Source organism: Mauremys mutica, chromosome 10, assembly GCF_020497125.1.
Source record: "Mauremys mutica isolate MM-2020 ecotype Southern chromosome 10, ASM2049712v1, whole genome shotgun sequence".
NCBI lineage: Eukaryota > Metazoa > Chordata > Testudines > Geoemydidae > Mauremys > Mauremys mutica.
In genome coordinates this window covers 78,507,567-78,579,655 of record NC_059081.1, presented here as the reverse complement: position 1 = coordinate 78,579,655, position 72,089 = coordinate 78,507,567, and the positions used below count along the sequence as shown (strand labels likewise).

Sequence of the window (72,089 nt, the reverse complement as noted above, 5' to 3'; positions counted from 1 at the left end):
GGTATTCAGCACAATGCGGGATGGGATCCAAGGATCTGAAGAATCTGCTCCACAGAATTTCACTTTATACAGAGTCAAGATCTTATCCAGCATCCTGAATAGGAGCAGCTGGCTGGCCTATTCCTCCCAGGAGAAATTAACCAAGAGTAAAAGAAGATCGTGTTGCAGTTAAGGAGTTCCCATACAAGTCAATAATCTTGTTGGTTAAGTGTCTACACCCACTGCGGGCATGGGAGACTAGCATGAGAATAAGGCAAAGTATATGCTAAAGGAATCAAAAGGGACATTTCATTCAACTCTTGGAGGGTTTTAGCAAGAGTCAGGAGGCGAAACTGAGCTCAGTCTGGTCTCTTTGTTCTGTAGGAGCCGACTCCTGTGCTAAAGGTCTGAGCCAAAGCTCATTCATACCAATGGAAAGACTTCCACTGACTTCAGTGGGCTGCGGCTCTAGCCCTTACTAATTTCTCACTGTTCCACGCAAAAGTTTTTTAACTATACCCAGATTCAAAGAATGAAGGAGACAGTGAAGGGAAACTCACCCTCACAGGAAGAGGACAGAGGGAGGAGAACAGATAACTTGAGGGAGTGTCTGTGCTCCTTCCCCATGACCTTCTGGTGCATCCCCAGCTCCAAACATCACCAATATGACTGGTCAAAAGTTTTCCACTGAAACTTGATTTTGATGGAAAACCGGATTGCCAACTAAATGAATGTTGCAGAAAGTGTCTGCTTTCCTTGAAAAAAATTCATTTTTTTGTCCAAAAAAAACCAAACCCCTAAGAACTTTTTCAATTTTTCGATGAAAAGTCAAAATTTTCCACCAAGTGTCAATGAAAATAAACTGCTTTTGCTTTCACCTACATTTCCAACTAACTCTGCTCACAACAGCATCATGGAAGTAGTGCTGCTTTTCCAGCTTTGGGCCTTTTACGGACCCATTTTAAACAAGGAGATTCACACCTAAGCTCCTCTAAGGAGCACCGTCCGCTGTCACAGGAGCAGATCATCACCAGTGCATTATTGGGATTTCCTTACTTTTTTTTTCAATTACATTTTAAAAAATTAAATTAAAAAAAGACAAAACAGAAAATGTTGACTAAAAAAATTCCAATGGAAAGTTCTTTTTGACCCTGCTCCACCCCCTATCCGTATCAACAAAGGAGAGGAAATGCGGGGTTGTGACTTGCTCGCGGTCAAGGTAAGGCAGGACTAGAACCAAGCACTCCTGCCATGTACTCATGTGCTCAGCAATTCCTTATTGTAACTGAGGCCAGCGGATGTGTCGGTTGTTATTCTTCTCTCACCAGAAGCGTGGGACCTTCAGAGACCTTGCACGTTTTTCTATTTGTGGATGAAGTCTGATGCTCAACAATGACTTATTTAATACTATAAGTGGGATCTGGGGTATTCCAGCGGGAAGCACATTATTGCAAACAAACTAATAAAAGATATTGTACACAGGGGCTTGGAAAGCTTGTGCACAGATATACAGAGGACAGCTCAGTCAGCCCTAAGGGGGAAAAATGAACTGTACCTAAGGGAAATCATTTTAATTGTATTAACAAATAATAAAACTCTGTATTGGCTTCCTGCGTGTTTGTTTACCTATGTTTACCATTATAAAAGTTCAGCGAGGTTATCACCTCTTCAAGTTGCATCAGCCACTTGCTGTTCTAAATATGAAGGGCTTGATTCTGCATTGCCCTGCCCTCTCTGCAATCACTGACAGCTGTGCACAGTGGACGTAAGACTCTGCCACTCTAATATTGATAGAGGTTTGCATCTATTTTCCAGTGGTGAAATTGAGCACACAAAGTGCAGGGCAACGGAGAACCAGGCCGTCTGTTGTTTTAACCCTGGTCTAAGAGTTGGGGATTCCAAAGGGATATAGCAATTTCATGGTTTTGAAATCCTGCTTCTCAGTGGAAAATTGACCCAGAGCCAGCTGCTGTAAGGTGTTTCCTCAGGAACTTTGAATCCTTCCTCTTTGGCGGAGTCAATATTTCACTGAAGGGCAGTGTCAGGAGTCTACCCTCACTTGAAACTGGGCGGTTTCAAAGTGAGGACCCGCATGTCTTCCCCCCACCCCAAAATCCTAGGGTAGGTCTCCCCTTCGGCTGCCACCACCCGGTCAATTCCGTGGGCCGGGACACCCCTGTTTCCCCCCTTGGGAACACAGATCAATTCACAGAGGAGGAACCTCCCCCCTCCTCCCTCTCTCCAGCCTGCTCTGGAGACAGAGGTGCCTGGATTCAAACGCCTTGAATCTCTACACACAGGGAAGCAGCCCACTTCCCCCTCCCCTTCCCCTGAATTTCCCCAAGGGAAGGAATTAACCAAGTCCAAAGAAAAGAAAAGAATTTATTAAAGAATAAAAAGAAAAATACAGAATCTCTATGAGCCCAAGCTGGACACTCATAGGGTATAACCTTATCAATCTCTGGAGAGAATCCCCTCTCCCCCTTTTCTCAGTAAAAGCAATATCAGCAAACAGGAATAAAGCATTTCCTTTAGCAAACACACAATTGCCAATATAGAAATCAAATCATAAGACTAATTCGCCTTTCTAATTAATACTCACTATTAATTAGTAGAAACTACTCCAGGAGAATTTGGAGACATGACTGTCCTCTGTTAGATCCAAAAACAGTTCTCACACAGACAAAGGCTTCCCTCCACAGAGATTTGAAATTATCTCATCTCTGATTGGTCCTCTGGTCAGGTGGTCACCAGGTACTACATGTTAACCCTTTACAGGTAAAACAGACTTTAACCCTTAACTATCTGTTTATGACACGCCCCCCAAATCGCCAACAGTGGGAACTACTGGTGGTGATTTCCTCCTAGAACTGTAAAATAAACAGATAAACAAAACACATGCACTATTACATATACTACTAAGTATGTAAACACAAGATATTTGACACTGAAGAACACTTTGTATGCATTTGAGCGGACATACTTGGCATCGTCCTTGCCCATCCCCTCCCAGTGGAAGGAATGTTTTTAACCTGTTTTTGCTTTGTTGACCCCAGAATGCCCCCTGGGATGTTAGGGCCCAAGCTTAAGAGCTTGTCCCAGTACTTAGTTGGAACTACCAACTGTCTTTGAGGATGCTGGCCTTCCTGGTGTCCACCAGAAAGAATGTCCTTATATAAAAGTCCTTGTTTTACAACAAACTGGAATTGGGTAGAAGAGCTGAGAGGCAGTGGGTTGCTTCGTGCCGCCGCCCAAAGCTTTCTTAAGGCTGTAATTGGCTTCCTGCTCAGTCTGGAACTGTTCCCTTGAGGCGGGAGACACCAGTTCCTCTGGGAGTGATGTAGGTGATGAGGTTGTTTCCATTGACTGTGGACCGCTCTCCGCTGGTGCACAAGGTGATATTTCAGGCTCTGGCTGAGCCTCTTGGGTAGAGTTGTCTGGTGCTTCTGCCAGTTTAGGCCCGTTGGCGCCCCCTGGAGGTGGAGTTGCAAGCGCTGGCGTCAGTGCTGGCGCTGGTTCTGCCGCTGGTTGCTTTTCCAGTTCCGGTCCTGGGACTGGATGTACTATGGCTGCTGTAGTTGTTGGCATGGGATCCGGTTCCACCACCTCTGTCTGGGTCTCTGGTAACACAGACAGCGTCCTGGTGGATGGCTCAGGAACAGGGTTGGGAGTGCCTGCTTGTTTGGCCTGGCCGCGGGTGACCACTCCCCCCCTCTTGGCCAGCTGCACATGGTTGGCCAAGTCTTCCCCCAGTAGCATGGGGATGGAATAATTGTTATAGACAGCAAAAGTCCACTTTTCTGACCAGTCCTTGTACTGGTCTTCAGGGATGCTGTACCCATGCCAGGTCCTTTTAACCTTTTTGAAGAAGGCCTTAGTGTCCTCACCTGCCATGTAGGTGGGAAATTTCTTGGGATGGGGAACAGTGCCTTCTGGTGCTGGCCACACCCCTCTGCAGTCAGTGAATTTTATGTGTGGCTTGCTGGTGTTGCTTTTTGGTGCTGGCCACACCCCTCTGCAGTAAGTGAACTGGTTTCTCCAATGCCTAACCCTTTCTATTCCCGAGAGACTGAATAGAAAAGAAACAAAACCTTTTTATTTGCAAATGTGTAGTTGCTGTTTGCTGATATACTGAGAAGACCCAAAAAAACCTCGTTTGTCCTGTTTCTAGCAACTTGCTAAGTACCTCACGTGGGGGTCCTTTCTAACAAGCCTCCTAGAAAAACTTGCACCTCTTTCCTAGCTGTTTTTAAGCAGACAGAAAGAAAAAAAAGGAGAAAAAAGAAAAGAAGAAGGAAAAAAATCCTTTTCTAACACAGCCTGTTAGAAACCGTATGCCTCAGCTAAACCCAGCTGAAAATCTGTTTCCAAAAAAACAATCTTTCTAATAAGCCCAGCTAACCGGCTGGTGCTACTTAGTACCTGCAGAAAAGTGTAGTAAATCCTCTCAGAGATTTGTATTCCCTGGCTTCAGAGGATTTTAAAAGACACAGGAAAAAAAATCTGGCTGGAGGGTTTCTGTCTCCCCCCCCAAACCTGTTTTCCCTGTTGGATGGGAATGTACTTTGTCGAGCACTTCCCCCCACCTTAGGAATCCTGAGTGATACCTGATATCACAAAGGAAGGACACACCTCTAGGGAAGAGTTTTTCCTCAGCATAGCCAGCAGAGAAAAAAACTCCTCCTTTTCCTGAAAACTGCTTGAAACTTGCCTTTTCCTCAAGCTGCCTGTCCAAGCAACAAGAACGAAAATATGCTTCCAACAAAGCCTGCTGGAAAATTAAATTGCCTCCAGCCAACCTGGCTGAAACTGTAAACTGCCTCTGCTCTGAGTTGCTGTACCCAGCAGCCCAGCTGAAAGGCTGCTGCTAACAATACCCCTGAGAAAAATCTGGTCTATTCCTGAGGGATTTGTGTTCTCCTGTCTTCTGATCCTTTCAAAAGACACAGGGAGAAAAAAAAAACCTGGCTGGAGGGTTTCTGTCTCCCCCCCCAAACCTGTTTTTCCTGTTGGATGGGAATGTACTTTGGCGAGCACTTCCCCCCACCTCAGGAATCCTGAGTGGTACCTCGTATCACAATGGACGCAAGTACTGTAACAGAAAGCCCTGCAAAAAACTGAAAATACTTGTAACCCTGAAACTGCCTCAGAGTGCCTCTGGTAGAAAAGCCTTGCCTCTCTCTCTGGGTCCGAAACACCACTGCCACCATGTCAGGAGTCTACCCTCACTTGAAACTGGGCGGTTTCAAAGTGAGGACCCGCATGTCTTCCCCCCACCCCAAAATCCTAGGGTAGGTCTCCCCTTCGGCTGCCACCACCCGGTCAATTCCGTGGGCCGGGACACCCCTGTTTCCCCCCTTGGGAACACAGATCAATTCACAGAGGAGGAACCTCCCCCCTCCTCCCTCTCTCCAGCCTGCTCTGGAGACAGAGGTGCCTGGATTCAAACGCCTTGAATCTCTACACACAGGGAAGCAGCCCACTTCCCCCTCCCCTTCCCCTGAATTTCCCCAAGGGAAGGAATTAACCAAGTCCAAAGAAAAGAAAAGAATTTATTAAAGAATAAAAAGAAAAATACAGAATCTCTATGAGCCCAAGCTGGACACTCATAGGGTATAACCTTATCAATCTCTGGAGAGAATCCCCTCTCCCCCTTTTCTCAGTAAAAGCAATATCAGCAAACAGGAATAAAGCATTTCCTTTAGCAAACACACAATTGCCAATATAGAAATCAAATCATAAGACTAATTCGCCTTTCTAATTAATACTCACTATTAATTAGTAGAAACTACTCCAGGAGAATTTGGAGACATGACTGTCCTCTGTTAGATCCAAAAACAGTTCTCACACAGACAAAGGCTTCCCTCCACAGAGATTTGAAATTATCTCATCTCTGATTGGTCCTCTGGTCAGGTGGTCACCAGGTACTACATGTTAACCCTTTACAGGTAAAACAGACTTTAACCCTTAACTATCTGTTTATGACAGGCAGCCTATAGAGTCCTGGTTGCCAGGGTCATGTCCTGATTATGATGGGAAAGGTGAGCATGGGACATCTTTATATCCTAACACAGGAAGTGATCAAGAGATAGGAGGTGAAGGCTGAACAGTTATAACAGGGACCGTTACTAGAATACTACGAGCTGTGCCTGACTTCTCTCTGGAATATTTATTCCACGTGATGTGCTTGGCTAAGGCCTGGTCTACACTAGGAGTTTATGTCGAAATTAGCAGCGTTAATTCGACTTAACTGTGCACCCATCCACACCAGGAAGCTAATTAGTTTGACCTAGAGGGCTCTTTAGTTCGAATTCTGTACTCCTCCCCGACGAGGGGAGTAGCGCTAAATTTGACATGGCTATGTCGCATTAGGCTATGTGTGGACGGAAATCGACCTTAGTAGCTCTGGGAGCTATCCCACAGTGCACCACTCTGTTGACGCTCTGGACAGCAGTCCGAGCTTGGATATTCTGACCAGCCACACAGGAAAAGCCCCGGGAAAATTTGAATTCCTTTTCTTGTCTGGCCAGTTTGAATCTCATTTCCTGTTTGGACATTGGGGCGAGCTCAGCAGCACCAGCAATGATGCAGAGCTCTCCAGCAGAGGAGTCCATGCAATCTCAGAATAGAAAGAGGGCCCCAGCATGGACTGACCGGGAAGTCTTGGATCTGATCGCTGTGTGGGGCGATGAGTCTGTGCTTTCGGAGCTGCGCTCCAAAAAACGGAATGTAAAGACCTACGATAAGGTCTCCAAAGCCATGAGAGACAGAGGATACAGCTGGGATACAACGCAGTGCCACGTGAAAATCAAGGACCTGAGACAAGGCTACCAAAAAATCAAAGCGGCAAACGGACGCTCTGGAGCCCAGCCCCAGACATGCCGCTTCTACGAGGCACTGCATGTCATTCTTGGTGGGTCTGCCACCACTGCCCCACCAGTGTCCGTGGACTCCGACGATGGAATAGTGTCGACGGACAGTTCCTCGGCGATGTTCACGGACGGGGAAGATGAGGAAGGAGATGAGGAGGAGGAGGCAGTCGACAGCGCTTACAACGCTGGTTTCCCCGACAGCCAGGATCTCTTCATCACCCTCACGGAGATCCCCTACCAACCCTCCCCAGCAGTTACCCCGGACCCTGAATCAGGGGAAGGATCAGTCGGTAAGTGCTTTAAACATGTAAACTTTTATTATTAATGTAACAGGAATCTGAACTATGTGAAAAGGAGGTCTATATATATGGGGATAGAACAGAAATCCTCCTGGGAGATCTCCACGAAGCTCTCCTGGAGGTAATCGAAAAGCCGCCGCATGAGGTTCCTGGGGAGAGCTGCTTTATTGGGTGCTCTGTGGTAGCACACTTTTCCGCGCCAGGCTTTCATGAGGTATTCTGGGAGCATTGCCTCCACGAGCATGGCAGCATAGGCCCCTGGTTTGTGCTGGCTTTCACGCAGCATGCGCTCTCTATCTCCTTCAGTGACCCTCCTCAGGGTGATCTCGCTCGGCGACTCCTGCATCTAATTAGGGGAATTAGTGTAATGTTAGGCCTGGTCCAAAGTATTTTTAAAAAATCTCCAGACAGACACCATAGCAGAGACTCAGCGCACTGCTGCGTGACAAGCGTAACGGAAAGCCAAGGAATCAAATGGACGCTCATGGAGGGAGGGAGGGGGGACTGAGGACGCAAGCTATCCCACAGTTCCTGCAGTCTCCGAAAAGCATTTGCATTCTTGGCTGAGCTCCCAATGCCTGTAGGGTCAAACACATTGTCCGCGGTGGTTCAGGGCATAGCTCGTCAATGTACCCCCACCCCCAGAAGAAAAAGGGAAAAAATAGTCTCTTGACTCTTTTAAATGTCACCCTATGTGTACTGAATGCTGCTGGTAGACGCGATGCTGCAGCATTGTACTGTAACATCCTCGCCCCCCCCTCCTTGGTGGCTCATGGTGCAATGTGGCTGATATCTGTCGTCATCATCAGCCTTGTGGCAGATGGTGTAGTGCAATATGACTGCTATCCGTCCTCGTCATCAGCCCATGAGTGCTCCTGACTGGCCTCCCGGTCATTCCCAGTAGACGGTACAGAACGGCTGGTAACCATCTTCATCATAGCAACAGGGGGCTGAGCTCCATCAGCCCCCGCCCTTCATGTGTAAAGAAAAGATTCTGTACTGCCTGGACTATCATAGCAGCAGGATGCTGGGCTCCTCTCCCCCACACTGCTTAATGTCCTGTCTGGACTATCATAGCAGCTGGAGGCTGCCTTCCCCTCATTTCATTTCACTAACAAGTCACTGTTTCTTATTCCTGCATTCTTTATTTCTTCAGCACACAAATGGGGGGACAATGCTATGGTAGCCCAGGAAGGCTGGGGGAGGAGGGAAGCAACAGGTGGGGTTGTTGCAGGAGCACCCCCTGTGAATGGCATGCAGCTCATTATTCCTGCAGGATCTGACACGGAGCGGCTGTGCTTTCTGGTTCTCTGATACACTGGATCTCTAGTACACTTGCCCCATATTCTAGGCAGGACTGATTCTATTTTTAGATACCATAAAGGAGGGATTGACTCGGGGAGTCATTCCCATTTTTGTCTTTTGCGCCCCTGGCTGATCTCAGGCAGGGGCAGCTATGACAGCAGCAGAAGGTATAGTGCAATAGGACTGGTAACCGTCATTGACAATTTACAATGGCATGGTAGATGGTACAGAACAGCTGCTAACCATCTCTGCTGTCATGCAAAAGCAAATGAATGCTGCTGTGTAGCGCTGCTGAATCGCCTCTGTCCGCGGTATCTAGTACACATACGGTGACAGTGACAAAAGGCAAAACAGGGTCCATGGTTGCCACGCTATGGCGTCTGCCAGGGCAATCCAGGGAAAAAGGGCACAACATGATTGTCTGCCGTTGCTTTCCCGGAGGAAGGAATGACTGACGACATTTACCAAGAACCACCCGCGACAATGATTTTTGCCCCATCAGGCACTGGGATCTGAAACCAGAATTCCAAGGGGCAGGGGAGACTGCGAGGGGGTGGAACAGGGGCAGAGTTTGTGCTTTCCGGATTGCCTGCAGCAGGAGTGCGCATGAGATAGGTGCTGTGCATGGTCTTGTTCACAGAGACAGACTAGACTGTGTTCATTGTTCGCAAAAATGTATCTTTGCAAGGAATTCACTCCCTTTTTCCCATCACACAGCTGCGACTGTCTCCAGACCTGCCCCAGCATCCCCCTCACAGAGGCTGGCAAAGATTAGGCGGCGAAAGAAAAAGACACGGGACGAGATGTTCGCGGAACTTATGGGCTGCTACTGAGACGAGGCGGCCCAGCAGAGCCAGTGGAGGGAGACCCTCTCTCTGTACCAGTGCTCACACAGCAAACAGGAGGAGAGGTGGCGTGAGGAAGACAAGCAGGTGACTCAAACACTGCTTGGACTAATGAGGGAGCAAACGGACACACTCCGGCGCCTTGTGGATGTTCTGCAGGACCGCAGGCAGGAGGACAGAGCCCCCCTGCAGTTTATCTGCAACCGCCCTCCCCCGCCACAAAGTCCTATACCCCCCTCACCCAAAATAACCAGAAGGAGGGGCGCCAGGGGCCGTGAAAACTGTCACTGCACCCCAGCAGAGTGCTCAAGTACCCAAAAGCTCCCATTCCCTAAATTCTGAGAAGTCCTTCCCTTCCTGACTCACCCAAGCCCCAATCCCAGTTTCATCCCCTAACTGTCTAGTTGATTATTAAAAATACTTTTCTGTTAATTACTGTTTCCGTCATGTTTTTGTACAGAAGACTGTGTTTGAAGGGGGGAGGAAGGGGGTTGGTAATTGCATAGGACAGTCACCTTCACCAGGGTACAGACACAGGGGCAGGATCAGCAGCAGGTCACACACACAGTGCAGTCAGTAGGCACCCTGGTCGGTCTGGGAGGTGGTTTCCATGTTCTGTGTGGGTGGGGGGTACGTGACTTTGTAGCGGGGGAGGGCGGTTACAGATCTTATGCAGCGGTCCTTGTCCTGGACCACAGAGCCACGCAGCAGGGGAATCTGTAACCGTCCCCCCCGCCACAAGGTCACATAGCCCCCGCACACAGAGTCCCAAAAAGGAGGGATGGCAGGCTCCGTTGAAACAACCAGTCCGGCACTGCGGACCGCTCTAGGAGCAGGAGCCTGTCATTCCTCGAGTTTAGAAGCGGTCTTTACATCACCACACACCCTACCCAGCACAGTCTGCGTCCCAGTTTCAACCCTTTAACGCAAAGTCATTAATAAAGAAACCTTTGTTAAGTAACAATGGAACATGTATTTTATTTTTACACGTGTGTTGGAAGGGGGGAAACGGGGTGAACGGGGTATGTAACTGCAGAGGATAATGAACAGTAACTGGGTAAAGAAACAGGGGCAGGTTCAGCTTCTCTGTAAAGAAACTGAATAGTCATAGGTCACGCTGCTCGCTGAGGAACCTAGCTTTCAAAGCCTCCCAGATGCACAGCGCTTCCCGCTGGGCTCTTCTAATCACAAGGGTGTCTGGCTGAGCGTAATCAGCAGCCAGGCGATTTGCCTCAACCTCCCATCCCGCCATAAAGGTCTCCCCCTTGCTCTCACAGAGATTGTGGAGCACACAGCAAGCTGAAATAACAATGGGGATATTGGTTTCGCTGAGATCCGAGCGAGTCAGTAAGCTCCTCCATCTCCCCTTGAGACGTCCGAAAGCACACTCCACCACCATTCTGCACTTGCTCAGCCGGTAGTTGAAGAGTTCCTTGTCACTGTCCAGGGCGCCTGTATAGGGCTTCATGAGGCAGGGCATTAGCGGGTAGGCTGGGTCCCCGAGGATCACTGTAGGCATCTGCACATCCCCAACAGTTATTTTGTGGTCCGGGAAGAAACTACCTTCCTGCAGGCGTCTAAACAGACCAGAGTTCCTAAAAACACGCGCGTCATGAACCTTGCCTGGCCACCCGACGTTGATGTTGGTAAAGCGTCCCCTATGGTCCACCAGTGCTTGCAGTACCATTGAAAAGTAGCCCTTTCTGTTAATATACTGGCTGGCCTGGTGGGCCGGTCCCAGGATAGGGATGTGAGTCCCATCTATAGCCCCACCGCAGTTTGGGAATCCCATCGTGGCGAAGCCAGCTATGACGACCTGGACGTTTCCCAGGGTCACTACCTTTGAGAGCAGTAGCTCAATGATTGCGTGGGCTACTTGCATCACAGCAACCCCCATGGTAGATTTGCCCACGCCAAAGTGGTTCGCTACTGACCGGTAGCTGTCTGGCGTTGCAAGTTTCCAGAGGGCTATGGCCACTCGCTTCTGCACAGTCAGGGCTGCTCGCATCCGGGTGTCCTTGCGCTTCAGGGCAGGGGACAGCAAGTCACACAGTTCAAGGAAAGTGCCCTTACGCATGCGAAAGTTTCGCAGCCACTGTGATTCATCCCAGACCTGCAGCACTATGCGGTCCCACCAGTCCGTGCTTGTTTCCCGGGCCCAGAATCGCCATTCCACAGCATGAACATGACCCATTGCCACCATGATCTCCACGGCGCGGGATCCCGTGCTTTGTGAGAGGTCTGTGCCACTCTCACACTTCATGTCCTCACCGCGCTGCCGGAGCCTCCTCACCCAATTTCTCAGCAGCTGACTGTGGAAGAGGTTAGACGACAAGGTGCGAGGAGTTGACAACGGCCATAAGTGCAGCCATGATCGCAGCGGGCTCCATGCTCGCAGTGCTGTGGCGTCCACGCTGTCACTGACCAGAAAAGTGCACAAACAGATTTCCCGCCGGTGCTTTCAGGGAGGGAGGGCGGGAGTGACGGTTGAATGATGACAGTTACCCAATACCACCCTCGACACATTTTTTCCCCCAGCAGGCATTGGGGGCTCTACCCAGAATTCCAATGGGCAGCGGGGACTGCGGGAACTGCGGGATAGCTGCCCATAGTGCACCACTTCCAATGTCGACGCTTGCCCCGTTAGTGTGGACTCACAAAGTCGAATTAGTGTCCTTAGTGTGGATACACAAATTCAACTTTGTAAGGTCGATTCCACAAATTCGAGTTAAGTTGAATCGAACTACTCTTGTAGTGTAGACATACCTTAAGTTAAATTTCTTTCCCCGAGTTTCTCTTGTCTTATTCCATCTCACTTCCTTTTCAGACCCACCTTATTCTAGTACCTGTGGAAACTATGAAGCAACAGACCAGAAGTTATTTTTTTTTAAAACTGTACTTCCTTTCACTCTACCGAGTCCCATGGAAATTAGGGACTGAAAGGACCTGTTTGGTTATTTTTCCATGCCCTGACTAAAGCAAGATTTCCCCCTACAATGTAATCTCAAGAGCTTTGGCTGTTTCAGTTTTATGTGCCCCCAGTACACTGCTGTTCCAGACCAGCAGTTTCAGTTTTATGGAACCAGATCATCAAGAGTGAAAAGCGACGCTGTTCACATGGCGTTATAGAAGCAACTTTTGAGACACATGTTCCTTCTGGACCTAATCGGAAATCTGGCTTCAGAAATGATTTTGGACTATCACACCTTTAGTTAGCAGGGAGCAGCAGGGTCACAAACAGAGCTCTCTGTGTTCTACATGGAGCTATGCCTAGCCGTCTATCTGAGTACACAGGTCCCCTTGAACCAGAGCATCACAAAGGGGCCACAATGGGGCTGCAAACGTGTGAGTAAAAAGCCCAGGACTCTCATATAGGGCTAAATTCTGCTTTCATTTACACTGGTGTAAATCCAGAGTAACATCATTGACCTTGCATGGCAGGAGTTGCCCATAAATATCCATAAAACCACAACCTTGTCCTCCTCAATCCCTTTTAAGACTCAGATCTGATAGAACACTTGACAATGGTGACGCAATTGGCGTGCTGAGGCTATTGCTTGTTACACCAAACAATTATTCCCCTGTTACCCAGCCCTCCTCCCCTCCTGCTCTTTGTTCTCTCTACCTGTTCTTCCTCCTCATAGGCTAAGGCCTGGTCTACACTAGGGGGGGTGTCAATGTAAGATACGGAACTTCAGCTACGGGAATACCGTAGCTGAAGTCGACGTATCTTATTTTGACTTACCTCCCGTCCTCATGGCGCGGGATCGATGGCTGCGGCTCCCCCATCGACTCTGCTACTGCCGCTCACCCTGGTGGAGTTCTGGAGTTGATGGGGAGCGCGTTCGGGGATCGATTTATTGCTTCTAGATGAGACGTGATATATCGATCCCCAATAAATCGATTGCTACCCACCAATCCGGCGGGTAGTCTGAACGTACTCTAAGACTGTAAGCTGCTTGGGACAAAGACTGTACAGCGCCTGGCAAAATGGGGCTCTGATCCCTGTATTGCTACTACAGAACAAATGAACGGTAATAATAATGGACTAACTGTATTTACGCTGGTGTAGCTGGGTCCCCTCTCTCAGTGGAAGCAAAGGCATCTTTGATCGGCCATATACCCTGTGTCGGGGCCAGTGCAAATGGGTCCAACTCTTCCCACTACAAAGCCAAATTATCAGGTGATACATAAACAAACAAACCATTATTAGCCGTGGAATAAAAGCGACTAGACCAATGCAGAGCTCGCAATGGTTCCCTAGCACTACCAGCATGCATTAGTAAGCAAAGCCCCACAATCCCGAGGAAGCAGCTCTTAGGGAAGGTTGCATGGTGACCATGCTAAGCATTTTGGCATGGTCCCTGTCCCTGAGGCTCAGAGCAGAGCTGGCTGCAGTGGGAGAGGAGGGATGTAATGCAGAGATGGTGACTTCAAAGCCCACTAAGAACATTGGTCACAATTCTAACTGGGATCTGTGGATGTCCATAGACACATGCCTCAAGCAGAAGAGCTTTACAGGGGAAAACTGCAAGGCTTCCTTGATACAAGCCTAGAAATATCATGGGAATAATTCCTTTGGTGTTTCCACTGCTAGTTAAATGCCAGGAAGTGCAAAGGGGTGTCAATATTTTAATGTTAGTTGAACATTTGAGCCTTCAGCTAGGTCCTGGTTTAATTTAGTTCAAGTTCTAGATGGAGACTCAGGTTCACTTTAGATCTGGGTTGGTTCAGTAATCCCCTACATGTGATTAACCGATGAGGACGTAAGCTGTTTTAGGCAGGCAATATCTTAGCGTTATATGTGCATGCAGCAGCTAACCTAGTGGGGCTCTGATCCCTGACTGGGGCCTGTAGGCAATACAAATAATTATAAATAAGTAACTATGGAGGAACTTCGGTGGCTGGTCGCCAGTCACATGAGCAGATCTTCAGCTAGTGTGAATTGTCAGAGCTCCATTGAAGTCAACGCCAAGTAAGTTGTCATGGCTCCATCTACCACAGCTGTAAGCAGGATCTCCCCTTTGTCCATTATCAGAGCTCAGGGTTTTCTTCACATTTCGCTTCTTCTTTGTTTCAGCTCCATGCGTGCTCAGCTTGTTTCCACTGCCAATGTGTTCTCAGCTGACCTTGCAGCCTCTTGTGGATGACCAAGGAGGGAAACACAGGATCTGGGGCCAGCATTTACTCCAAATATTTACCTCATGTGTAACATGACTCTGCACGCAACACTGAACTGACATGAAAAGACTGGCAGCCACCACTGAAGTTATGACTTGGCTAGTTTTGTAACTCAGAGAAAACAGGCGCTTTGTAAATATTGTACTTTGAACTAGTGAAAAGTTGGATAATTCTATTCCGACAGATGTCTGAAGGAGAAAGGGAGGGGAGGTGCTTCTGGTATCCTTCCTCTCCCCACTCGCTCTCCCACTCCCCAGCTGCTACATCTCACTATCATTGAGCCTACTTGACATCCTGCATTACAAAGCTGTGGCTGCCACCAGAGTCCCCCAGCTGGATTCTTCGATTGACCGGAGGGGCGCTCCAGAGCCATGGGAGGCACTGCTCCCCATGCCAGGGGCTGTGCACACTGGCCCTGCACTGGAAAGGACACAATCTAAAGTATTTCACTTGTACTGGTAGCCAGCGCAGTCCAAAAGCGCTTGCAAACTTTGGGCGCAATCCTGCACTCCTTAGTCATTTCTCCCCTTCAGGGGTGCTCTAATGAACATGGGGGAAAGGGATTACAGGACAAGAAAAAACACAAGAGCTTAATATGGACAGAGGCATCAACTGCTTATTAAGCTGAACAGCCAAGGACTCATTCTCGCCCTCATTACAAGCGCCAGGGCTTGATTCAGGCCTAAGGAAGTCAATGAAAGGACTCTCATTGACTTCAGTGAACATTGGGTCAGACCCCATGTACAGCTCAGCAATTGCTTTCATTAGCCGGCAATAAGGCCGCTTAAGACAATCTGCTGCCCTAGGCACAACTTCAGTGTGCCGGCACTGCTCCAGCCTCCCTTAGAACAGAGATTCTCCAGCAGGGAAGAAGAGGTGCACCTCCTGGGGGCCGGGTCAAACCTTCTGAGGAGTGTGGCGAGTCTTCTGTTCAATGGTTATGTAGAAGTCGGAAGGCCAAGTGCCAGGTCACAGCACCACTCATTCAGGTTTGGCCGCCCCTCCATCATGACGGGGACAGCCATGCCAAATCTGAGTGAGTAGAATTGCATCCTGGTGCATAGAGGCACAGTCCCACTCAGGTTTGGCCCAGCTGCACCGGCAGAATCTGGACTTATAGCTAGAGGAGGCTCTGGTGCACGTTATGATGTTTTGGGTCAGCCGGTGGGCTTTAGAATAGAGCAGAATGAACCCGAAAACTTTCTGGGCCTGGAAAACCAGGGTAACTTAAAAAAGTATCCACTGGGCTTTAGTCACATTGAAAATGTTCCCATCACATTTGTAAATAGAACACACAACTCAACTTGATATAACAAGGCCTAAACGTTAGAACTTCCATGGATCAGCTCCTCCGCTGGTGTAAATGTTTTTTAGACTGTACATTCATAAGTAGGGCCCTACCAAATTCACAACCATGAAACATGGTCTCCCCCCAGGAAATCTGGTCTTTTGTGTGCTTTTACCCTGTACTATACTAAACAGATTTCAAGGGGGAGACCAGCATTTCTCAAATTGGGAGTCCTGGCCCAAAAGGGGGTCATAGGGAGGAGGGGTCACACGGTTATTTTAGGAGGGGGTCACAGTATTGCCCCCCTTACTTCTGCGCTGCCTTCAGAGCTGGGTGGCCAGAGATCGGCGGCTGCTGGCCAGGAGCCCAGCTCTGAAGGCAGCACCCCGCCAGAAGCAGCACAGAAGTAAGGGTGGCAATTCCGTACCATGCCAGCCTTACTTCTGCACTGCTGCCTTCAGAGCGGTGTGGCTGGAGAGTGGCGGCTGCTGACTGAGGGCCCAGCTCTGCAGGCAGCAGCACAGAAGTAAAGGTGGCAATTCCATACCATGACATTCTTACTTCTGCGCTACTGGTGGCAGCAGATCTGCCTTCAGAGCTGGGCTCCTGGCCAGCAGCTGCCACTCACCAGCTGCCCAGCTCTGAAGGCAGCAGCAGCGCAGAAGTAAGGGTAGCAGTACTGCAACCCTCCCTACAATAACCTTGCGACCCCCCCACGACCTCTTTTTTGGACAGGATCCCAATAATTACAACACAGTGAAAATTCCGATTTAAATAACTGAAATCATGAAATTTACAATTTTGAAAATCCTATTACCGTAAAATTGACCAAAATGGATGGTGAATTTGGTAGAGCCCTATAAGGGTATGGACTGTTCTTTTTGTACAGCTCCCAGCACATTGGATCCGTGATCTCTGTTGGGATCCCTAGCTGCTACCATGATAGAAGTAATAAATAGGCATGCACCCATGTATACCAGGTGAGGATCTGGCTCATGCTGTTTTGAAAAGATTCTTCTGTATCATGGGCTCTGGATTATCTCCAGTCTCTAGAAGGAATTACAGTCTCTTCTGTATACGAGAAAGCAAAGAGCAGCTTTTCCAAAACAAAGCTGAATGGAAAAGCCAGCTGTTTGCAGGAAAAGGTGTAAGGACAAAGAATTCCAGTAATTGAGAATAAAGCAGCAGCATGTAATTTGATTCTCCCACCTCTGGTAGTAGTAATGTGGCATTTACTATTAACTCAAAACTGAGTTAGCTATGTGGACAGACCGGTGGTAGATCATTGGCAGAGAATTCCGTAACAAGATGATACAAATAGAAAATCTTCACTGTTTTGATATTGCCTAAGTAAAAAAAAAAATAGCATACAAGAGGTTTATGTTCAGCTGTCTGAACTTCCTACCATCTACGGTTCAAAGACTGACTTTCTAATTCCATCTATTGTTACACTCACTCAGACATGCACATAATATCCTTGCGGCTCTGTTGGATGGACAGGTGTTTATAACATGCATGCAATTACAGGAGATTAACAGATTTTAAAATGTGTCCCTTGAGACATGAACTATGCATTACACTCCCGTTAGGAAGTGGTATGTTTCTACCTGAAAAGGAAGCTTTTGCATGAGGATCTTCCAGTCTGGGACGAATAGTCTGCTCCTTCTCCTTTCTGTTGCTTGGGCAGATGGTCCTATTACTTTTATTTATAGGATGGTAGCACCTACAGATCCCAACTGCAACTGGAACCCCATTGTGCTGTGGGATGTACAGACAGACATGTAGTGAGAAGTCTCTGTCCCAAAGAACTTACAATTTAGGACACAAAAGGTGAGTTGGAAGAACACAGGCCAGTGGAGGTGAAGTGACTCATCTAAAGTCACATGTCTAGGAATAGAGTAGCTTTTACCCTAGACTAACACGGCTACCCCTATGATACCTATACTATACTATACTATACAGATTTCAAGGGAGAGACAGATTTCATGGTAGCAGATAGGCAACCACTGAGGCTGGAGCAGATGTGGCTGCTAGCATGGAAACAGACACAGGCTGGAGCAGAATTGGAGGCATGGCAGGGAGGGATAGCTCAGTGGTTTGAGCATTCCCCTGCTTAAACCCAGACATGTGAGCTCAATCCTTGAGGTGGCCACTTAGGGATCTGGGGCAAAATCAGTACTTGGTCCTTCTAGTGAAGGTGGGGGCTGGACTCAATGACCTTTTGGGGTCCTTTCCAGCTCTATGAGATAGGTATATCTCCATATATTAAGCTAGGGCTACCTGGAATGCAGTCTGTTGAAACAACTGGCAATGGGAATACTCCCAGCCAGGTACTGACACAGAAGCAGTCAGCTCAGTCAGGAGCCTATATACCTGCCTTGGGATCACCTGGGTGGGTTCTCACCTGTGGATTGGCTGAATCCTAGTTGAATGGCATGGAGCCTATCACAAGACCTGCAGGTAATTGCCTCTGATGCCTCATCACACTCTCTGGCTCCGTAATAGCTCATCAGGTATAAGCAGGCTCAGGCTCAGAGGTAACTCAGGTCTTCGGACTCTCCCCACAGCACCACACTGCCTCTACCTGACTGGCAGAGAGAGGTCAGAATCAAATCTGGTGTCAGTGGCTCTGACTCTGTGGAATTACCTTCTTACCCAGGTCTGAGTCTGAGGCCTTCCATGCTACAACTTCCACTTCAGCACTCCTCCTTTTCCTCCTATTGACTAAAACCAAGCCAGTTTACTGCAGCCTGCCTTGATGGATTATCACAGTGCTGGACCCCTTCATAGAGATTCACTTGACTCCTTGGCTCCTAGAAGCCACTACTTTCACATGGTTATCAAGAATTCTGGATGAAAATAATAGTCTATGCCCAGCACTCTCCCAAACCCAGGCCTGGCAGCAGATTTCAGATAAACAGAGGGCACATTTAGACTAAACTAGCTAGCAGTTCTGATCTCTTCTATTCAAAGTGGCATCTGAGGAGGCACTAACATCTGCACAGGAATACCTGATACGGGTGTGTGATCGGATATACAAACGCCACACTAGGCAAGATGAGCTAATGTGGGCTCAGGTGGCTCCACTCCATCATGCCTGTGAGAAGTGTGAGGACTGGAGGGGGAGGAATTTAAGAAGGAGATCCCCGGTTCAGTTAATGGTAGCCTAGGGAGGAGAGCAAGCTTTCGGTGCTTGGCTCCTGCCCCAGGCTCCTTCCTGAGGAAAGGGAGGACCAGATACTGATGGACCTCAAGCAGGAACCATTCCACTCTATTGCCTGTGAACTCAGATTGTTTGTGTTAATTCCCCTTGTTTCCATCCACTGATGACCCTGGAAAGGGAGAGACTATAAGGCAGTGGTCCCCAACCTTTTTTGTCTGGCGGGCACCAGACGAAGGACCGTGGCGGCGGTCGAGCATCCGCCGAAATGCCGCCGCCGCCTCTGGATAATGCCGCTTGTTGGCAGCAAGCGGCGTCATCCAGAGGCGTCGCCGCTGTCGTCGAAATGCCACCAAATTTTGGTGGCATTTTGGCAGATGCTCGACCACCGGCCAGGACGCAGGCGCATTTAGATGCCCCCACAGGCGTCATGGCGCCCGCGGGCACCACGTTGGGGACCCCTGCTATAAGGCAACCTAGCTCGAGGGCCAGATCATAAGGAGAGGCAGATTATCTCAGCATTAGAATGACTGTGAGTTGGAGATACCTGATGGGGGAGAGCTGCTATGCCACCCCTAGCCACAAGGAGGTGTTAGTGGTGATTCAAAGCCTGCTGAAGTCCGTGGAGGTGTGAAGTCAGTGGAGGTCTGACTTTAATGGGCATAGGGTCAGGCCCGGAGAAAGGCACTCAGGAATCCATTGTGGCACATCGATGGGGATACTATAAAGTGGCACCAGAGAACGCCAGTAGTAGAGTTGGTTGGAACACTTCTGGCTAAGTGAAGTTCACCAAAGTGGGCTGTTTCCTTTAGGATGAAATGATTTGCAAATTGTAGGAGGAAGGGGAGGACATTGCAGGGGAGGGGCAGAGGCCAGGGAGAGATGTTATAGCCTGGGGGTTGGGGGTTCTCCCCTAAAATGTGGCCAGGTTCTAGTCCCTGCTTTACCTCATTCAGTGACCTATGAGAGAAAAACTCCAGCCTGAGTCAACAGCAGGGGCTCCCATCCCAGGCCCCATGCTCTTCCTGCATGGAAAAGCTTGTTTCAGTCCAAAACCCAGACATTTTGATACAACAGCATTTTCACAAAGGTTTTGGTTTTGTTCTGATGTGGGGGCTGGTGTGTGTGTATGGGGGGGGGCTGTATAAATCTCTAAAGCTGCCCCCAAATGGAATTGTTATCCTCTGGTCACCTCTAGCCAATAGCATCCTAGGCTGTACAAGGAAAAGGGAATTGCCATGCCATTATACGAGGCCAGGGTGTGACCCAACCTGGGTGTAGAACACTGGCCTAATCGCCGCCGAAGAGACAGAGTCGCTCAGGAGGTTCTGTAAAGAGAAGAGCTGTTAAACCAATCAGTGGCATTGAATGTCAACTCAGAGGGACTGAAGAATTTAGAGAACAAGAACTGCTGAGTTCAACAGCTTGGGGTACTCGTAAGGGGAAAACGAAAGCTTGTCTAAGGGTCCATTGGTTTCCCCTCAAGGGTTAGCATGGGGCAATCTTTTCCTCCTGGGAATAAAAGTAGATGGACACAATGTATCTTAGGGTTTGAAGGGTTAAGTAACTATAGCCATTTTTGCTCATGTATGCAAAGCTGAACTGATCTCCCAATTCCATTAGGGATTGTCTTCACTGCAGCATTAACTTGGGCTCTTCCTCAAGTGTTTCTCACCCTCCCTCCTGTCCCCACACACAACCCTCTCACCTGAGTACGGTGGTGCTTTCAATGCAGACTAGCTAACCCAGCTAGGGGTATCTTCTAGAGCCCAGGTTCTGCTTTCACTCGAGCTGGCAACACGCCCACTCTGCAGTCAGGATCCAGGCTAAACCACTCGTGCCGAGACAGGACCTGGCCCCAGCAGTCCTAGCAATACATTTAGGTGAGTGCTCCACCAGCGAGGACACAGTAACTCTGGCAGGGCTTTGCAGTGTGGTTGTTCACACCTAGGCTAGGCTAACCTGGGTGCCAGTCACCTTAATTAATTATGCAGGGAAGGCATATCCTTAGCATGTATTGATAATGTCCCCCCAAACTGACAGGTCTTTACATATTCCCTTCTGAGTGGTTGGCATGCACAAGGGTGCATGCACACTTTTCCAATGAACTTCGTACACTGCTTTGGAAGCTGGATTCCCAGAGCCAGAGCCTCAGCTAATGTAAAATGGCACAGGTGCACCACATGTAAAATGGCACATATAGTGTGCACAGCATATTCATGCACGTATACACAAACTATAAGCAATTTGGAGCAGAGACTGTTATATGTTAATCCAATAGCCAACAGATGAGGCTCTGGCAGCTAGGATCTGCCATACTACTACTAATAACTTATAGATACATGTTCCCCACAAAAAAATATGCTAAAAATATTAAGGTCGCAAAGGCAAACCCTCAATAGAGAGGGAAGAGCATCTTCACAAGCAGGCTGGCTAACCTAGTGAGGAGGGCTTTAAACTAGGTTCACTGGGGGAAGGAGACCAAAGCCCTGAGGTAAGTGGGATGCCAGGAGGAAGCAAGAGCAGGAGAGCGCAAGAGGGGAGGACTCCTGCCTCATACTTAGAAAGCGGGACAATCAGTGAGTTATCTTAACTGCCTATACACAAATGCAAGAAGCCTGGGAAACAAGTAGGAAGAACTGGAAGTCTTGGCACAGTCAAGGAATTATCCCACCAAACAGAGACCTGGTTGGATAACTCACATGACTGGAGCACTGTCATGGATAGATATAAACTGTTCAGGAAGGACAGGCAGGGCAGAAAAGGTGGGGGGGTTGCGTTGTATGTAAGAGAGCAGTATGACTGCTCAGAGCTCCCGTATGAAACTGCAGAAAAACCTGAGAGTCTCTGGATTAAGTTTAGAAGTGTGAGCAACAAGGGTGATGTTGTGGTGGGAGTCTGCGATAGACCACCAGACCAGGGGGATGAGGTGGATGGGGCTTTCTTCCGGCAACTAACAGAAGTTACTAGATCCAGGCCCTGGCTCTCATGAGAGACTTCAACCACCCTGATATCTGCTGGGAGAGCAATACAGTGGTGCACAGACAATCCAGGAAGTTTTTGGGAAGTGTAGGGGACAATTTCCTGGTGTAAGTGCTGGAGGAACCAACTAGGGGCAGAGCTCTTCTTGACCTGCTGCTCACAAACAAAGAAGAGTTAGTAGGGGAAGCAAAAGTGGATGGGAACCTGGGAGGCAGTGACCCTGAGATGGTCGAGTTCAGGATCCTGACACAAGGAAGAAAGGAGAGCAGCAGAATACAGACCCTGGACTTCAGAAAAGCAGACTTTGACTCCCTCAGGGAACTGATGGGCAGGATCCCCTGGGAAAATAACATGAGGGGGAAAGGAGTCCAGGAGAGCTGGCTGTATTCTAAAGAATCCTTACTGAAGTTTCAGGAACAAACCATCCCAATGTGAAGAAAGAATAGTAAATATGGCAGGCAACCAGCTTGGCTTAACAGTGAAATCCTTGCTGATCTTAAACACAAAAAAGAAGCTTACAAGAAGTGGAAGATTGAACAAATGACCAGAGAGGAGTATAAAAATATTGCTCAGGCATGCAGGAGTGAAATCAGGAAGGCCAAATCGCACTTGGAGTTGCAGCTAGCAAGAGATGTTAAGAGTAATAATAAGGGTTTCTACAGGTATGTTAGCAACAAGAAGAAAGTCAAGGAAAGTGTGGGCCCCTTACTGAATGGGGGAGGCAACCTAGTGACAGAGGATGTGGAAAAAGCTAATGTATTTAATGCTTTTATTGCCTCTATCTTCACAAACAAGGTCAGCTCCCAGACTGCTGCACTGGGCAGCACAGTATGGGGAGAAGGTGACTAGCCCTCTGTGGAGAAAGAAGTGGTTCAGGACTATTTAGAAAAGCTGGATGAGCACAAGTCCATGGGGCTGGATGTGCTGCATCCGAGGGTGCTAAAGGAGTTGGCGGATGTGATTGCAGAACCATTGGCCATTATCTTTCAAAACTCATGGCGATCGGGGGAGGTTCCGGATGACTGGAAAAAGGCTAATGTAGTGCCCATCTTTAAAAAAAGGAAGAAGGAAGATCTGGGGAACTATAGGCCAGTCAGCGTCACCTCAGTCCCTGGAAAAATCATGGAGCAGATCCTCAAGGAATCAATTCTGAAGCACTTAGAGGAGAGGAAAGTGATCAGGAACAGTCAACATGGATTCACCAAGGCAAGTCATGCCTGACTAACCTAATTACCTTCTATGATGAGATAACTGGCTCTGTGGATGAGGAGAAAACAGTGGACATGTTATTCCTTGACTTTAGCAAAGTTTTTGATACAGTCTCCCACAGTATTCTTGCCAGCAAGTTAAAGAAGTATGGGCTGGATGAATGGACTATAAGGTGGATAGAAGGCTGGCTAGATCGTTGGGCTCAATGGGTAGTGATCAATGGCTCCATGTCTAGTTGGCAGCTGGTTTCAAGTGGAGTGCCCCAAGGGTCATTCCTGGGGCCGGTGTTGTTCAATATCTTCTTTAATGATCTGGAGGATGGTGTGGATTGCACCCTCAGCAAGTTTGCAGATGACACGAAACTGGGCAGAGTGGTAAATATGCTGGAGGGTAGGGATAGGATACAGAGGGACCTAGACAAATTAGAGGATTGGACCAAATGCAATCTGATGAGGTTCAACAAGGACAAGGACTAGGGACGGAAGAATCCCATTCACTGTTACAGACTAGGGACCGAATGGCTGGGCAGCAGTTCTGCAGAAAAGGACCTAGGGGTTACAGTGGACGAGAAGCTGGATATGAGTTGACAGCGTGCCCTTGTTGCCAAGAAGCCTAATCACATTTTGGGCTGTATAAGTAGTAGCACTGCCAGCAGATCGAGGGATGTGATCATTCCCTCTATTCGACGTTGGTGAGGCCTCATCTGGAGTACTGTGTCCAGTTTTGGGCCCCACACTACAAGAAGGATGTATTGGAAAGAGTCCAGCAGAGGGCAACAAAAATGATTAGGGGGCTGGAGCACATGACTTATGAGGTGAGGCTGAGGAAACTGGGATTGTTCAGTCCAGGGCTGGCTCTGGCTTTTTTGCCACCCCAATCAAAAAAAAAGGGGGGGGGGGAGGGAGGCGGAGCAGCAAAGCAGGAGGGGAAAAAAACATCCAAATAAAAAAACCTGTGGCACAGTCGGAGCAGCGGGGAGGAGGCGGGAGGGACCTGCAGCGCGGCTGGAGCGCCAAAGCAGGGAAAGAAAACAAAACAAAACAAAAAACCCTGGGGCATGGCCGGAGCGGCAAAGCAGGAGGGGGAAAAAAACAAAACAAAAGAAAAACCTGCAGCACGGCTGGAGTGGCAAAGCAGGGAAAGAAAAGAAAACAAAACAAAAAACTTGGGGCATGGCCGGAGTGGCAAATCAGGGGGAAAAAAACAACAAAAAAAACCCCTGCCGGGCAGCCAGAGCCAGGGTGCAGGGGGACTCTCTGTGCTGCTGACGTGCAGCAGAGTGCGCGCCCAGTCTAGCGGGGAGGAAGGGGAGGGAGCGGGGGAGAGAGAGAGCAGGGGGGCGGCCAGGGCTTCAGCGGGGCGCTTGTCCCGCGGTCCCGACCACTGTGCCGCCTGCCGGGAGGGCTCCGCTCCGCTCCAGTCGGCGGAGAGGGAAGAACAGGGGCTGCCCTGCCCAGTTTGCTGCAGGCCAATCCCCTCCTCCGCACTGCTGCCCCCTACAGGGCGGCCGGAGCGGCAAACCAAAAAAAAAAATAAAATAAAAAACCGGCCGTGCTGCCCTGGGTTTGGGCGGAATGCTGCCCATAGAATATGCCACCCCAAGCACCAGCTTGCTCAGCTGGTGCCTGGAGCTGGCACTGGTTCAGTCTGCAGAAGAGAAGAATGAGGAGGGATTTGATAGCTGCTTTCAACTACCTGAAAGGAGGTTCCAAAGGGGATGGATCTAGACTGTTCTCAGTGTTAGTAGATGACAGAACAAGGAGTAATGGTCTCAAGTTGCAGTGGGGGAGGTCTATGTTGGATATTAGGAAAAACGTTTTCACTAGGAGGGTGGTGAAGCACTGGAATGGGTTCTCTAGGGAGGAGGTGGAATCTCCTTCCTTAGAGGTGTTTAAGGCCCGGCTTGACAAAGCCCTGGCTGGGATGATTTAGCTGGGGATTGGTCCTGCTTTAAACAGGGGGTTGGACTAGATGACTCCCGAGGTCCCTTCCAACCCTGATATTCTATGATTCTATGAATAGTTAAAAAAATGCCAGAATTAAAGCTGCCTGTGCAATCTTAGGTTGGCCCCCTTGTTCATATACATTATAATATCTTTAGCTACCTAGTCATGTCTGTACGTGGCTTTTGGCTCCTTAGTGAAAGGCGCTATGTGAATGCAGAATAATCTTACAATAATATGATCCGCTGAATTTCAAATGCATTTGTAATAGAGCTGTTCAAAATGTTTAGTCAAGCATTTTTTAATTAAAACAAGCTTTGACAAAACTGAGGGCGGGGTTTCCTGGTGAAAATTTATACTTGTTAAAAATGGTTGGGTTTTTATTGAAAAACAATAATCAAACCAAAGTTCTGATTTGTGAATCTTGTTTATTTAAAAAAAAACCTGATTTTTTTCAAAGAAATACTTCCATGAAAAAAATGTTCATTTTTCACACAAAAATAACCTCCCATCCACCTCTAATTTCTAAGGCTATCTTGTGCATTTCTATAGTGCAGCTACATTATGGCAGACAAGATACCTGAGCACAGGCCTAACTTTAAGCCTCATTGTAGTCAATTAGACAACTCACATGCTTAATATTAGGCTCATAGTTAAGTACGTTGCTGAACCCGGGGCCTAACTCTTGTTGATTTGGATATTGAGGGTCTGACGAACTTAGGCTTTTTGGATAATATCACAATAGCGCTGGCAAAGGAAATCCATTACATTCCACAGCTTACTTCAAACCCTTGGGAAAGGATAGCCAGGAAGACAGTTGTTTTCCTTTGTTTTGCTTGCACTGTATTCATGTTAGAATCACATCATTTCTTTTTCTGTTGTATAAAACCAATAAAAAAAATATAGGCATTTGTCCACTTTGATTGCAGTGGCTTATGTGAAACAAGCTTTGATGCAGTGGAAGGAAATCATGTATTTATACCTTTGATGCAGGACAGACACAACTAATATAAAACAGGATACCCAGAAGATAGGGCAGGGTGGGGGGAGCCTTAACCTTGGCTTCAAATCAACAGTCTGTTTAATTTTTATGTTAAGTTAACTTCTCCATTATTATCATTGAACTAAATCATTTTTTCCTCTGTATTGATTTTAGTTCCCTTTAGAAAGAGATGAAAGTGAGAAACTTCTTGTAATCAACTTTCCAGAAAATAAATGCAAATCCAGGACAGTGTACTAAAACAGAACACCCCTCCCACCCCCCCCCTTGGCAATCTTTCCCAAGAACAATGATTTGATATGACTTTGAAAACAAAGAGCTGGATGTCTTATTTGTTCACTATTGCTGTGGTAGATTCCATTTCTATTGTTATAGTAAAATATAAAACACACATGGCATAACTGAGTTGGCAAGATTCTCATATGGTGACTGCTCTAAAGGAAGTCAGCACTTAATATGAATAGAATAAATACCACGTAAAATATTTCTCCATCTCATCTGCAGGTGTTTCACCAGCATTATGGACCAAAGGTCCATTCAAGTCAATGGGAGTTTTGCTGTTGACTTTGAGGCCTATTTTTGTGAGCTCAGCACTCATAGAGAGCAGTGGATTTTCCAAAGTGCTCAGCAGAGAACGTGCTCCGTTCTTTTGAAAGTCTGGCTACTAATCTTGGTGCCTGAATGGGAACTGAGCTTTTTTGAGAATCTAACCCTAAAAGTTGCAGGGAGCCACTAGGCTTTTGCCACCTGAAGCAAAAAAAAAAAAAAGGATGGCCGGAATGCCGGCCCTGAAAATGTGCAAACGTGCTTGGTTTGCTGGTGCCTAGAGCCGACCCTGGTGGTTTGAACTAGTCACGTGGATACATACCCAGGGGGTAGATGGGATTGTACTCAGGTGGTCAGCCCTAGCCGCTGCCCGTGCTGGCCCAGCCATACAGTTATTTTTCAGTGCTCACTTGAGCAGAGTTAGCATGTGTATGTGTACCTGAGCTGGGACTTAAACCTGCCACCGGCTGTGTCGATGTACCCTTAGGCTGCCGCTGTGCCCTGATTCTGCAGTGGGGCTCCACGCAGACATATTTCATTGAAGGATCAAGGCCTAACACTTAGACCAAATGACGGGAAATCATCCCTTCCAGAATAGCTCTGGACTGAGACCCCTAGTCTAAATGTAACTCACTCAATAAAAGCAACTCATCAGCCATTCCTCTGCTCTTGTGTTCACCCCCCTCTTCCCCACCCAACACACACACACACACACACACACACACACACACACACACACACACACACACACACACACACACACACCGCTACAAAGTTCTCATTTGTTTGCTGGGGACAGACAATGCCCACACCTCCCCCACCCCAAGCCAAGCAGGGATGAAATGCTTATGAAAAGGCTTAGAGAACCCAATGGCTCTCACGGAACAGGAGTCTGAAGGCCGACAGTGATCTGGCTTTGTAGGACACAGCATGAGAGCAGAAGACATTTGCTATTCTGAGCTGCAGCAAACAGGCGTGATTGAGGAGTCAATCAGCAAGGCAGGCGCTCCTGCAGTCTTGGGTATGTTGTTTATACTGCTTTATACCCACTGTAGCAGGCTGCAGCCCTGAAGGCAGCTTCTCACAGCTGGTCCCTTTAAATTGCCCACAGCCACTTCCACCTAGGCTGACAACACAGTCTTTCAAAAAACACTCTCAACACAACCCAAAACCTTCATGATAAAGTCCTTTCCTCTCAGGCATCCCTGCAGCCTTTGTCTATGACTTGGAGGCCAGGTCACACCACCTCAGTCCTTTCTCCCCTAGGCAGGGATAGATCAGCCATGCTACCACCCATGCTACCATCCCTCCCATCATGAGGGAAGAGGCAGCTTATATACTGCTCTTTCCCAGAACTTATCCTGGTTGGCTAAGAGAGAAGGGACCCTAGTCTCATCCTACAATACAAGGTTCCTGATCCCAAGCCCTTAAAGAAACAGTAGCCTGGGTTTTCCCAGACACTCACTAGCATCCAGGACCAATTCTGCCAACCAGCACTGCCTCTTGCCATTCCTTAAGCGCTCATCTGCTCTGCAATCCCTGGAATGGAGTAACTTGGTCTCCCCGACTTCCCCGCTGGTCATAGGGGGCCAATATAACCTTACACTCAGCATGTCTGGCTGATAAAGAAAGGACACATTCTCACCTTCATCCTACATAAAAGCCAATCGTTATAACTGGGGAAGGATCTCTAATCAAGCGCCCCAGATAGAGACATCCCCAAACTTGGGGGAAATTTGCCTCTGGATGTTGCTCCAAACATCAGCTGGGGGAAAAGCCAAAATAAACTGATCTCATCACCCCTTAAACTTTGCACCTTGGGCTAAAACTGAAAAAGAGCCTGATCCAAAATGCATAGAAGTCAATGGAAAGACATCCACAGACTCCTAGAATCATTGGATCACGCCAAAAGCTAGCAAACGAATATGACTCAGAAGTGATGCATGACGCATAAGGACAAAAAGGAAAGGCCATTGGACTCATTAAACTGAATGACATTGAGACCCTGGCAAGGTAATTGCTCAACTACGTGTTCCTAACCGGTGCCAGGAATACCATCCAAACCTCCCGGATGTACTGTCCTTTCTGGATAACAGCTGGATGCTGGATACATTTAAATTGTTTGTAAAACAAACGACGGTCGCTTCCTCCCCGTTATTTTTTTTATTTTCCGAGTTGACAAAAATAATCACACCAACATTTAATACAATCGTAAATGATGGGCCAAATCATCAGCTGGGGACTTCAATGAATTACACCAATTTGCACCAGCTGAAGCTCTGGCCTTTTATCGACACCCACAATACAAGCTCTCAAAAGCACTTTCACAAACAAACAGGCCCAGAGGCTCAGCTGGTGTGACTCAGCAGAGCGCCACTGAAGCCAATGGTGTTGTCTTGGCATACAGAAGTGGAACATCTGGCCTGTATGATCTATGGTATTGCTTTATAGAGTGCACATTTCCCGAAACTTTTTTGCATTTTCATTTGGTTAGAATGCAATTTTCCTTAATAAGCTTATTTATCAGCTCATCATTCCACAATATTCAGACCAATCCAATCCTGCAGTCCCTGTGTGGGCAACACGCCTCATTCACTGCATAGATCATAACAGAGCTGGGGGGGCGGAAATCAAAGGCCATTTTTCTGAAAGAAATAGAATTTCTGAAGTGTTCGAAATGGATCCCTCAAGAATTGAACTAACAACCCTTGTCTGTTCCCTGAAGTTAGCTTTTAGCAACAAAAGACAGACTGGGGCTTATTGGGCCAAACCCCTGTAACTCTATTAACATCAGTGGAGTTATGCCAAATTACACCAGATGAGGATCTGGCCCATTGTCATTCTATTAGCCATGCTTAGCTCCCTGTAATGGGACACCCTCCATCCCCATCCTTATGTGCCCTAGGAACCTCCCAGACTCACGTCAACAAACAATCAGTGAGGCCACTGCATGATTGAGGTGCTAAGGGAGTACTCAAGGAAGAGAAGGACAATGCAGAGAAAATAAATGAATTCTTTGCATCGGTCTGTACTGCAGAGGATGTGAGGGACATTCCCACACCTGAGCCATTCTTTTTAGGGAACAAATCTGAGGATCTGTCCCAGAATGAGGTGTCGACAGAACAAACTGATAAATTAAACAGTACAAATACCAGACAGTATTCACCCAAAAGTTCTGAAGGAACTCAAATATGAAATTGCGGAAATATTAACTGTGGTATGTAACCTATCGCTGAAATCACCGAAATCCAGATGACTGGAGGACAGCTAATGTAACGCTGATTTTTAAAAAAAGGTTCCAGAGGCAATCCTGGCAATTACAGGCCTAACTTCACTATCTGGCAAATTGGTTGAAATACAGTAAAGAACAGAATTATCAGATACATAGATGAACATGATATATTGGAAAAGAATCAACACAGTTTGTGTAAATGGAAATCATGCCGCATCAATATATTAGTATTCTTTGAGGATGTCAATGAGCATGTGGACAAGGGTGATCCAGTTGATATAGTGTAGCTGGACTTTCAGAAAGCCTTTGACAAGGTCCCATGCCAAAGGCTCTTAAGCAAAATAAACAGTCATGGGATAAGATCCTGTCATGGATCAGTAACTGGGTAAAAGATAGGATACAAAGGGTAGGAATAAATGGTCAGTTTTCACAGTGGAGAGAAATATATAGCAGGGTCCCCAAGTATCTGTACTGGGACCTGTGCTGTTCAAGATATTCATAAACGATTTGGAAAAGGGATAAATAGTGACGTGGCAAAGCTTGCAGATAACACAAAATTATTCAGGATAGATATGACCAAAGCTGACTGCAGAGCACTACACGGGGCTCTCACCAAACTGGGTTTCTGAGCAACAAATGGCAGAGGAAATTCAATGTTCATAAAGTAATGCACATTGGAAAACAAAATGCTAACTATACATACAAAGTGATGGGATCTAAATTAGCCCTTATGACTCAGGGAAAAAATCTTGAGTCATCATGGATAGTTCTCTGAAAATATCCACTTAATGTGGAGTGGCAGTCAAAAAAGCTATCAGAATATCAGGAACCATTAGGAAAGGGTTAGATAATAAGACAGCAAATATCATAATGCCACTATATAAATCCATGATAAGCCCACAACTTAACACTGTTCCATTCTTGTCACCCCATCTCAAAATAGATATATTAGAACTGGAAAAAGAGAAGGACAACCAAAATGATTAGGGGTATGGAACAGTTACATACAAGAATAGATTAAAAAGACTGGGACTGTTCAGATTAGAAAAGGGACCTGCGAAAGGGCATACGATCTAGGTCAGTGGTTTTCAAACTTTTTTCTTGGTGACCCAATTGAAGAAAATTGTTGATGCCTGTGACCCAACAGAGCTGGGGATGAGGGGTTTGGGGTGTGGGAGGGGCTCAGGGCTGGGGCAGAGGGTTGGGGTGCGGGGGTGAGGGCTGTAGGGTGGGGCCGGGAATGAGGGGTTCAGGTTGTGGGAGGGGGCTCTGGGCTGGGGCAGGCGGTTGGGGTGGGGTGTGGGAGTGGGGCAGGGCTCTGGGCTGGGGGGGCAGGCTCTGGGGTGGGGCCAGGGATGAGAGGTTTGGGGTACAGGAGGGGGTTCTGGGTTTGGGGGGGCTCAGGGATGGGGCAGGGGATTGGGACATGAGCTTACCTCAGGTGGCTCCTGGTCAGCAGTCCAGCAGGGGTGCTAAGGCAGGCTTCCTGCCTGTCCTGGTAACACAGACCGCGTTGCGTCCCGGAAGCAGCCAGCAGCAGGTCCGGCTCCTAGGCAGAGGCACGCAAGCAGCACCGCCCCACCCCAAGCTCCCATTGGCTGGTTCCTGGCCAATGGGAGTGTGACGCCAGTGCTCAGGATGGGCTCAGTGCACAGAGTCCCGTGGCCCCCCGCCTAGGAACCGGACCTGCTGCTGGCTGCTTACGAGACACAGCGCAGTGTCAGAACAGGTAGGGACTAGCCTGTCTTAGCTGGGTAGCACCGCCAATGGGATTTTTAACACCCTGGTCAGTAATGCTGACCCAGTGCCTTCCATTCTGTGTCCAGTACTGGGTTGCAACCCACAGTTTGAAAACCACTGATCTAGGTCTATAAACTCATGAATGATAAGGTGAAAGAGAACAGGGAAGCGTTATTTACCACTTCACATAAGACAAGAACTCAATGAAACTAAAGGCATCAGGTTTAAAACAAACATAAGGAACTACATCTTCATACAACGCATAGTTGTTGGCAGGGGATGTTGCCGGGGAACTTGTTGCCAGGGGATGTTGTGACGGCCAGAAGTGTAACTGGGTTCAAAAAATAATTAGATAAGTTGATGGAGGATAGGTCCATCAATGGCTGTTAGCCAAGATGGTCAGGGACACAACCCCATTCTCTGGGTGTCCCTAAACGTCTGACTTGCAGAAGCTGGGACAGAATGACAGGGGATGGATCACTCAAAAACTGCCCTGTTGTGTTCATTCCCTCTGAAGCACCTGGTACAGGCCATTGTTGGCAAACAGGATACGGGGTTAGACGGACCATTGGTCTTACCCAGTTTGGCCATTCTTATGAGTGGCAACTTTGTGTGATTTATCTACATTCCCATCACCAGCACCAACACAGTCCCATGCAGCAATATTATTGACAATGCTTCTCTTCCTTTAGCCCTTTCCCACAGGGCTAAGGACGAACAGAGATAAGCACAAACTGGACTCAACTAGCTTGGGTTTCCCCATTCCTTTCTGTCCTCCTTACACCCTTCAGCTGAGGGAACAATTGGCTCATCCAACCTCCCAGCCTGACCACCCAATTAACTTGAACATCCCCACTCGGCCTTCTCCAGGAGAGCTGATTGATTCCTAAGGGTACATCTGCCCTGGAATGAAAGACCCATCGCATGGCTGGGAGCTGGCGCTGCAGAGCTAAAAATTGCTGTGCAGACGTTCAGGCGCCGGCTGGAGCCTGGGATCTGAGACCTGCCCCCTCACAAGGTCCCAGCACTTGGAGTCAAGCCTGAGCCCATGAGACCAAGGCAGCTGACCTGGGCCAGCTGTGGGTGTTTAATTGCTAGGCAGATGTACCCTAAGTGACCAGAAAGCTGGTTCACCTGCCAGCTCCCAGCACTGTCACACTCCCCCAGACTAAATATTTTGGATCCTTTATAATATCATTATTTTAACATATCTCATTCTAACAGAACACGGTGTGACGGGTTGGATCACAGAAACCCCCTTGGGAGCTGCCACCTGATGTGCCAAGACTATTTCTGCCCCTGCTTTCCCTACCAACCTCGGGACCCCAGTACCTTGTCTTGCTGAGCCAGACACGCCCATGTGCTCCAACACAGACCCAGCGTCTGAATTACTTGCCCCAAAGCTGCAGACTTGACTGAAAGCAGCTAACAGAAGTGTTCCTGCCACTCAGATGCCCAACTCCCAATGGGGACTAAACCCAAATAAATTCATTTTACCCTGTATAAAGCTTATACAGGGTAAACTCATAAATTGTTCGCCCTCTATAACACTGATAGAGAAATATGCACAGCTGTTCCCCCTCCCCCCCTGGTATTAATACATACTCTGGGTTAATTAATAAGTAAAAAGTGATTTTATTAAATACAGAAAGTAGGATTTAAGTGGTTCCAAGTAGTAACAGACAGAACAAAGTGAATTACCAAGCAAAATAAAATAAAACATGCACATCTATGCCTAATACAGTAATACAACTGAGTACAGATAATATCTCACCCTGAAAGAAGGTTCAATATGTTCCTTTCACAGACTGGATGCCTTCCTAGTCTGTGCACAATCTTTTCCCTGGTACAGCCCTTGTTCCAGCTCAGGTGGTAGCTAGGGGATTCCTCATGATGGCTCTCCTTTCATAGAATATCAGGGTTGGAAAGGACCTCAGGAGATCATCTAGTCCAACCTGCTGCTCAAAGCAGGGCAATTTCCCCGATAGTTTTTTTTTTAAACCCCAGTTCTCTAACTGGGATTCCGTAACCGCCTTTATAGCTAGTAAGTCTTTCCTAATATTGTACCTAAATTTCCCTTGCTGCGGATTAAGCCCATTACTTTTAGTCCTACCTTCAGTGGACATGGAGCACAATTGATCCCTGTCCTCTTTATAACAGCCCTTCTTTCTCAAGACCAAACATGTCCAGTTTTTAATACCTTTCCTCATAGGTCAGGTTTTCTAAACCTTTTCTCATTTTTGTTGCTGTGCTTTGGACTCTCTTTTCTAAAGTGTGGCACCCCAGACTGGACACTGTATTCCGCCAGTGCCAAAGAGAGCAGGACAATTACCTCTCGTGTCTTAGATATGACATTCCTGTTAATACAGACTTTTTTGTAACTGCATCCCATTGTTGATTCATTTTCAATTTGTGACCCACTATAACCCCCAGATCCTTATCAACAGCGCCACCACCTAGCCAGCTATTTCTCAATTTGTAGTTGTGCATCTGATTTTTCCTTCTGAAGCACAGTAATTTGCACTTGTCTTTATTGAATTTCATCTTGTTGATTTCAGATCAATTGTCCAATTTGTCCAGGTCACTCTGAATTCTAATCCTGTTCTCCAAAGTGCTAGTGACCCCTCCCAGTTTGGTGTCATCTGCAAATTTGATAAGCGTACTATCCATTCCACTATCTAAGTCATGAATGAAAATATTTAATATTGGACCCAGAACCTACCCTGCGGGACTCCACTAGATACACCCCCCCAGTCTGACAGCACAACATTACTAACTACTCTTTGAGTTCTGTCTTTCAACCAATTGCACACCCACCTCATAGTAGTTTCATTTACACCACATTTCCCTAGTTTTCTTATGAGACAGTCATGTGGGATTATGTCAAAAGCCTTACTACAATCAAGAGATACTATGAGACTCCTCCAAATCATATGCACTACCAACTTCCATAGTTCCAACATTTTATATCCTTTTTTTATTCCTGTATTTTCTGGCTCTGTCTAGCAGGAATCAGTGACTTTCATGAGCTGTGGGGTGGCAGAAGCTAGTTTAGGTTCCATGGGGGAAGTGCCACATTAGACATTCATTGGTTGACACCCTTTTGCTTGCGGCAGAGTACCTAACTCAGGTACCATATAGGAATGACATTTGTGAGACTGAGATGTCGTATCAGTCCTCGATGTCCTATGTGGGAGCAGGTTTCTCTCCAGCTGACTGACTGACAGACAGTCAGCCAGGAAAGAAATATGAAGGTGGTATTGTCCAAAGCAGGCTCTTTGGCCGAGAGTTGCACTTCCTTAGCCCTTGACGCAAACCGTATTGTAAGAGTGCCACCGTTATGGAAAAATCTTCCTCAGAAATGAGTGGTGAAGAACTGTCAACCCTCTCAAAAAAAACCATGACCATAGCCAGCAAAGCGTTGGGAAGCAGTTCATCCATCTCCTCACTGGGTGTTCCCCCTGCCCTAAGTTTGCTATGCCCCCATGGGCTGTGAGTCATGAGTGGAGAGACATGCAACCCCAACAGCCAGGAGTGGCAGAAAGGCAAGGAAGCAGTGAGATCATTTGCTTAAACTCCCTTCCCCTGACCAGTTCTGTTTGGGAACTCCCTGCTGTGGAACTGCAGTCTGCTTGTTTAGTTTTGGTTTATGTGGTTTGCTGATCCTTCCCCTGGGTAGGTGGTTCTGTTGCAGAGCCAGCATCAGTGGCCTTCTGAGCTATTGCATTGCTGATTTGTTAATGTTATTGCACATTTTGTTCCAGAATCAGTTTCTAAGCTCTGTTTTAAAGCTGGACTCCATGACTGACATGATCAGGTGGACATTTAATTACCAATATGGTCAATATCACCTAATTCCATATAGGTTGGAGAAGGGCCCAGATGCAAAGACTCCTAATCTTTGATGTTTAGATCCAGAGTTAACAGTTAATATATGGAGATATACCTGTCTCATAGAGCTGGAAGGAATGCTGAAAGGTCATTGAGTCCAGCCCCCTGCCTTCAATAGCAGGACCAAGTACTGATTTTTGCCCCATATTCTTAAGTGTCCCCCTCAAGGATTGAACTCACAACCCTGGGTTTAGTAGGACAATGCTCAAACCACTGAGCTATCTGTCCGCCCAGAAGAGTTGGTCTTTTCTATCTGTAAAATAAGCAGAACCAAAATCCTAGAACAAAACACCCATGAACTCTGGGGAGGTTCAGAACTAGACCCAAACTAGGCATCTCAGGATCATTTTTAACAGAGAGGATGGGTAGCTTTCCCCTGAGTTAGATAGAGCCTTAATCTCATTATTTCGAATGACCAGAGCCAGTGTTCAGCCAATGCCTTGGATATGAGCCCATCCAAAGTCAGATCCCTACTTCCCAGGTTACTCTGAAAAAAAGGACAGTGCACAAGAGAAAGAGAGAGAGAGAAACTCTTTCTTCAAGCATTGAAGGGGCAATATAAATTTAATATTAGGCTCCAATAAAGACACAAAGTAGTCCTTGGGCTTGATTCTCCTTTCACAGTAGTGTAGCGAGTTACGCTAGTGTAAAACTGGTATACATCAGAGGAGAATCAGACCCGTTATTTTTTTTAATCTACTTTGTAAAATTCTCTTGCAACCACTACCCTCTTGTGGTGAGTTTTCATCACTGCTCCAAGTTAATTTTTTTCATTTTCTTATTTTAAAGTGAATAACAGAGATAAATATAGCATAAATACATGGTACAAACACTCAGGAACTTGTTCGGACCTTTATTGTTCCAATTCAGAAAGGAATTATTTTATTTATTTTGTAAAAGAGTATATGGTCCCTTTCTCTTTATATGAACAGGTGCTCAGTAGGAGAAGGTATTCCCCCTAACCTCCATGACCTACTTCAGAGCTGGCATAAGAAGGCACAATTCTTATCCCATTTGGTGAGTTTGGCCCATGATACGTATTGTTCAGAACCCAGGGCCTGATAAAAACCCCACAGGAGTAAATGAAAAGACTCCCTTTGACTTCAGTGGGCTTTGGGTCAGGCTCATAAGGCATGGTGGTTTGATATGTCTCCCAAAAGAACTAGCTCTGGGGAAACATAGTAGTCAGCAGAGTTAATATGGTCCTGTAAGGAAACCATGTGGATGTGAATTCACTGGAGGACTGTTAGCTACATGTGCAAAGCATGCTATGAGAAATCTTGTGGACATCTCTGCTGACTGATTTTGGAGATTTGACAGTAGCACCTGGTAAGCCTCCCTGCCTATAGTAACAGTGTGTACAAAGCAGAGCACAATGTCCACATTTGGCAAAGTCAACTAACACCAAAGTCCACTTGAAGTCAGTGAGCAGTATGGGTGCTCAAGCTCAGCCCCTCCAAAACTCAGGGCCGTAATGGAAGATCACTTGAGCAACCAGTGTGTTGAGTGAATCCTTCCCAATCTGGGAAAGATCAGCCACTGGACAAATGAATTATGCAGAGCCCAAGGCAAATGCTTTGCGCCAAAATTTATAGAAGTGCCCATCCATTTTGGGTGTCCTCCATCAGACATCCTCAGCCCAAGAGCTGAGCACCTGCTGCTCCTACTGAGTGCAACTGGAGTCGGGGGGTGCTGCAGTACCTTTGAAAACCAAGCTCCAAGGTATCTGAAGCTGGGCACGCAAAATCAGTGGTCAGTTTGAAAATGTGGGTCTCATTACCTCCACTCATTTTATGCCATGAGAATTTTAAAGACTAGCAACATGACTCTCCAACATGTGCTGCTCATAATTCCCCAAAGTCTCTCCATCACTCGACACAGCAAACTCTCTAGCAAACTTTATTACTCCATAATATAATACATGAAGCAACATTTATGGTGAAGAGCGAACATGTTCTGCATTTCTCTGACTGTCACAATTACAGTGGGTTTAGAGATGTATATGACAAGCGGTGAGTTTAAATAAGCAGAAATAGCTGTTGTACAGTAGATGTCCTCATACAGTGACATGCATTTGGGTAAATGAGAAACTCTTGTATGCAATATACTCATATATTTCAATTCTGTATCCAGAAAGAGGATTTCACAGATGAGCAAAAATATTATCACCCAATAATATTGTGCATAATTCCACCATGGTCTGTGGCCTTCCCTGAGCAATTTGGTCCATTCAAACCACATGACAGCAATCAAGGTGCCTGGTCATATAGCGTTATGGGTCAACTGTCTCATATTGACTAGTGTATCAACCACCCTGACATTCAAAAACGTTACCGTTAGTATGTAAATGCATTGTGCAGAGTCAGTCTGTTTTAACACAGTTAGTGACAAACTGCCTCATATGGCCACACTAGCTGCTCTTTCTTGGTCAGACCACACCCTCTCACTTGGGGAGGGCAGGGGGTAAAGAGGAAGAAGTTGCCACGAGCTGTTCATTGCTGAGATTTAGCCCTGATCATCCTGCTGGAGGGATGGCAGGGGTTTGGCCAGCTGGACATCAGTTAGGCCAAGCTTTTCCGTGCGAGGACACCAGGCATCTATGATGGTTCTAAGAATCCAAGCACCACACTGGTGATGAGGCTCCAACAAAGCCATGGTGGTAGGGCTCCTGCAGCCAGCGGATACCCTGGGGACCACTTTAAGACAGAGTCCCCATGAGGAGGGCAGCTACAGAAATGTAATACAGTCTATAGCTGCATCTGGCCTATTTATTTCTCGGCTGGACCACCCCCTGCCTATCTCGTCCAGACAAATAGATCTCATCTAATCTGCACTGAAATCAAAGGCGCTGTGTTGATTTACGCCAACAGAGAATTCATATCTATCCTGGTGAACTAATAGCATATTGTCAGAGGCCCTGATTCAGTAAATTCAGGAAAGCGTTTAAGCACATGAAATCAATGGGATCCAAGCACATGCTTATATGCTTTCCAGAATCAGCGCAAGAAGGAAGAGTTTAGGAGTCCTGAGGCAGAAAGTGAGCCTCTGATCCACATTGCACTGACGTTACCGAAAAGATTCCCAGTGACTTAAACGGGAGTGGGATTGGGCTTTGAATGAGCTGACCTGACAAACTGGTGCATTATTAGAAATTCTAACAGAATTCAAGCAGCTTCTGTAGGGGTGGCACCAAGTGCACTGTGCTGAAGGAAACAAAGAGAAAGCCAGATCAGTACAGATGCTGGGGATGCAGAGCATAAAGGCAAGGATAGCATTTATTTAGGAATATGTGGAGTGGTACACAAGCCGGGACAGATGGTAATAGACAGTGCAGCAGCGCCGCCACCTAAGAGAAAGATGAGAAGGAGAAGCCAACCAATTAAAATTCTAAGCAGAAATCCCAGTGTGGGTTCTAATTTTCTCACTAAGCAAATGCAGCTACTGATGGGTAGAAATTCAAATATCCCTCCAATGCAGACAACTCTCTGAAAGAAAATTGCCCCTCATCTATTCTTCATTTCTAATATTGCATATTGCATAGAGACTACGGATGTAAATGTATCATGCATAATATATTAAAGACATGGACAAAGCAGCAGCCAGAAATCACCTCTCTCCAGTGTTTTATATTCTATTACTGTTCTTTATACAGCACTACAGTGCTGCATGGTGCTTTGACACAGGTGTAGCCCCTGCAAAAGTTACAGTCATAGGCTCCAATCTTGCAAATAGTTGCAAACATGCTTAAGTCTTGGTAGGATCAGGATCTAAGGACCCAGAGCTATGCCATGTGGAAACTGATGAGAATTTAGGACACTCAGCACCTCTCAATATCAGGCCCAAAGTTAGTAACTTGGGTGCATTGTATTTTATATTTGTTTCCTTGGCAATGGAGCAGGAGAGAAGTGAACAGTAGTTGAAAGAAGCAAGACATTAGGAAGGACATGAAGGAGGTGAGCAAGGATGCCTGGCACAATGGAGCTGTGAATATACTCCAGCAGAGGGTGGCAGTATGAAACACAGTGGAATATAGCTCCTAGCATCTTATGACCCATCTTCTCCTATCCAGAAATCTGATCCAGGCAGGCAGGTACCTGTGCTGGATGGAGCCCCAGTGACTTCATTGGGACTCTGTACGGTGTAAGGTCTATCAGTGTGGGGCAAACTGTTGATACAAGGGAGCATAAAGAAAAAGCATTCAGTCTCTTGAGATCTCGTAATGTCACTCATTCTTGTTGTTGAAAGAGTCCCTGGGTAGACAAGACATGAATTTCCAATGTGATTAGAAATAAGACGGAGAGTGGGGGTGGGAGGAACCCTTAACAAAATGCAGGCCTTCTTTATAAATCATAAAGGAACAAACCAGAATAAAAATATACATGCTGTGGTGGAATTAGCCGATAGAGCTATGGCGTGACAGGGACTCTCAGGTGGAGTGGGAGGCAGTTAGTGAGAGGATCTTGACTTTGCATATTGAGTTTTTCAGTATAGAAAAATGGAGATCTGTGTGCTAGAGACTTTAGTGCTACATATGTTTGTGAAATGCCGGGACTGTCTAAGTATAGCATTGTATCCGTCCACCAAAACATCCCTGCTGCCCCTCCCACGCAGCACCCCCCCCCCATCCTGCCTCCCCCAATCCCCTCAACATCCCCCTCCCCCCAGCAACTCCCAATATCCCACTCCCCCAATCCCCTCAACATCCCCCTCCTGCAACATCCCCCACAGCACCCCCATTCTGCCTCCCCCAATCCCCTCAACATCCCCCTCCCCCCAGCAACTCCCAATATCCCACTCCCCCAATCCCCTCAACATCCCCCTCCTGCAACATCCCCCACAGCACCCCCATTCTGCCTCCCCCAATCCCCTCAACATCCCCCTCCCTCCACAGCAACCCCCATCCTGCCTCCCCCAATCCCCTCAACATCCCCCTCCCCCCAGCAACTCCCAATATCCCACTCCCCCAATCCCCTCAACATCTCCCTCCTGCAACATCCCCCACAGCACCCCCCATCCTGCCTCCCCCAATCCCCTCAACATCCCCCTCCCACCACAGCAACCCCCATCCTGCCTCCCCCAATCCCCTCAACATCCCCCTCCCACCACAGCAACTCCCAATATCCCCCTCCTGCAACATCCCCCCACAGCAACCCCCAATATCCCACAACTCCCAATATCCCACTCCCCCAATCCCCTCAACATCCCCCTCCCCCACAGCAACCCCCCCCCAATATCCCGCAACATCCTTCCCCCCCCGCCCAGTCACCCCCAATACTGTAGCTCTCCCCACACAGCAACGCCCCCAACACCTCCCACCGAGCCCCGCCCAGCGGTCCCCGGGGTCCTCCAGTGCCTACGAGAGGGGCGGGACAGAGCGGCTACAGCTCCGTCCCTGGGCGGCGGGCGGAAGTGCGTAGCCCGCTGAGCCGGGCCCGGAAGTGGCGGGTGGCGCGTGCGGAGGCGCCTGTGAGGGGCCGCGGCGGGCACCGAGCGGGGCGGCGCCGAGGCCGAGGCCGGGGCCGGGCAGGAAGATGCCAGTGGCGGTGATGGCGGAAACCCCCTTCAGCTTCAGGAAGCTCCTGGAGCAGTGCGAGACCCAGGAGCTGGAGGTAGCGGGGCGGGGGCTCGCCGGGCCCGGACCCCGGCGCCCTGCGGGGCGGGCACAGGGCGCGGCGGGGGCTGGCGATCCGTGGCCGCCGGAAGAGCTTGGCGGGCGGCTGCTGAACCCCTCAGGGGCGGGCTAAGCCCGGGGGCCCCCGCCTGCCGGGGGGCCGCTCAGCCCGCGGCTCCCCGCCGTGACAGGGGCGCTGTGGGGCGGAGGCCGCGCGGCCTGGCGGCTGGGACACGGGAGACCTGGGGCTGCCGCCGGCCCGAGGTGGGACCTGGTACAGCTCGTCTTCCCTCTGTGTCCTTGTCTCCTCCTGCCCTCGGTCTCGGCTCTTAGCGTGTAACGCCTCAGAGCACAGACTATCCCTTACCCTGTGTCCGTGTGTGTAGCGCCCTGTGTGTGTGTGTATATATATATAGTGCCTAGTATGATTGGGCACCAATCTCAGTTGGGCCTTCTCTCCATTACCATAATACTGCCGATGATGATGATAATTAATAATAGTTCCTCCCAGGGTTTAATTCCTGGACCCTTTTTGGAGAAATCTTCTGTAGCTTTCTGCTAGAAAGTGTCTAATAAACCTGAAGTGCTCACATAAGCTGGCTCCTTTGAAGAAGGAATATTCTCTTTTCTTTTTCCTCACATCCCAGAGCCTACTGGCTACAGCAAAGTAGTCGCCACTAATGTACTCCCCTCTGTTCAGTTTTTGAGTCCTACTCAGTGTTTTGTGCCTGTCTGCAACCATGTGAGTGTCTTGTCCATTTCACTTCTGTGCAGTAATGTTCTGAATAGCACCAGTGGAAGCTGGAGAACTGGCCAACTTGGTTCTAGTGCAGCTTGAGAAAGCTCTGTGCCATCTCCTCCTAGCTCCCTGATGTTGGGAGCATGGAGTTGCTGGAGCTCAGTGGGCCCTTGGGAGCTGTTACAAGCCAGCATAAATTTTAGAGGAACCTCAAGGCAGGTGTAAGTTATCCTAGCATCAGTTCTAGGAACATACTGAGCTTTCCTCCGGCACATTGAGTAGAACACTGCAACTAGTTCTCAGTCTGTGTGTTTCAGTAGATGAGCTAGTTAAAGCCCTTAACCAAATCAAGTAGCTGTGCAACCATCTGAGTACATATGTTTGCTGCATTGTCCTTATATGCGCTGCACAACTGGAAGTCTAACAGAATTTGCATGTGTAATGAGTTCTGTTTTCAAATGTGTAACTTTGTTTTAAGCCCTTTTTTTTCCCCCTCCCAAACTCAGCAGAGCATGTGCTGCTTGTATAGTATGTGTCAAGTTTGAAGTTGCGAAGCTTGACTGGTGTGGAGAAAGTAAATAAGGAAGTGTTATTTTCTCCTCATAACACAAGAAGTGGGGACACCAAACGAAATTAATAGGCAGCAGGTTTAAAACAAACAAAAGGAAGTATTTTTCACACAACGCACAGTCAACCTGTGGAACGCCTTGCCAAAGGATGTTGTGAAGGCCAAGACTATAACAGGGTTCAAAAAAAGAACTAGATAAGTTCACGGAGGATAGGTCCATCAATGGTTATTAGCTAGGATGGGCAGGCACGGTGTTCCTAGCCTCTGTTTGCCAGAAGCTTGGAACGGGCGACAGACAATGGGTCACTTGATGATAACCTGTTCTGTTCATTCCCTCTGGGGAACCTGGCATTGGCCATTGTTGGAAGACAGGATACTGGCCCAGATGGACCTTTGGTCTGACCCAGTATGGCCTTTCTTATGTTCTTGTTCTTAGTTGGTAATCCAGGGGGGAAATTTTACATTCATTTCCAAAATGGCCAAAGGAATTTTGCTTAGCCTTTGTTTCAAAAACAAACAACATTTTCATGCAGAGACTAAGTATAGTAAAGTTCTGCCTAGAAATGGGGCTTGGGTGGGAACTGTCTGGATCCTGAAGTATAGTGGCTGCTGCTAAGGTCAATGTTCTAATTGTTGCTCATGTAACGAAAGACCTTATTGTAATCTACCCATGCTGGGGAGCAGAATTAAGGCTTCCACAGAAACCTTAGTTAGTAATTTCCTGACTTGTTGGAATTAAAATCTTGACCTTAATATTGATGTAGTCTTTTATATAATTATCACAAAGCCAAACAGCATCTGTTCACAGCCATTCTCTGATGTGGAAAATAGCTAATTGTATGTTTAATGTTAGAATTATGGGTATTCTGCAATTGGATTATACATCTTAAACGGTTAAGAAGGGAAACAGAAGTATTTTTTTTAACTAAATACCTCTGATTCCAATTAAGTGAGTTGGATTTGTTTTTTTTAAGGCCCCTGGAGGAATTGCAACACCCCCAGTTTATGGTCAGCTTCTAGCGCTATACCTGCTGCACAATGATATGTAAGTAGCTGTTACTGTCACCCTAAAAATTTAAAAATATGTACAGCAATTCAGTATCATAATTAGAACTTGATCTATACTTGTCAGAACTGTTTAAAAACTGTTTGTGTTAATTATTTGGTTTATAAAAATACATTTGCCCAGTGCACTGGGCACAAGTATGTGAAAACAACAGCAAATTTACAGATAGACTAATGACATGTTATAGATCTCATGTTTCTCTTTTTTTCCTTTTCAACTTGTCAAGAATAATAAATGCTATTTTCCCTGTAAATTCTTTTTCTTCTCTCACCTACCCCTTCTTGAAAGCCTAGGAAAACAGATGAGTCTTAGCGTTCAGCTTACTCAGCTCCGGCGGCTCATGGCTGGTAGCTTTCCAGAGTCAATGGCCATGTCTCTGCTGAACTGTCCTGTCTTCATATTCTTTGCAATTAAACCAGGGGGCTTATCTTCTCAAGTACCATAGCCATGGGTTCATGTAAGAAAAGTGTCAGTTTCTCAAGCAGATATTACCCAATCCAGTTACTTTGGCAGCTGGTGCAGATCAGGAAGCACAGCTTGTAATTCACCACCACCTGGGAGAGACTGTATTCAGCACTAGCTGAAGCTTCCAAATAGTCTTCCAGCATAGCCCAATGTAGTGTGAATACTGTGATCTATTCTGGAGATGACAGTGGAAAACTGGCAAGGTCCACGTAACGAAGAAAAGGTCTCAACCTTCTAGACAACCATAGATGAAAAAACATTTTTGGTCACTATTGACTACCTAAATATTAGAGGCAATTGAAGCAAATGAGAGACCCTCACAGACTGCAAAGCTGTATTGCAACTTGTAGACAATCATAGAAACTGAAAACCGCTAACTAGTTCTGATTGGGCATCAAAACAATCATCAAACAGTTACTTTTAATCTTGTCTGTAATGCCAACCAGCTAGCCCTAATTCAAGTCTCAATCTGGTAAACACAGGATAAATTGCTTAATCATAGTGTGAAATTTAAAAGACAGTATTGAGATTTGACCTATAGGTTACATTGGTTACATTTCAATCATATTTAACACTTTCTTACTGCTGCTGGAAAATCCCGTAAGCTTTTTCAAATGGGCCACAATATAGATAAAATCCAGAAGTCTTTGCTTCTCAGCCTTACAGTATGTGCATATCCTGTGTCACTACATTGATATGCATTGTTCTTGAGGGTGTAAAAGAACAATCAGGAATAATTCTGCTTTCAGGCTTCTGAAAGCATGGGTCACATATGCAGTTTTTAGCATTTTAAGAAGTCAGCATCTACGCATGGATACAACAGAGTGATATCAGAAATCGCAATATTTCCCTTTACTTGCAATGGAAGGTCAGAGAAATATCCAACCGTTGTGTTTACTGTGTGGATAAATGATAATAGTGGTATTCTGGTTGCTCATAGGAGAGGAGGGATTGGGACAAACTTTCCAGTTAACAGGCTTGTCAGTTTTAGTGGGCACTCTGAAGATAAGGAAAAATCTTTACCTATATTACTAAATAGCATCTTGGATCATTTAGGCTGACCGTTTTACCTCTTACTTGATACTTGCATTTCACTAGGCTGGATAATGAACATAGACTTCAGTTTCTCTTTGGTGTTGTCATGTGCTGCTGTTTGTGTTCGTAATATTGCAGGGGAATGTTTTCATTAAACTTCAGTGTCATGACATTCTGAACACTGGCTTGCAACATGTCCTTATACTGCATCTATTTCAAAATTACTTTCATAGTTGAATTTTTATATCTCACTTGACGTAAAGCCGTTATATTGCAGATTTTTAAGCATTAAGATGACATTGTGTATGGCATAAGTCTGTGTGTTATGTTACTAAATGCTTGATTTGTTCACCCCATTAAGTGTAACACTTACATCTGAAGACATCTTTAATATCACTCTCTTTTCATAGGTTTCTAGCAGTAAACATCTGATGAATATAATTGTTAAAAATATTTTAACTGGGCTCTATTTTGTTTATTAGGAATAATGCACGATATCTTTGGAAAAGAATTCCTCCTGCTATTAAATCTGTAAGTACTCCCTTCAGTGCGCTTTAAGACTGGAGATGGTACTGTGCTCCATTCTACATGTTTGAAGAAAAAGGTTTTTCCAAAATGTGGCATTTAAAATAAATCTTCGCTTTTGATCTGAGGTGTGTGGTTGATGAATGGCCAGGTTCAAAGGTTTGAGCTCTTCAACCACTTTGCCAGCAGATGGCACTGACAAGGCATGTCAACCTGTTCACTCTACTGATAGGGATCATCTGCATCTGTCTGCTCCTGCCGAGTGCTCTCTTTTGCTACTCAAAGTAATTAGCCTTTCAGGCCACCTCCTCAAAATATATTGGAGTTCAGCAAATCAGCAATAGTTGTTGTTAGAAACCTAGTTCCTCACGACAAAAATGGCCACCAGCAGAAGGAAGGCAAAGGTCCTATTCTGAGTATTACCAGACACCAAAAGTCAGGCAGATACATCCTGTAGTTGATTCACAACCTCAGCCAACTTTTCAAAAGATCAAAATGGTGTCTGGGAATACTTCTGTTCCTGTTGGAAAGAGGAGGCTGATAACATAGCTGGATCTTATTTATAATTATATTTTCATGTGAATGTTTCCTCTTATTGGCATGAATTTCAGAAGGTTCTGTCTGACTTACCACCTGGGCTTTAGGAGACATTACAGCGTTCAGTGTAAATTACTATTCTCCCTATGATACACTGGAGTGCAGTAGAATCCTAAAAGACAAATCTCAGAAAAAGTTTTTTTTTCTTCCTCCTTGTACCTCTTAGTATAATGGATAGAGGACTGAAAATAAAACAGCCAATGGGTATAGCAGGAACCTAATGGCATGTTTTGTGTCTCATGGCTACAGTGATGTGTAAGTACCAGAAACGATAGAGTACTTCCATATGAGGCACTCTCCAGGATATCTGAGGATATGTGGCCACAAGCCAGACTGAAACATCATTCCAAAGTATAATTTAGTGAATTCCAGTGTCTGGGTTTACAAATTACAAGTGAATACTGAAAGCTCTGTATTGAACTACTGAATCAATAGTGTAGGTTTACTGTAATGCCCTGCTTGAATTAGAACCACCTTTTGAGATGTCAGGTCTCTAATAGCAAAAGTGCTTGCATGTTTGTAGGATTTTTCTTTAGAATTTGGGTTTCTAAAGATACGATTGGGGTCAGAAAGCTTTTACATAAAGAAATAGGGAGGAAGTGGCTCTGCAGTCCTCTGCCAAGAAGTCCTTGAGGTCTGAGACTGGGTAATATCTCCTGAGATACTTCTGAATACCACTTTCCTAGCAGTGACGGAAAGGTCAATCAGGCTCAGCCATTTGATAATAAAAGTCTAACTAGTGGTCTCAATAATATTGCTGGGTCAAACCTTTTTTGTATCACACTTGCAACACATCTTGCCACACTTGTTAACGAGGAATTACTAGTAATTGTCACAGCAGCTTTTGCATCCTCCTCTGACCAAACTCATGGGAGGTAATTTCCATGATCCTCATGCCATTTTGTTGGTCAAAACAGAATTGACATGCCCAACATGACTGAGAATCAGTCTCCTTTCATGCTGGAGGTCTTTCCTCCTCTTCTCACCCAGACTGCTGCCCATTTCTATTCTAATATGTAATTATTAGTGGCGCTTTGCTCTGGAGACAAGTTAGCAAGATCCACTTTGTTGGCTACATAGAAGAATCTCTATTAATTTCTTCTTATATTTATACAACTGGATTCTAACTTTTCCATCTGATTGCTTTCTGTTTATATCTGTTAGTTTGTAAACTTAATCATCCAAGAGTAGCCCACTTTAAAAAAGTGTGGTATAATTGTATATGTATGTTTCTTGCTCCCTTCTGCACTACATTTTTTGGGTGGTGAAGCGGGTATAGAAAGATGGAATAGGCAAATAACATGTTTTACTCTGTGTTGCTTAGCTGCTTTGTCAGTGTAAAAAAATTAGAATTGTTTGAACTGGATCATCACTCTTATACCAGTATCAGTGACATGTGGTACTATACTGTCTGAATCTTAATATCAAGATTACTGTAGTATTTCATTCTAATTGTTGTTCTGATTCCTACTTGTTCAGAGAGGGGAAGAATATACTTTCAGCAAAATGCAATTAGTAGTGGAGTGGTCATGGCAGGGAAAAATACATATATTCTATTTTGATTGCTTGCTTGCTTTGTCACTAGGCAAATTCTGAACTTGGTGGAATTTGGTCAGTGGGACAAAGAATTTGGCAGCGAGACTTTCCAGGAATCTACACAACAATCAGCGCACATCAGTGGTCTGAGACTATTCAACCAATCATGGAAGCACTTAGAGGTACAAAAAATATTTCTTTGAAAAATTAACACAGACTAAGGGCAGAGAAGTTTAATTTGAATTTGTTTTGTTGGCCATATAGGACTACATGCTACCATTAACCCTTGCTCAAGACTCGCTGAGTTCTAGGAGGTTGTATTTTGGCTGGGATTTTTAATGTGTGCTAATTCGCTGTCAGAACAGTTTGCTTAGTTTGTGAATTCCTTGGGGCAAGGACATTCAGCCAGGCACTTGGACAGTTCTTGATAAATAGACATAAGTTTTGTTAACTGACTTGTACTTTCTGCAGTAACTGAGCAAATACCCAGGTGTGTTGTTTTTTGTGTTTTAAGTAGAGCAGTGAATCTTGAAAAATCTGAATCTTGAATATTTTGAATTAATTTCTTTACCATATAAGTGATTTATGGAACCAATAGCTTTTGTACACTCAAAATATTCTATCAGTCTGTTTATACTACTGATTAATATTTCATTTGAAAACAAAATTAGGCCCTCACGTAGAATTCATTGCAGGGCTAGGCCTACTTTTGTTTTTCAAATGAAATATTAATTAGTACTGTAAACAGATTGATGGAAATATCCCTCAAAATAGTCTAACTTGTTAAGAATAAAAATCAACCTTGAAGATTGTCCCATAGCCTTCAGAGATCTTACCTGACGGATTTCAGATATGAAACTTACAGGAACACATCAGTTTCTAAATTAGATTTAAATGATTTCTTCTTATAAACTTTGATGTACCGTAAATAGAATGATGGGCATCTTTTGCTCTCACATTATAGTCAAATTTTAATTGCATATCTGGAATACGGATGATCAAGCTTCTGATATGACTCAACTTTCAAAACAAGTCCCTCTTACTGGATCCCACAAGCTTGGCAGTGTCCCTTTAAAATTAGTCCTGCAGCTAGCAGGATTCTAATGAATCTTATTTGGAGTTTGTCTAATGTAAGCAGTTAGGGGCAAAGATTCTACTTTTTTCTTTTTTGAAAATTAAAGACACTTAGTGCAGATGTTTCTGAGTAGTAACATTCTGCTTTTCACTGCAAGGGGGCACTAGAGTCTGTGGAAAAAAAATTTTTGCAGGCTATTTCACTATCCCATCCCAAAACATGAATTCCAGTTCATTCCTTGTGCTAATAAGGAAACAATTTGATGTAGTGTTACTTTGGAGCCATGTTGGGATTAAAGCATCAAGCATTATAGAAATTTAAGACACGAATGTCATTTATTTAAACAGTCCCTTATTGAATAATTATATTTAAACTTAAATTAATAATTGAATTTTTATAATTTTGCAGAAATAAAATGGTATAGCTAATTAGCTATGAACATTTCAGTTTTACTTACAATAAAATTGGAAGCATTTTAGCACTTCCTGGGGTTACACCAAAAGTGTTTTAAAATACTAAGATGAATTTTCTATGATTTTCAGAACATGTTATCCAGATCCTGTCATTCTGAATGAGCCTAGTCACTTTTGCTCTTGAGCCCAGGACTAGACTGTACCTCATGCCCTTTGTGCTTAAATGTTAATTGTTAAGGCACAGGTTTGGGAGATAGGTGATCTAGGTTCTGTTCCTAGATCTACCAGAGACTTGGGCAAGTTGTTTTAATCTCTTTGCCTCAGTTTCTCTATCTATAAGTTATGATACTTACTGCTTGCCTCATAGGGGTGTCGAAGCTCAGTTAATATTTACAAAGCCTCTTTTAGGCTTGCACTTAATGGAACATACTGTGTAAATATGAACTATTAGTATTAAGCACCAGATTTTCAGAAATGTGGCTCTCCACTGTTATGTGAGGCCACACAAAGCATTTTCAGACTTGCTGTGTGTTTTGAAGACTGTTACAATAGTATCGTTTAAAAATGTGTTCCCCTTAATAGATGCAACTAGGAGACGAGCTTTTGGACTGGTTTCTCAGGCATATACCTCAATAATTGCAGATGATTTTGCAGCCTTTGTTGGACTTCCTGTAGAAGAAGCTGTGAAAGGTAGCTTATTCTTTTACTTTTTGGATTGTCTTTCACAGACAATTTTGTTTTGAGGCTGAGACCAGAATTAAATTGACCAACTAAAGAATCCCATTATAAAATAAAATTGGTTTAAGAACACTTCCTTCCTTACACCAAGTCCAAAAAAAAAAAAGAGGCCAGAGGGCCCTCTGTATTTAGAAAATTCATCATTGTAGGCCTAACAGACTTTGGTGAAAATGTTTCAGATAAATTGAAGGAAAACGAGATAAAGTTGACCTTTATGAAATGTTACTAATGGATTTATGCATGGTTCTGATTTTTAATAGAACAGTGTTCGTCCGCTTGGGTCTGAAGTCTTGTCTGTAAAAGAAAACGTTTACAAAACTTAATAGGGTTTCCATTATTGTAAATCTGTTCTTAGAATTTAAATATTTCAGAGCAGTGTTACAATGTGACTAATGCCACCAGTTGCTTGTACCTGAGTGTCAGAAAGTGACGCTGGTTAGAAACATAGTGACATTGCCTAGTCTGTATTTCTCTTATCTTGTTGGATTCAAATAAAGTAAAATTAAAGCATAAATGTATACATTAAATAACATTTAAAAAAATCGGTTTTAATAATCTAGGGATATCTGTAACATGTGAGGTACTTCTTGCTGAGAAGGTTTCACCTTGCTCAGTTTTCTGCCCAACGAGGTTCCACTTCCACTGCTGCTCATTTTACAGGAAAGGGATGGGGCGTAGAGGGGTACAGCAAAATGAAGTAGGAAGGAGGATCTAAAAATAAACATAAGCTTGAGATTATTGTGAAAGGAGATGATGACTGAGAAGGGAAACAGTAAAAACAAATTGCTTAATTTTTAGGATGGGAGAGGTTTTTTGAGTTCTCCAGTTACCACCACTTACTAGATTAGGAGCCACAAAAAGCCTTCCTCCTTGGAAATAGCGGAGGAATTCCATTTTTCCTGAGTGTGAGAAGCCCACGCTCCAGGACAAAAAAAAAAAGTAATTTTTGCATCAGGCCTGACTTAAGTCTCAGGATACTATCACTTCTACAAAGGTCATGCATTTGTACAACTAAATGTCTCCAGCAGAGCCTCTTGTCATGAGTTCTTCTGAGAAGTAACTCTTTTACTGTGCAATCCAACTTTTTAAAGTGTATCGAGACATTTTTCCAGTGAGTGAGAACTTTGGGTTATTTGATACTGGAGTCAAACACATGGGGTATCATTTCTCCGTCACCCCTTTCCCTTCAACATGCCAACCTGTTTCCCTTTAGATGATCGCCTCCTAAATAAACCTATTTCCCCCCCCCCTCAATATTGTGGATCTAACATGACACTTGCTGTCATCACATTGTTCACTTTGCTTCTGTGTTCCTACCCTTTCCCTCACACTGTGTCTGTATTGTCTATTTAGATTGGAAGCTCTTCAGGAGAAGGAACATGTCTGTGTCGTGTTTATATAGTGCATAGCAAATGGGGTCCTGCTCCATGGCTGAGGCTCATAGGTGCTATGGTAATACATATAATAAATTGTAATAATAGTAATCGTTTGCATTTTCAGGGGTGTTAGAACAAGGATGGCAAGCAGACTCAACAACTCGTATGGTAATGCCTAAAAAGCCAGGTAGGTGGAGCTGTTATTCCATGATGCATTTTGGATCTGGCTTGATATTTCTAGTATTGTATCCTTTAGTGTCATTAAAATGATGCCTAATATAATTTGAGTTTGTTTTGAATAACAAGGACATCTTGACACAGGAGATTAGGGGAGCGGCTCCAAAGAGCATACTTTTTGCCAATGACATTATGCTGTTCTGCAAAGATAAATACTAACTGGAAAGAGACCTAGAACTTTGGAGGGCTGCATTAGAAGAAAATGGCATACAAATCAGCCGACAAAAGATGGAATACGTGCAATGCTTCATTGAGAGGGACAACAAGAAGCCAGTAAAATTAGTGTGTGCAACAGTTGAAGTACCTCGGTTCAGTGTTGAGCCATTCGGAGAATGTGGCTTGAATAGTGCTTGGTGTAAATGAAGGGAGTTGGTGGGAATTCTCTGTGATAAGACGATGCCAGGTAAACTACAGAGCAAAGTGTGTAAGATCATGATTAGGCCAGGCACAACATATGGGTCAGAATGCTGGCCAATAAGGACGAGAAAACTACTTCTGCTTCACGCTGCTGAAATGAGACTGCCCAGGGGAACACGTGGGTATGACGAGAGCTGGTGTGCGATGTAATGAAATGGTACAAGCCATGAGGCAGAAAGTCTCCATTATGGAAAAGCTCAGGGAGTATTGACTGAGGTGGCTGGGTCCTGTGGGATGATGTGGGTTACACTGGCCAGGGAGTGCAAGAGCTAGTCATTGTGGGACAAAGATGATGAGGAAGTCCTGGAAAAAGGTGGTTCGAGATGCTGAAGGAGGACGTGAAAGTTGGCGTCAGCTTGGAATCTGCACTTGACAAGAACCCTTGGAGACGAAGAGCAAGAGCCACGGACCTGGATTGACAAGGCAATGGTGGAGAAGATTGTATAACGAGCTAATGCAGGAGCACAACATGAGATGCTCAAAATGTAAGAGATATGAATCAGTGGCTTTAACTTTGGCACAAGCAGTATCAATTAAACTAAAAGGACCTGAACCTTTTTAAAGAAAAGGAAACAATATGCTTTAATTTCTCCTACTCCCCTTCTACTTACTATTAGTTTTGATGACTCAGTGGAACATGTTACATCACCTAAACTGACATTTCTTAATCTAATGAAGCTTAGTTAAAATTTACTATTTTGAAACACCCGGTGTTTCAAACTAAAGTTCTTTACTGATGGGACTTAGAGGATGTGGCTTCCTGTATCTTGTGTTTTAAATTGCTGGAACTCGTGGAGTTGAGCCTGCTGAAAACATCTAGTGCAAGCAGCTGATGTAAGAATTGTCTGAACCTGCTGTTTACTATTTCCCAACACAAGGAGGATTCCCTGATAACCGACACTATGAACAAGGCAACTACTCGGTTGCCACCTAAAAGTTGCCATTATTCGGCAGTTGCCAATAAGCAGAAGGCAGGTTTGTGAGGCTGCAGCTAGGGAAGGAAGCGCTGGGACGTGCCTTCCTTGGCCATAGCCTGCAAACTTGCCTGGGGGTAGGGCAGCAACAGGGAGGGCCACTGGAGCCCGGGTGCTGGGAGGCCATGGAACTGCACAGTACTTCTTCCTGCGCACTCTGGGCATCAGGGCTCACCATGTCCCAGTCCTTCCTTGAGTGCAGCCCGCCAGCAGGACACAGTGTTGATAGCACAGTGCAAGGTACTGTGCAGCTCCAGTATCCAAGTTTTAGCTACTGCTTTGCCCATAGTCTCCCCACCCAGCCTGCAACATCTCCCTTCCTGTGCGATCCAGGTGCACAGGCAGGTTTGCAGGGCTGCAGCCCCAGAAGGAAACACTGGGATGTGTTGAGCACAGGCTGCAGGAAAGTTTGCAGGGCTGCAGCCGGCGAAGACACATCCCAGCATCTCCCTTCCTGGCTGCAGCCTAGCAAACCTGCCTGCAACTGGGGTCTGTTTCCCAAAATATATTGTGAATAAATGGCATGCTATTGCCAGTATCCAAATCCCATTAATATTAAAGTCAATGGAACGGGATTGGTTCCTGGCAAAACATCGCTGTTAGCCAGAAGTTAATACCTGGGTTGCTGTTAAGCAGAATCTACTGTTTGTAAAATGAAATATGTTCAGTGTGCCCAGTGCTGGGTGTAAAAAAGAAAGCAAACATTTTGTGCAGATCCTTCAAATGTGTAAGGAGGCAGTCAGTGGTACGGTGTGATCTGCCAGAATATATCTTGCTCCTGTTGCATTTAACAAGGTAGGAAAAAATCTTACTGTTTTGGATTCCTGAACAACTAAAATCCTGCTCACCCAAACAAAAAATGATGATTTAATGTGTTCCAGACAAGGTGATGAAATTCACTTATAATCCTGTGTGTATTGACTGACCTGAGGCTTGAACTACCTGACTCAGCTGAACAGACACATCCTCTGTTTTTTTTCCCCCCCCTGCGATGTGGTGATGTTTACAGCAAAACTATTTGCAACCCACACTGTGCTTACTAGTGCATGTAACTCAAAGTGTTGTGTGGGGTTGAACTACCATTGTGAGACAAATGAAATCGTCAGGAGGCCAGTTGTCATTTTCAGTCTCTCATTCACTATGCCTAGGAGTTTAAATGTACAGATATTATACTATACTAGACAGATATTATAGTATACAATAAAAAATTCCATGAAAGAAAAGAGTAACAGGTTTGTTTCTAAGGGCTTGTCTTCCCTACGGGGATAAGTTGACCTAAGTTACACTGTTCCAGCTACATAAATAACCTAGCTGGAGTCGACATAGCTTAGGTTGTCTTGTCTTATCCCGGTGTCTTCACTGTGTTGCGTTGATGGGAGACGCTCTCTGGCCGACTTCCCTTACTCTTCTCAGAGAGCTGGAGTACCAAGAGTGCTCTGCCATCGATTTAGCGGGTCCCGATTCCTACTGCATCAATTGCAGCAGCGTCGATCTCCTCGTAGTGAAGACCAGCCCTATGAATGATAGGGTTTTAGAAAATTTTGGCTTAGTACATAAGAATTGTATTTTTAGCAGAATGGGTCCCTTAATGGATTAACATTTCATTGCATTTTTCTTTTAGGGGCACTGGAAGCTTCCTTTAACAGATTTATTCCTTTATCAGGTATTTGCTCATTTTGATTTTTTTTTAAAGGTGTAGTATAGATAAAAACACAATTTGCCTTTCTGAAACACTTATGTACCCTTTACATACATAAACAAAACAAATAGCTAACTCAACACCACCTTCTCAGCAATGTCAAATGAAACACACAACCTCCAGCAATTCACTCATTGACCAGGGCTCCAGCGGTGATTTTAAAGGGCCCGGGGCACCCTGCAGCAGCTGAAGCCCCAGGCCCTTTAACTTACCAGCGAGCCCCGCTGCTGCAGCCCCGGGGTAGTGGTGGCAGGGCTCCAGCGGTGATTTAAAGGGCCCAGGGCTCCCCGCAGCAGCTGGAGCCCAAGACCCTTTAAAGCGCTGCTGGAGCTCCGCTGCTACCGTGCTATACGCGAACCCCTGTTATATCTGGTCGTGTTATAGCGGGGTAGAGGTGCATGGTTTGTCTTTCTAAGCCAGTGTGAAGTCTCTCACTTTCTGAAAGCATGTTTTTTTAAATGATAGCCTTCTTCTTTTCCCCCACCTGGAAGTGGGGTGCTTCACATACTTGGGGTTGAGGATTCATTTTTTATACGTAGGCTAGGTGAATATCTCCCCAGTGTACTTTACAGGAGGAATCACTTCTATATAACACATTAAGAACAGGAGTACTTGTGGCACCTTAAAGACTAACAAATTTATTGAAGCATGAGCTTTCGTGAGCTACAGCTCACTTCTTCGGATGCATAGAATGGAACACACAGACAGGAGATATTTATACATACAGAGAACATGAAAAGGTGGAAGTATGCATACCAACAGGCAGAGTCTAATCAATTGAGATGAGCTATCGTCAGCAGGAGGAAAAAAACTGTTTGAAGTGATAATTAAGATGGCCCATAGAAGGTGTGAGGAGAACTTAACATAGGGAAATAGATTCAATTAATGTAATGACCCAACCATTCCCAGTCTTTGTTTAGACCACAGGTAATTGTGTCTAGTTTGCATATTAATTCGAGTTCAGCAGTTTCTCTTTGGAGTCTGTTTTTGAAGTTTTTTTGTTGCAAAATTGCCACCTTCAAGTCTGTCACTGAGTGGTTAGAGTGGTTAGAAACAATATAACACATTGTTTCTCTGCCTTCCCTTTCCTCAGTTTTGACTCCTTGTGTTCTGTTTTTCTTTCTTCGCCCTGCACTGTTTTTCATTTCTCCTCCTAATTATCTCTTGCCTCCTTTCTTTTCACTCTACTCTCCTTTTCTCTTACCCCTACATTTCATTCTCTCTCTCTAATTTTCCCTTCCATTTTCAGTTATCCTCCTCTCTAAGCTGCACTTCACCCTTACCACCGGATAACTCAGCATTCTTGTAGAGTTTGTACAAGTACTATGGCTGCCTTCTCTTGCCAGCCATCCAGTGCTTTTTCCACCATGCCTTGATTAGGTATGTCTCACTTTACCTTAGAGACATGACTCAGCAGACATGCTCATTATTGAGCAGGGGTGGCCAAACCGCAGTTCACAAGCCGCAGGCAGCTCTTTACAGTTAAAATGCGGCTCACAGAGCCCCGCCTCCTTTACCGTATTCTCTACCTAGCAGACTGGGATTGGGGGATGCTCAGGGCTTTTGCCCTGTGGGGAGAGGGGTCTCAAGCCATCAGCTGAAGCCCCAGCTGGTGCACCCGGAGGGCTGAAGCCCTGAGCCCTGGCCTGGCTCTCGAACTTCTGAAGATTATCGTATGCATCTGAGAGGGTCAGTAAATTTGGCCAGCCCTGTTCTAGAAGAAGGCAGAATGCAAGCAGACCTATAGGAACTTTACTGTGGTTGAAGATGCTACAGGAGTCCTCTCTAGAGTTAGCAAACAGACATGATATGCTGGAAACTTGGCAGTCCTTCAGTATCTGCAGATAACTCGTGAAGAGGTCTAGAAATAGTGATAGATGTATCCTAGCTATTTGTAACTTCTGTTGCAGTCATGGTGTGTTATGCGCCGAATAAGTAACTCCTCCACAACACAACATAAGAATATACAAGGAGATTACAAATAGGAGTGTCAGTCACTCTAGGGCTGATGAGGAAACAGTCTGAGAAATTTAGTTTGCATTTTTCTTTAATGTCAAGGGAGCTGGGGTGGGTGACGTTGGGCTCTGTTTTGCCTCTAATTTTATTAATGCTATGTGTCTTTGTGTTCTTTATAGAACCTGCTACAGTTCCACCAATTCCTAATGAACAACAGTTGGCCAGATTGACTGACTATGTGGCTTTTCTTGAAAATTAATTACCCCTCTCCTGTGTTCAAGACAGAACCTGGAAATTCTGTGTACTGGCAGTTCTACTATCTAAAACTTACCTTTATCCTGTTTGTTAAATGTTGCAGCCTCCCCCTACTGGAATATGTTGATAAAATATATATTTATAGTATATATTTTGTTCCTATATGTGTTTTGCCAAAGCAAAGTTAGTAGTTGAAATAATCCTTAACTCCAATAATATTTATCCATTAGGTACACAGCAGTATTACATGTTAAGTTTTATTCTCTTATGACTTGTAGCGGGAAAGGGCATCTCTCTCCAACTGTACTGATATAGACTATTGCAAAGCAGCAAACAGAAGGAAAGAGAAGAGTTGTCATCAGCAAAGGAGATGAATGTAATTGTTACGTCCTTTGTACTCATGGTTTCGATGCTTCCATTGCTGGCAGTGGAATACTTACCAGGAAAATCAGTCACAGATGGATTAAGTATGAACAGGGGAAGGCTATTCTACCTGCATCTGTAAAACAGAAGCCTTTCAAAGTACAATAAATATTTAGTTGTGAACCATAAGTAACAGTAAGTTACAGTAACTATTACTGTACTTTCCTGCAAGATTCCTTCCATCTGTGGTGAGATTTTTATAACTGGTTACTCTTGTATCCCATTGCTTTCCTATTTCTGAGTTGTCTTATTTCCCCTAGGGTTAGTTTTGAGTGCTCTGTGAAAACTGTAGGCTGGTGTACTTTTTTTTTTACTGCAGACTGATATTTTTAATATACCCGGGGCACCTAGAGAATACATTTCAAAGTTGTTTTGGGGCTAGGGGAAGGCAAATGTTGACTTCACTTGCTCTGAAAAAGCATTTGGTTTTGGAAGGCTTAACTTTTAAGAGCAGCCACTCAGACCAATATTTTGCCCTGTAGCTTGTTGGAAAATTATGCCATGATTCTCAATACTACTCTAAAACCTGGATCTACTTGTGTCATAGGCTGGTGATGGCTTCACCGGAAGGAGTTTTTTGCCTGCCTGGGTAGCTTTCTGGACTACTCTTGTCATTGGAAAAGAATTTAAAAATTTAGATGCCTTTGAATAAAATAAATCTATGGAGGATGGGCTAGAGTATGCTGCACTGTCAGTTCAAGTAGCATACATCCTGTACCAGAGCACTGCTGTATTAATCCTTGAATTCAGAATCGGAAAGGAAACAACTTGCCTGATCCTACTGTTAAACCAGGGCACATAGTGGTGCTTTAAGGGGCAGTGCATGCCTTTACCTTCCTCTCTCCTTTCATTTGGTTGTCAACATATTCAGTGGTTTGTCACTTGAAGAAGGCAGGTTCTTGTCATCTGGAGTGACATTCTCCCAGTGTGTGCTACCTACTGTACATTCTTTTGTTTTGGGTCCGAGGGGAAGGGGTTCTAAACAGTGTGCTGTTGCATTTAGACCTCTTTTACGTGTAACCATTTACTTTCAAAAGATTATTTATTTGAAGCCCATCGAAGTCTTGGATCTCTATAAATATTGATGCAAATATAATTTCAGTGATATTAAAACATGTTTACACTAAGCTTGTGTACCTGATTTCATTCCCTTCTTCAAAGAGTAGATGTTCAAATCTGATGGCTGTGGAGGTTTGGTATAGTCTGACTGGTCAGTTTGATTGGTAAAGCTATACGATGGTTAATATAGTACATTATGCTTACACAGTTATTTAATGAAGATTTATACACAGCATAAAGTGCACTCTTTATATTCCCACTCATGGGATGCTCTGACTGGTGCAGCCTTGAATGGTAGAATTCTAGATGGCAGTAGCTGTTGGAGCACTCGCTCATCTCCTTTGCCCCACCCTTCAGTGAACGTTGAGTGTGTCAGGCAAGGATATAAAAGGGGTGTGGTTCTCCAGCTATCTCAGTTCCTTCTAACCCCGACCAGCTACACAGATTTGTGTGGAGCTCAGGAATCCTTCCAGATCCATGATTAGCTGGCTAATTTAGATCTTGGGTGTTAAGTGTTAGTTTTATTAGTGGTAATAACACAGTTACTTGGGTGGAACTGAAGAAGAAACACGGTTTCAAAAGATGTTTCTGATGCGCTTGGGTCCAGATGAGCCAATTCCAAAAATGAGGCTTGAGGCACCAGTGAAACAAGAAGGTACTGTGGCACCAGAGGCCTGTAGCAGTGTGGCACTGCAGCAGATAGTATCCGAGGCACAGGTTCATAGATTGGATCCAGCCCCTGTTCAGCCACAGATGATCAATTACAGTAAAGGAGCAAGAAGAGGATGTACTACAACAGACTCAGATATGTATTTCTCCAGAAAACAGAGATCACATAGAGGAATTTAGAATTTCTCCTCTTTTGCCAACACCTGAAATGCTTTTTGGTTCTTCAGAGAGAACTTTTTCTCCAATTTCCCTTCTTCAGCCCAGGATATTACTGTCTCCAGTTATATCTGAACTAAGAATAACCTGAGAGTGAAGGAAGAGTATGGATTGCGGAAAGGATCTGTAGAGGATGTATTATGGACAAAGATACCTATATATCTTGGATCCATCTGGGCAAAGATAGATAGATAGATACAATAAATCTATCATCGGATCTGACTATGGGTTTCTGGCCTGACTAGCAAATACCACCTTGGATCTGATGGTAACAATGGCTTTCTCCAGCACCTTACTAAGAATTTGCTATGTATGGGACTATTTCTCCAGTTAAGTTCAAAGAGGAGATATAATTACCGGACCTGAAGGGTACTGAGCCAATAAAACTTACAAGCTTTGCTATGTCTCCTATATCAGGGAGAGAATTACCAGAAAAGGAGGAATGAATGGAGTGGTGCGAGTCAGATCTGGACTCTGGAAGAATGACATCCCCAAATGAGAATGTAAGGGGCAAATCAGCCTCGTCACCTTCAGAAGATACAGTGGCAGTAATGAGTTAGTGCATCATTCGGTGAAGTATCAGAGGGGTAGCTGTTAGTCTGGATCTGTAAAAAGCAACAGAGTCCTGTGGCACCTTATAGACTAACAGACGTATTGGAGCATAAGCTTTCATGGGTGAATACCCACTTCATTAGACGCATGTGGTGGACATTTTCAGAGGCAGGTATAAATATGCAGGCAAGAATATGGTGAAGATATTGGATATTCCCTCGGTTTCAGTTGAGGAATTCTCATTCCATTTTTATATACTGGGAGCGGCCACTAGACAAAGTTACTCTTCCCTTAGTGGAAGGGCTGTTCCGACCAGCAAAGGCAGTCTCGAACAATCAAAGAAGGCTGACAAATTGTACTGGTTTTCTTGGAAAGATACGGCCATGTTTCACACCCGATCATGTCCCAATTCATTGGTTGTAGAAGCAGCTTTACAAAGATCAGAGGCACTCAATTGCACTCTGCTCCCTCTGATGTAGAAGGGAATAGGCGATGTCCTTGGTGTTTCAAATTGAGGTCACAGCAAGGCAACAGTATCGTCTGTTGGGGGAAATAATATTCATCAGTATTTGAGGATCATAAGAGTTTTAAGTGCTCTGCTCTTGGAAGGGCAGCACATTGCTAAATATCAATTGAGTAGCATTTGACTCTTCAGATGCTTCAGCCATCGCTTTAAGAAGGCATGCATGGATCAGATCAGCAGGCCTACCTCTACAAAGATGAGGATTGAAGACCTTTTTGAACGGGAAGGTCCAGTTAGTGTACAGATGGATGGAGCACTAAAGATGAAAAATATGAGCTCTACAGCTAGATCTCTGGTCTTTATGAATAAGATCATTCACAACTCCAAATTTTAGATATCAGACAGTATATAGTTGTCTACATTGATTCCTGAATAATGCCAAGGAAGGAATTATTCTCCACCTCAGCCTCAATATTAACGTCAGAAAAAGCAGTCTTATAAGCCTCATAATAATGGAAAGAATCACTTTTGTCATATGTGATTTCTACGAGGTCTCAGATTTGACATAAGGATTTGGAATTTTATAAACCAGCCCAGCTGGATACGGTTCACTCACAGTTTGGGTACCATTTGTCCTAGTTTACCAGAAATGGCAGTTAACACGCAGGATCCACCTGTCTGATATTGCACCCCAAAAAAATCCACCTCATCCCTGATCAGGGGTTGGCCTCTCATATTTATGAAGCGTAGAGATTCAGTCTGTAGTGGAGTTAGGTTTGGTAGAGGTGGTATCATTAGATCAGAGAGGAAAAGGTTTTTAGTCATTTTCTAATTTCAAAAGGGGGGGGCTTTGCCCTATTTTGGATTTAAGAAAATTAAGCACCTCTAGAAAGAGAACATGCAGAAATTTCTAACTTCTATAATCCGTTCTCTACCACTCAGGATTGGTTTGTAGCTCTGGATTTAAAAGATTAATATTTCCATATATTTAGACCTTGTCACTAGAAATACCTGAAGTTTATGGTGGCAGAGGATCATTTTCATTGTAAGCTTCTCCCTTTTGGTTTGTCTGCAGCAGCCAAGGTGTTTTTAAAAACAAGTCAATCTGTAGTGGCAGTGTTCCTCAGATTGCAGGGGATGTTTGTGTATCCAATTTCAACAATTGACTAATAAAAGTGTCTTCGAGGGAAGATGTCTTACTTCATGTAAAACAAATGTTTCCTCTTTGCCAGTCTGGGATTACAAGAAGTCACATTTAATTCCATTTCAAAGGATCTTCTTTATTGGGGCAATGCTCGACTCAACTGTGGCAAAAGCTTTCCTTCACATGGAGAGATTTATAAAGATAATGTCTATAATTATCCCTATTCACTCTCCACAATAACTGATTTTTGTTGTTCTACAGTTCCTGGGTCTCTTGGTGTCAGTGATGCTATATGTTCATCTTCAGATTAGAAACCTTCAGCACTGGTTAGCAATAAATTAGGACCAGGTTTAGAAAACATGTATAGCAAACTAGTAATTCCACAGCAGGTGTTAACATCACTAATATGTTGGGCAAATGTTCAAAATGTATTGAAGGGTATGCCTTTCCATTTGCATTCTCCATCGGTAATATTTACCTCTGATGCATCTACGCTGGTGTGGGGGTCCATTTGTACAATAGTCTGTGTGACAAAGTTCCTCCTCTACCTTGGTGGGTCCTGCGCTTATTGGCAGATTTTCACACCTTAGTGATTTTCCCCTCTGGTGGAACCCACAGTCTGGGTCAACTCCTCCTGTGTCTGATCAGGAGTTGGGAGGTTTGGGGGGAACCCGGGCCTGCCCTCTACTCCGGGTTCCAGCCCAGGGCCCTGTGGATTGCAGCTGTCTAGAGTGCCCCCTGTAACAGCTGCATGACAGCTACACCTCCCTGGGCTACTTCCCCATGGCCTCCTCCCAACACCTTAGAATCATAGAATCTCAGGGTTGGAAGGGACCTCAGGAGGTCATCTAGTTCAACCCCCTGCTCAAAGCAGGACCAAACCCAACTAAATCATCCCAGCCAGGGCTTTGTCAAGCCTGACCTTAAAAACCTCTAAGGAAGGAGATTCCACCACTTCCCTAGGTAACCCATTCCAGTGCTTCACCACCCTACTAGTGAAAAAGTTTTTCCTAACCTTCTTTATCCTCACCACAGGACCTTCCTCCTGGTGTCTGATAATGCTTGTACTCCTCAGTCCTCCAGCAGCACACCCTCTCCCTCTCAGCTTCTTGCTCCCAGCTCCTCACATGCACACCACAAACTGAAGTGAGCTCCTTTTTAAACCCAGGTGCCCTGATTAGCCTGCCTTGATTGGCTGCAGGTGATCTAATCAGCCTGGCTGTCTTAATTGGTTCTAGCAGGTTCCTCATTACTCTAGTGCAGCCCCTGCTCTGGTCACTCAGGGAACAGAAAACTACTCATCCAGTGACCCGTATATTTGCCCTCTACCAGACTCCTGTACCCCACTGGCCTGGGTCTGTCACAGTTGTTAGAGCTCATTGGTCACTAAAAGAAAAGGATTTTCACATCAGACTTTTAGAGCTGAGACCAATCACTTTAGCTTTAAAGTCATTTCTACCTCTGGTCAAACACAAGGTAGGTCAGATGGCTACAGACACTAGGACAGTGTTATATTATCTGAACAAGTAAGGGGGGCTTATTCCTTACAATTATGTGTGGAGGCAAAGACCTTTGGAACTAATGAATAGATCAAGATGTTCATCTAATACCAATCGGTGTAACAGGGAGTGAAACATGCTTTCAGACTATTGGAGCAGGTCAGATGCACAAGTGGCCTTTGAAGGATAAAATAGTAAAAATACGTCTTCACTTTATGGGGGATTCTAACAATAGATCTTTTTATATCCAGCAGCAAGAGGAAGTGTTAGAAATTTTGTTTGAGAGCAGGCAGAGACAAGGAATCAATATTGGATCCCTTTCTAGCACATTGGGCTCACAGCTTAATGTCTGATTTCTCTCCATTTCCTCTCAGACAGAAAGTGATAAACACGATAAGACAGGACAAAGCCAAAGGCATAATAGTGCCGGCATGTCCCAGACAATGAGGGTATCCAGACTTAATTCACCTGCCAAGAGAGCTAATGGAGCCCCTGCCACTGGCATCGGACGTGTTATTACAGCACGGGATAGTTTATCATCTGGATCATCAGTCTCTCCATCTAATGGCATGTCTGGGGATGTTAGAAAAAAGTTGGGCATTGAATGTGCAGAACGTATTGTATTCCAGGAAAGAGTCTATGGGACAGTTATAGCCATACATGGAAAAGGTTTTTATTGTGAATTTCCATGTATGATATGATATAAATACACAGCACCGATTAGTTTTGTACCTGAAAAAGTAGATCTTTCACTATCTTCAGTAAAAGTTCATCTCTGTCACGCCAGCATATCATGTACCTGTATGTGGGGGAAATCATTGTTCACTAATGATGCGGTTACAAAGTTGGTTAAGGGTCAAAATAATTTATACTCTCCAGTAAGATACAATATGCCAACTTGGGATTTAAACATAGTGCTCTCACAATTGATAAGACCTCCCTTTGAGCCTTCAGGAAACTAATTTATTTCATTTGTCTATTAAAAGTGTTTTTAATAGCCATTATCTCTGCAAGATATGTAAGTTAACTACAGTATGTTTGTTAATGACTGATCTGCCATTTACTGTTTTTCATAAAGACAGGATAGTTCCTCATACATACCCAAAGATTTTACAAAACCTCATATAAACTAGTCTATAATTTTACTGGGCTTTTCCCCTCAGTCCCATACTCGTGAGGGCAAAGCTATGTAACATACCCTGGATGTTTAGACAGGACTAAACAATTTAGACAAGGAATGCTCAAGGTTCACTGAAGGAAGTGGTGAGGGAGGCATGTGAGTGCTCCAGCAGTGACTGTTTGCTAGAGTTCTACCCTTAAGGCTGCAGCATTCAAGATCAGAGCATCCCATCAGTGTGAATATGCAGAGCGTATGTCGAAGAAGGTAAGTAACTTTCATTTTTTTCATACAGAAACAGTTTGATTCTTTAAATCATAGAAACATGGGATTGAAAGAGACCTCGATAGGACATCTGGTCCAGTCCCGTGCACTGAGGAAGGACTAGGTATCATCTAGAGAATTTCTGATAGGTGTTTGTCTAACCTGCTTTTAGAAACCTCCAGTGACAGAGATTCTACAACCTCCCTGGGCAATTTGTTCCAGTGCTTAATTACCCTGTGTGACATTCCCCTGGTGTTGTCTGGACCAGTGAGCTACTAGGCCTCTCCAATCCTTGACTCTGGGAGCCAGCCTTACCCTGATTTGCTGTGAGAACCCCCACTCCTGGACTGTTCACACACAGCCTCTAGCATGTAAGCTGCTCCTTGCATTGTGCAACCGAATGACACGGTCCCAGACAGCCCTAGGAACCTTCTTGCAGTATCCAGTTATGCCCGCTGGACACTGCAAGCTTATATGAGTTTGTCAGTTTAACAAAGAAATTGATATATACCAGGCTTGTTATCCCATGGGGAGTCTGACATGCTTCAAACTAAACACACTGCTTCAGGTAGAATCAAATGGATTTATTAACGACAAAGATAGATTTTACGTGATTATAAGTCAAAAAGTAAGTCAGATTTGGTAAATGAAATAAAAGCAAAACACATTCTAAGCTGATCTTAACACTTTCAGTGCTCTTACAAACTTGGATGCTTCTCACCGCAGGCTGGCTGGTTGCCCTTCAGCCAGGCTCTCCCCTTTGATCAGCGCTTCAATCCCTTGGTGGTGATGTTTGTAGATGGAGGTAGAAGACAGAGGAAGAGCATGGGAAAAATCTCCCATTTATCATGTTCTTTCTTCCCTCTTGACTTTGCCCTCTCCCTTCAGAGTCAGGTGAGCATTACCTCATCACAGTCCCAAACTGACCAAAGGACGGGACATGACTCACTCGAGAGTCCAACAGATCCTTTTGTTACTGTCAGCACCCTTTGTTTCTGTGAGGCTGGGCTGGGTTTGTCCCATACATGCCTTGAGGAGGTGTGAACTGCCCTTCTGCTCTTAGAAAGTTTTTGCTTGGGCTTATTTTAAGCCATGAAGGCACATTTTTAGCCTAATAACTATATACATGAAATTACAACCTATAACATCACCATAACAATGCTCAGTACATCATGAGCCTTCCAAAGACACCCAACATGACAAACTTTGCATTAGATACCACACAATCATATAAGGATGAACATGGGGGTGTAGGGTGCTCCCACAAACTACAGAATGTCACACCCTGACAGGAACTTTTTCCTAATGTGTAACCTAAATCTCCCTGGCTGTGATTTTAAGCCCATTAATTCTTGACCTTCTCTTCAGGCGATAAGGAGAACAATTGATTACCTTCCTCTTTGTAACAACCTTCATACTTGAATGTAGTATTGTAGCTGTGTCAGTCCCAGGATACTAAAGAGAGAAGGTGGGTGAGGTGATATCTTACTGGGCCAACTTCTGTTGGTGAGACAAGTTTCAAGCGTACGCAGAGCTCTTCTTCAGGTCATACAAGAAGTCTGTTGTTGTCATATCTAACCCTCAGTCGTCTTTTCCCCAGACTAAACAAACCCAGGTTTTTCAACCTTCCTTGTAGTTCATGTTTTCTAGACCTTCAATCATTTTTATAGCGCTCCACTGGACTTTCTTCAGTTTATTCCCATCTTTCCTAAAGTGTGATGCCCAGAATTGGACACACTACTCCAGTTGAGGCCTTAACAGCGCTGAGTAGAGAGGAAGAATTACTTCTCATGTCTTGCTTACAACACTCCTGCTAATAAGTCTCAGAATTTTGTGTGCTTTTTTTGCAACAATATTGCATTTTTGACTCATATCTAGTTTGTGATCCACTATACTGCCCACATCCTTTTCTGCAGTACTCTTTCCTGGATACTCCTTTTCCATTTTGTATTTGTGCAATTAATCATTCCTTCTTAAAATGTAGTACTTTGCATTTGTCCTAATTCCATTTCATCCTATTTATGTCAGACCATTCTTCCAGTTTGTCAAGATTATCTGGAATTCTAATCTTGTCCTCCAAAGCTCTTGCAACCCCTCCCTGCTTAGTATTGTCCATAAATTTTGTAAGTGTACTTTCTGTGCCATTATCCAAATTATCTATGAAAATATTTTGAATAAACTGGGCCCAGGATAGATCCCTGCAGAACCCTATTTGCTATGCCTTTTCAGCTTGACCATGAACCATTGTTTACTACTATGGTTTTTCAACCAGCTGTGCATCCACCTTATGGTAGATTCACCTAGGCTACATTTCCCGGGTTTGCTTATGAGAAGGTCATGTGAGACAATATCAAAAACCTTTTTAAATTAGAGAGACATTCCACCTCTTGCTTTCTCTCCAAGCCTCAAGGCTTGTTACTCTGTTTAAAAAAAAAACCTGAGGGTGATTTGACATAATTTGTTTATTACTTGTATTCTTCTCTGTGTTTGCAAATTAATTTGTTTGTTTGCTCCATTATCTTTCCCAGCACCAAAGTTAAGCTGACTTAATTCCCAGGGTTTTCCTTATCCCCCTTTTTATAGATAGGCACTGTATTTGCCTTCTTCCAGTCCTCTGGGTTCCCTCCTGTCCTCCATGGGTTCTCAAAGATAATCACTAGTGGCTCACAGATCTCTTCAGCCAATTCCTTAAGATGTATTTCATCAGGCCCTTGAAGACCTCTAACGTGTCAAAAAAATTCTTAACTTGTTCTTTCTCCGTATTAGTTTCAGATCCTACTCCATTTACATAGATGTTTGCTATGTTAGTCATCTGAGCACTGCTAACCTTTTTGGTAAAAACTGAAACATTTCTGCCATTGCTGTGTTTTCTGTCTCCTCATTGACTCTCCTCTGTCCTTGGTCTTCCTCTTACTTCTAATGTATTTGTAAAATGTTACCCTTTATGTCCCTAACTAATTTAATCTCATTTTGTGCCTTGGCCTGTCTAGTTTTGCTCCTACATGTTTGTGTAGGTTTTTTTAAATATTCATCATTCATAATTGACCTAGTTTCCACTTCTTGCCTGATTCTTTTTAGAGTTTCAGGTCACTGAAGATCTTCTGATTAAGCCAGGCTGGTCTCTTACCATACTTCCTATCTTTCCTACACATTTGGGATAGTTTTGCTCTTGTGCCCTTAATAATGGGTCTTTAAAAAACTGCAAACTCTCCTGAACTCCTTTTTCCCCTAGGCCTGGTCTACATTACACGGTTAGGTCGATGCAAGGCAGCTTACATTGACTTAGATGTGGATGTGCCTTCATTCATCTTCATAAAGAACTCCATATCGGGACCTCCCTATACTCCCTTCCCCTACCCCCCCCCCCAAAAAAAATTCCACATGGCCTCAAGGATGGGTGCGATACACCGTACCACTCCATCTATGAGGACATTAAAGACAATCATAGCTTCACATACACGGTTGGTATATGTGTCCTGGAATGGAATGTTCTTTCCCCTTTGTAAGTTCTGTTTCCTTAACTTATTAAGTTTTAAATGTTTTTTAATTGTCTGGCTTATGTTACAGAATAAAATTCTATTTTTTGGAACAAAATTAGTCTTTATTAGTTCACAGCATATGCTGTTTGTTGCTGAGCAGGTCTGACCACCAATTTCCTGTTACTTCACTTTGTCACAGACCCCATAACATCATTCATAGACAATATTAACAGGTGCATTGACAGTGTTAACTTCCTGCATGTGGGGCATTCACTACAAGATTCATACTGGGCTGCAAAAGAGCAATGCCAGGTGGAGCACACTACAGCAACAGACACTACTCTGGCTCACTATTAAAATGATCTTTCAAAGCCTCCCTGAGCTGTATAGCTCCGTAATGAGCTCTGGTGTCTTTGCACTGGAGGACTGGTGTGAGTGTGGCGCACAAATCCAGAAATGTGGCCTTGTGCATCCGAAAGTTCTGCAGCCACTGCTCATCATCCCAAACCTGCAGGACAATGCAGACCCACCAATCAGTGCTTGCTTCTCAGGCCCAGAACCAGCGCTCCACCACCTCCAGCTACTCCGTGAATACTGCCAACAACCTTGAATTGTTTCTTTCTATGTCCCACAGCAATCTAGCCTCCTAGGAATCGTCATGTTCCCTGCGGCTCCACAAATACTGCAGGATCACGTGCCCTGTGCTTGCAATGTTCTTGACAATAGGGCAGAGCTTTGCAGGCTCCAGGCTTCTGTCAGAGATGATGATGGACAGTGAGGAGGGATGCATGGGTTTGTGTGGATTTTGAAAAGAAGGTGCAAAATATTATGGGATGCAGATGAAATGATAGGATGGAGAATACCGCATTATGGGAAGTTGAACTCGTTCTCCCCGTCACTCCTGCACAACTCATTTTGGTCCCGTCAGGCATTGCAAAGACTTCCCAAAATGCTCTTAACTGGGTGGTAGCAAGTTGTACAGTGGGATACCTACCCATGGTACACTGCATTCTGCATCGATACAAGCGCTCCTAACACCAGGAGGAAGTGTAGACCCGCACAAGTGATGTAATAACTGCAGCGGCTGGATGCTGATGTAACCTAGATCAATATAATTTTTTAGTGTAGACATGTCCTTATTAGACTTGCTTCCCATGGGATCTTACCTACCAATTCTGAGTTAGTTAAAGCCTGCCTTCTTGAATTGTCTTTATTCTGCTGTTTTCCCTCCTACCATTCCTTAGAATCATGAGCTCTTACTAATTCATGATCACTTTCACCCAAGCTGCCTTCCACATTCAAATTCTCAACCAATTCCACCCTGTTTGTCAGAATCAAATCTAGAACAGCCTCTCCCCTAGTTGCTTTCTCCACCTTCTGTAATTAAAGGTTGTCTCCAATTCATTCCAAGAACTTGCTGGGTAATCGGCGCCCTGCTGTATTATTCTCCCAACAGATGTCTGGGTAGTTGAAGTCCCCCATCACCATCAAGTCTGAGCTTTTCATGATTGTTAGTTGTTGAAAAATAACCTCATACGTCTCCTCTCCCTAGTTAGATGGTCTACAGCAGTGGTTCTCAACCAGGGGTACACAGAAGTCTTCCAGGGGGTACGTCAACTCATCTAGAGAGTTTTATAGTTTTACAACAGGCTACATAAAAAGCACCAGCAAAATCAGTACAGACTAAAATTTCATACAGACAATGACTTGTTTATACTGCTCTGTATATTATACACTGAAATGTAAGTGCAATATTTATATTCTAATTGATTTATAAATATTGTAAAAATGAGAAAGCAATTTTTCAGTAAGAGTGTGCTGTGACATTTTTGTATTTTTACATCTGATTTTGTAAGCAAGTAGTTTTTGAGTGAGGTGAATCTTGGGGTATGCAAGACAAATCAGTCTCCTGAAAGTAGTCTGGAACAGCTGAGAACCACTGGTCTACAGTAGACCTCTACCATGACATCACCCTTGTTTTTTATCCCGTTTATCCTTACCCAGGGGCTTTCAACAGGTCTGCCTCTCACTGCTATATCTACCTTAGTGCAAGTGTGTACATCTTTGATATACAAGGCAACGCTTCCACCCTTTCTTCCCTGCCTATCCTTCCTGAACCAGCTGTACCCTTCTATATCAATATTCCAGTTGTGTATTAGCCCACCAGGACTCTGTGATGCCGATTATGTTGTAATTGTGACTGTTCACTAGCATTTCTAGTTCTAGTAAATATTTTACAAGGCACACCAAGAACATAATGAGTTTAAGAACATAACATAAGAACGGCCATACTGGGTCAGACCAAAGGTCCATCCAGCCCAGTAACCTGTCTACTGACAGTGGCCAATGCCAGGTGCCCCAGAGAGAGTGAACCTAACAGGTAATGATTAAGGGATCTCTCTCCTGCCATCCATCTCCACCCTCTGACAAACAGAGGCTAGGGACACCATTCCTTACCCATCCTGGCTAATAGCCATTAATGGACTTAACCTCCATGAATTTATCCAGTTCTCTTTTTAAACCCTGTTATAGTCCTAGCCTTCACAACCTCCTCAGGCAAGGAGTTCCACAAGTTGACTGTGCGCTGTGTGAAGAAGAACTTCCTTTTGTTTGTTTTAAACCTGCTGCCTATTAATTTCATTCGATGACCCCTAGTTCTTATATTATGGGAACATGCAAATAACTTTTCCTTATCCACTTTCTCCACATCACTCATGATTTTATATCTCTATCATACCCCCCCTTAGTCTCCTCTTTTCCAAGTTTGAAGATGTGTGTGTGTGTGTGTGTGTGTGGGAAAATCCTCTTGTTGCATATATGATTAGACATCGTTATGTGATCTGCAAATCTTTTTCTTGTGGCACACTGAACAGGTACTGCTTGCGACAGTGAAAATCAGACTTGATTGGGAATAACCATCTGTAGTCCTTAAGTGGTATTACATTGAGGAAAGGAAGAACGTAGGCATCCATTGGTGTGATTCGTAACTCGCTTGACTGTTGTGGTCTATTGATGTTTCATTGGTTATTCTTGATATCGCTTCAATTTCAATATGAGTTCAGTAGTTTCAGATACTGAACCCATCCATTGCGAAAGCTATTCATTTGAATAGTTGTGGGTGCAAGTTTTGTTCCCAATCCTTGAGGGGGCCATTTAGGGATCTGGGGCAAAATCAGTACTTGGTCCTGCTAGTAAAGGCAGGGGACTGGACTTGATGACCTTTCACGGTCCCTTCCAGCTCTATGAGAGAGGTATATCTCCCTATATAATCTTATAGTTTGTCCTTTAACTATTGCTGGTGGTGTCATTACACTAAATGTGAAAAGAAATGTCCATTCAGTTACACTAAAAACTATTTTTAGTTAAATGCAATGAAATAGTTTGATCTTATCTATCAAATAGCTATCAGTGGTCACATCTAAATTATTATTAGAACTCTGAATTAACACCAGTGATGAAGATAATTACCATTTCTGTAAACTATTGTCTCTACAGGCAAAACTGTATTCGCTCATATTTAGACGGCTCTCTTCAACTGGGAGGCTAGATTTTTTTTTAGTAAGTTCTGCAGATAATAAGTGGATGAGGTGATTCTAAATCTGTAGATGTGCAGAAATCTCACGCAGACTTTGTGTATCTGCTGGTGAAGATAACTAACTAAAGAGTAACTCATGAGTTAATCCTTTATGTACCATGCCATGGTATATGTCTGAAGCCACACTGCCAGGAATACAGGAATCTGCCCTTGTCCATCTGTGAAAAGATGTACATCTATCCCATCAAAATGTCCTTGATGTTAGGATGTTCTTTTCTATGCGTGGGAAACTGCATGATACAAAGCCACATGGGAACAATAATGCCACTTTTGACATGAATTCAAACTGGAGTAGTGATATTTTTAAGTATCAAATACAATTTCATTCTTTTGTACTGCTTTGAAATATTTAGGTAGAAAGGGCACGAGGTTGGGCCCTACAAAATTCATGGCCATGAAAAATGCATCACGATCTGTGAAATCTGGTCTCCCCCCATGAAATGTGGGGCTTTGTGTGCTTTTACCCTATACTGTACAGATTTCACAGGGGAGACCAGCATTTCTTAATTTTGGGGTCCCTGGTCACTCGATTACAGACCTAAAAGTCATAATGTTACAACAAAAAAACCTTCAGAAATAGACTTCAACAAGAGACTGCTGAATTGGAATTAATTTGCAAACTGGACACCATTAAATAGGCTTGAATAAAGACTGGGAGTGGAAGGGTCATTTAACAAAGTAAAACTATTTCCCCATGCTTATTCCCCGCCCACACACACACACACACTGCTCCTCACGCCTTCTTGTCAACTGCTGGAAATGGGCCATTTTGATTACCACTACAAAACGTTTTTTTTCTCTCCTGCTGGTAATAGCTCACCTGAACTGATCACTCTCGTTATAATGTGTATGGTA

General features: G+C 44.9%; 1 protein-coding gene across 2 annotated transcripts; it reads left to right on the top strand.

Annotated features, from left to right (window-relative positions):
• Positions 1-40,892: 40,892 nt before the first annotated feature.
• COPS8 (COP9 signalosome subunit 8) lies at positions 40,893-58,304 on the top strand. Of its 2 annotated transcripts, none has more exons than XM_045033051.1 (8): positions 40,893-41,081; positions 43,365-43,435; positions 45,439-45,487; positions 47,664-47,796; positions 49,685-49,792; positions 51,341-51,403; positions 54,466-54,507; positions 56,679-58,304. In XM_045033051.1, the coding sequence occupies exons 1-8, from the start codon at positions 41,004-41,006 to the stop codon at positions 56,756-56,758; spliced, it is 624 nt and encodes a 207-aa protein (XP_044888986.1). In that variant the 5' UTR covers positions 40,893-41,003; the 3' UTR covers positions 56,759-58,304. The 2 variants fall into 2 exon arrangements, with proteins under 2 accessions (XP_044888986.1, XP_044888987.1); XM_045033052.1 differs by lacking the exon at positions 40,893-41,081 and adding an exon at positions 41,109-41,347.
• Positions 58,305-72,089: the final 13,785 nt, after the last annotated feature.

What these genes read in the sequence shown, in the direction of transcription:
- COPS8 (XM_045033051.1), top strand. Translation starts at nt 41,004, where the DNA reads ATGCCAGTGGCGGTGATGGCGGAAACCCCCTTCAGCTTCAGGAAGCTC. An exon ending in TACCTGCTGCACAATGATAT is followed by an intron (nt 43,436 to 45,438) that starts GTAAGTAGCTGT and finishes TTTGTTTATTAG; the next exon opens with GAATAATGCACGATATCTTT. An exon ending in TTCCTCCTGCTATTAAATCT is followed by an intron (nt 45,488 to 47,663) that starts GTAAGTACTCCC and finishes CTTTGTCACTAG; the next exon opens with GCAAATTCTGAACTTGGTGG.